Here is a 50,918-nt window from a genome sequence, read left to right as displayed (position 1 = left end):
CTTTTTGCAACTAATTGGGACTCAGCTGTGAATGAACGTAATTCACAGCTGTTGCAATAAAAGAGGTTTTTGGGACTACTTGTGTGTTTTAATGACCAGGAAGTCTAGGTCACAACACTCACCTGGAGAGATTGCATCACCCAGCAAGACTCAACCAAGCCTGGGACTCAGGATAGCCTACAGAGTTGCCCCTGCATGGCCCCATGGGAGTCTGACAACCAATCAGAATACAAGCTCAAATTCAAAAGCCCGGAGAGGGCATAAAACTGAGGCACTCTCAGCATCTCTGCCCTTTTTCTTCTTCGCCCAAGATCATCAAGGCATGTGATCCTGTCCACCATTAATAACTATCTTTCCAAACAGCCTCCATGTTTCCAGTATCTTTTCCCCCACTTGGAACTGAACCCGGATGGACATTTCTTCCAACAAATCTACCTCCCAAACCTAGCCAACATCACTTGATCATACAAGGATAAGGCTGCTTCTAATGTGTATGTGTGTGCAGATCCCATGTGAAGAGTCCTTCATGCTTATTTCCCAGGCTTATAACCATCATTTATTTTGACTTTGGGAGAATTCAGATAGGCCTCAACTTACAACCATTTGTCAGTGACCATTTGAAGTTACAGTGCCACTGGGAAAAAGTGATTTATGACCGCTTTTCACACTTATGACCATCGAAGTATCCCCCATGATCACGTGATCAAAATTTGGGCGCTTGGCAACTGGCATGTACTTATGACAGTAACTTTCAACCTTAACAACCATTTGTAACTTTCCCACCTACCTTCCAACAAGCAAAGACAATGGGGGAAGCCAGATGTTCTTAAGCACCGCATGATTCACTTAACAACCGTGCAAAAAGTTATAAATTAGGACATAACTCACTTAACAACGGCCTTAGTAATGGAAATTTTGGGCTCAATTGTGATCGTATCTTGAGGACTACCTGTATAGAACTGAAATCTGGAATATCTCTCATCAAAGACCATTGATTAACTCCATTCCATTATTTTTCTAACAATCCGAAGTTTATTGTTTATAGCACATTCAGCTAAAGACTTCAATCTCCTACTACAACCGAAACACAAATAAAAACCCTGCCAGTGGAGAGCAGATGTTTGTCATCCAGACAAAAGTAAACTGACGAGAGGATGGGACAGGATCCAATCTGAGTCAGTCACTGGGACTAAAGGTTTATTCTTCTGAGCTTTTGGGTTCCTGCTTGAGAAGTTCTTCAGGGACTTTCTCTCTCTCCAGAATATGTTATATTCATAAGTCATAATCAGTGGTGGAATTTTGGTGAAGTTAGGAGAGCATTTATTGGAGAATATTGTAATCTATTGTATTATTCAATTATGGCATCTTAATCCTAATTTTAATTAAGGTTTAAAGATTAATGGAGTGAAATCAAATTTTATTTTTGTCCTCTGCCTCCCACTGCAGTTTTAGTGTGATCATCAACACCCAGTTCCAAGACTGATTGAAACCTCATCTCAGCTTTAAAAAAGAACCTGCACACCCTTGTTGTCTAAGGAAGGGCAGAAGCACTGAGTGTATAAAATTTGTCCTGAAGATTGTGTGTGGCCCCTTGTAAATATGTGAGATAATACCACAGATCAAGCCTCCTCAAAGCTGGTAAGATGGTTTTGAAAAACAATTAAGTTACAAAAGATTGGGGAGATCATCTGGTGCTAATTGTTAATTTAATAGCGAGAAGAAGAATGTTAACGATTTCCATCTGACTGAATCCGAGCACCACAGACAAAACTGCAAAATTCACAGAGTTCACAAGGAATATACGAATGGAAAATGTGAAGAATAAAATAGAAGCAAGGAGACCTTGGATCTCAGTAACAGTAACAGCAACAGAGTTGGAAGGGACCTTGGAGGTCATCTTGTCCAACCCCCTGCTCACGCAGGAGACCTGTACTAGGGATTCGAACCGCTGAACTGCCGACCTTTCTGATCGGCAAGCTCAATGTTTTAGCCACTGAGCCACCTTGTCAGACTTAGTGCTCTCTCTGAGCTTGGTTGTTTCCTTGCAGACGTTTCATTACCCAACTAGGTAACATCATCAGTGTTAGGAGGGAGTGGGATTTGCTCTCAGGTTATATTCTAGTGGCTTTCCCGGTCAGTGTTGGTGAGAGTGGTCTTGGGGTTTTTTGATTGGGCTGTTTACTGTTAGCTTGTTTTGGCAGATCCTTGATTGGGGTATTGTTTACTTCTTGGTTGTTGGTCTGATATTAATCTGAGAGTCAATCTATGTTCATCTGGGGAGGGTGATCACTGGTGGGGAGGTGTTTTGGTGTTTTGGTTCCTCTTTTTTGGCTTGCTAATTGTCTCTTTTGCACAGTGTATATAAATATTGTTTATGTCTATGTGTCTATTGTTGGTTAATTTGTCAGAAGTCCCAAGCTTCTAAAAATTCTCTAGCATTTTTGGACTTTGCTTGGTCTAGAAGGGTCACAGTTTCCCAATTCAAACTATGGTTAAATCTGTCTATTCTGTTCCAGAATAGAAGCTTATTTTAAATTTTACAGAGAGAAAGTACAAACAGCATCAAGGACTCTAAACATATATCTATTGTGCTATTATTGTACACTGCACGAGTCAAAAAGAGGGCTGTGAAAATATTTACAGACCCCTCGCATCTTGGACATAAACTGTTTCAACTCCTACCCTCAAAACGACGCTATAGAGCACTGCAAACCAGAACAACTAGACACAAGAACGGTTTTTTCCTGAACGCCATCACTCTGCTAAACAAATAATTCCCTTAACACTGTCAAACTAGTTATTAAGTCTGCACTATTATTAATCTTCTCATCGTTCCCACCGCCCATCTCCTTCCACTTATGACTGTATGACTGTAACCTTCTTGCTTGTATCCTTATGATTTATATTGATATTGTTTCCTGATTGCTTATTTGTACCCTATGACTATCATTAAGTGTTGTACCTTATGATTCTTGATGAACATATATTTTCTTTTATGTACACTGAGAGCATACACACCAAAGACAAATTCCTTTGGCCAATAAACACACTTGGCCAATAAAAAATTCTATTCTATTCTATTCTATTCTATTCTATTCTATTCTATTCTATTCTATTCTATTCTATTCTATTCTATTCTATTCTATTCTATTCTATTCTATTCTATTCCTGATGATAGATTTGGAAATTGGAAGGATTGAAGTAACATGAACAAAATGCATTTTCGCCCAAAACTAAGAGACACCTTGGCTAAGAGAGGAGCTCTGGTGGCTCAGCAGACTAAAGCACTGTTATTAACATCCACTTACATCCAGCTGCCTGCAATTACTGCAAGTTCAAATCTCACCAGGCTCAAGGTTGACTCAGCCTTCCATCCTTTCTAAGGTAGGTAAAATGAGGACCCAGATTGTGGGGGCAATAAGCTGACTTTGTATAAAATATACAAAAGTATGAAGGCTATTGCTTAACACATTGTAAGCCGCCCTGAGTCTCCAGAGAAGGGCGGCATATAAATCAAATTTAAAAAAAAAAGAGGAAAATATAAAGTGTTTTTCTATAGACCTATCAGTCTAAGTCTTTGGAACCATAAGAACAATAGATTTCCTTGGTCAATGCAGTTCAAGGCAGATTCCTAGAAGATACACAAATGTGTCACAACATAGGAACAATGAAGCAACTTGTTTATATCTTGTGAAGAACAATGTAAGATTGTAAGCAGAGTATTTATTGGCTGCAACTCCTGGATAGCATCCAGGAATGAGGTTGAGGAAAGGGGTAAATGAAATCCAGTTTGTTATAATCCTACACAACCTCAAGACAACCCCACAGTTTAGACAGCTGATACACATTTCTTAAGTGCTCTTGTTAGAGTTTCATCAAGAATTCGCCAACAGTTGGTTCTCAAAAGATGGTGGAAAACGTTGAATCCTCAAAAGATGGTGAAAAATGGAGAGTCCTCAAAAGATGGTGAAAATCTAGTGTCTTTAAAAGATGGTGGAAAATGTAGAGTCCTCAAAAGATGGTGAAAAATGTAGAATCTTCAAAAGATGGTGAAAATCTAGTGTCTTCAAAAGATGGTAGAAAATGTAGAGTCTTCAAAAGGTGGTGAAAATCTAGTGTCTTCAAAAGATGGTGAAAATCTAGTGTCTTCAAAAGATGGTGGAAAATGTAGAGTCCTCAAAAGATGGTGGAAAATGTAGAGTCCTCAAAAGATGGTGAAAAATGGAGAGTCTTCAAAAGATGGTGAAAATCTAGTGTCTTTAAAAGATGGTGGAAAATGTAGAGTACTCAAAAGAAGGTGGAAAATGTAGAGTCTTCAAAAGATGGTAGAAAATCTAGTGTCTTCAAAAGATGGTGGAAAATGTTGAATTCTCAAAAGATGGTGAAAAATGGAGTCTTCAAAAGATGGTGAAAATCTAGTGTCTTCAAAAGATGGAAAATGTTGAATCCTCAAAAGATGGTGAAAAATGGAGAGTCTTCAAAAGATGCTAAAAATCTAGTGTCTTCAAAAGATGATGGAAAATGTAGACTCCTCAAAAGATGGTGGAAAATGGAGAATCCTCAAAAGATGGTGAAAAATGTAGAACTCGAAAGATGGTGGAAAATGAAGAGTCCTAAAAAGATGGTGAAAATAGTGGCAAAAATGTAGTAGGAAAAGGGAGGATGGCAGTCTCAGAAGCACAATATTGGTGATTATTGAGTTTTTATGTGTTTCTTGCATATCATGTTTCAAGCAATTCTTTCTCCAGTCTTTTTAAAAGTGGCTATGAAATTTGGAAAGAACCAAAGCATTCACTTGTGCAGCTTGCTTTTTCTTCAACAAACTATTTCCATACTGTTGCCAAGAGAACCTCACTGACAAGACAGTGCATTCACCCAAAATTATGTTTTGAGTTGCAGAAGCAGCTCTTACCTTTAATGCACTGGTTTTCCATCAGGGAAGACAAACTTCAGCCCCATACTTTACTTCTTTCTTTTTTTCCTTCTCCTCTCTCACTCTCCCCCCCTCCTTCCCTCCCTCTCTCTGAAAAAACAAAACAAGTAGTTCTTTTTTCTGTGACATTCTTGAGCAGACTAGTACTAGATCATCTGCAAAACTCACTCTTCCTTCTCCAGAAATGGAAGGAATTATTGTCTCATGGATTTATCTAAGGAGAAGACAATTTATCAGTACTGGATTGCAAGCTTTTATGGAGTTCCACGAGGCCAATTGTAGTTGCATCTACAAAATTGAGGAGGGGAGTATACTTGGCTACTGGAATTAAGTGACATTTTGCCTCCTGTACTAGGGTTCCATTTATGTATTATTAACCCTTAAACCCAAATGCTGTTTTCTGTCTATTTGTCTGTCTGTCTGTCTATCTCTGTCTCTGTCTCTCTCTGTCTCTCTCTCTGGATATAGCAATTTTTAATTGAAATGTGGGCTTATATGTTTGGATTTTTTATTTTTGACATTGTTTTTCTTTCGTTCCCTGACCCTCTCCCTTTTTAAAATCTTCTCCCCCATTTTCCTACTTGGCTCTTTCTTCTTTTTGAAGCACATTGCCCCCCACTCACCTCTGGCAAAGTGTACCCCTCCATCTGAAAATTTTCCCATTTCCTCATATATTTTACTCATATCTATGGAAGGGATAGGGACGCGGTGGCTCAGTGGCTAAGATGCTGAGCTTGTCGATTGAAAGGTTGGCAGTTCAGCGGTTCGAATCCCCAGTGCTACATAACAGGGTGAGTTCCCGTTACTTGTCCTGGCTTCTGCCAGCCTAGCAGTTCGAAAGCACGTAAAAAATGCAAGAAAAATAGGGACCACCTTTGGTGGGAAGGTAACAGCATTCTGTGCACCTTTGGCGTTTAGTCATGCCAGCCACATGACCACGGAGACGTCTTTGGACAGCGCTGGCTCTTCGGCTTTGAAACAGCGATGAGCATCGCCCCCTAGAGTCGGGAACGACTAGCACATATGTGAAAGAGGGGAGCGTTTACCTTTACCTTATGGAAGGAATAGTGTAATTTTGCTATGAGAAAATTTGCTAGCTCCACAGTCTTAGGGAGCTTTGCTGTAAGGGCATGGATTTCAGCTGAGATATGGGTGATGGTTGGTATGATTGATAGTTAGCTACTGGCTGAAGATCGAGTTCTCCCCAGCGGGATGATTCTCTCTAGCTTTTCTTGACAATTACTCTTCAACGTAAAATGCTGCAGTAGAGAAAAAAATATCCCAGCATCAGCAACATTTTCTCATGACTTTCGGATGAGAACAGGCCAAACAAACATTCTCTGAAGGATTAAATGATATGGAACATCAGACTGAATTCAACCGATTGACTCAAAGGAACTGAACTTTGCTAGGAAAGGATATTGGGGAAGTAGCAAAATATTTAAACCTCCTTAGGTGGAGAGAAGCATTTTTCAGAGTTAAGCATGTGTCCTTCTTCCCTCTGCTTTTTTTTTTTTTTTGCAAGACAAATGATTTTAAAATTCTATTAGCCAAACTTCTTTGGGGAGACCAAAAGGGAACCCTCATATTATTGGGACTTTTATAGGAATATTAAGAAGATCTATATTTTATTCTTTCGGCATCGGTACTGATGGCCTCCTTTTACCGGTCCACAATAGAAAGCGTCCTCCCTCATTGCATTACGGTGTGGTATGCTGGCTTGACAGCTGCTGATAGAAAGATATTACAGAGGGTGGTAAGCACGGCCCGAAACATTGTGGGCTGTCCCCTGATACCACTAGACGACATCGCTAGGGCTTGCTGCCTTAGAAGAGTGAGGAAAATCCTCAGGAACTGTTGTGACCCAGGCCCAAGTAGGTATTATCAGACGCAAACAGTTCGAAAACAAACAGACTTTATTAGAACAGCTGAGAATTAACTCATTCTCAGCGTAGTCCAAACTAATTCAAAACAAATTCTTCATGACACAGTTCTTCAGACTTATCACCAACCTTGGTCTTAATTAGGCAACCTGCCAAAGGCTTTTCTTGGCAAAAGTTCAGAAGCAGAAGACGCTGACAAGAAATAAATGCAGCAAGACAAGAAACAAATCTATCAACGTTGTTTTCTGACAAAGAGCCCAAGAGCCGTTGCTGGTCTTTTAAGCCTTATGGGAGGGGCCAATCATCTCTTGGCCTTACTCCCAAGTCGTCCCTTTTGCTTTAGCTGCTCTTGCCTCCTGGCAGCTCTTCTCATATATGCACTAGGAACAGGCTCCTCCTGTTCCTCTGCCTCTCTGCTGTCAGCCTCTGGAGGCTCCAGAGTCCGCACATCATTCCCAGACGGCCCTGGCCCCATCTCTGCCTCCGACGCAGAGCCTTCATCCAGGCCTTCCCCAGCCTCCAGGACTGGCCCCTGTTCTTCCTCAGCCTCATCGTTGTCCGACTCCACTGCCAGCTCCGCAGGCTGCTGGCGAACCACAACAGGGACGACTCACACCCTGGTCAACCCTTCTTTATTCTCCTACCATCTGAAAGGCGATATAGAAGCATAGCCAGCCACGCAAACAGGCTGAAGAACAGTTTTTATCTGTGGGTTGATAGACTCCTGAATGAAAAATAACTCTACAACGACATAGCCCAATTGACTTACGGGAACAGCATGACATGCAATAAGGTCATATGGGGCAATACAGGGGTGGGTTCTAAATTTTTTACTACTGGTTCTTTGGGCATGGCTTATCTTGTGGGCATGGCTTGATGGCCATGTGACAGTGGGCATGGCTTCATGGACATGTGACTGGGTAGGCATGGCCAACTCAATGTCAGTCATATCAAGGGGTGCCTCGCCTGGCCCCTCCCCTCCCACCATTCCTTGTCACACCCAGCCTCAACGTATCTATAGTGCTGTAAAAATGTTGTTCACCTTTTTTCAACTTTATTATCTACATACTATAGATGCACTTTCATGGACCACTAAAAGGAGGAAATGGCTCACATGCTTTGCCCAAGAGTGTGATAGGCAACAGGCTTTTAAGGGGCTGCCAGAAAGAAGTGGGGCGGGGGGGGGGGCAATGTATTTTCCAAAGCACCAGAAGGCAAAACAAGAAGCAATGGATGGAAACTGAACAAAGAGAGAAGCAACCTAAAACTAAGGAGAAACTTCTTGACAGTGTGAATCAATATAGGTGCAGAAATATTTCAGTCATAATTTCACACATAAAATAGCCATTTGTGTAATCCAACCTGCATATTGTTCAGAACAGTCATTAGTATTATGGCTGATGTTTGACAGCAAGCCTAAAAGTCAAAGATTACAAGAGTGCTTCTTTCTCTGTATGTATACAAAAAAATCACATTATTATTATTATTATTATTATTATTATTATTATTATTATTATTATTATTATTATTATTATTTGGATTTATATGCCGCCCTCTCTCCAAAGGACTCAGGGCGGCTCACATCAGCGAAACAATCCCAATAAATACACATTAAAACAGACTAAAACCGACTAAAACCAATTTAAAACAGTAGACCAGGAATAGCATATTAAGATGGACATATCAGGACTGTTTGTTGGTAGGATTCACTGGGCTAGGGATTTTCTTTTTGTCTTTTGCTGTAAATTGTATCGTGTTGTGGGGGGGGGTTCACAAAGGGAGGCTCAGCCAATCTCATTGTACACATGTTGTACTCTGACAATAAAGGTTTGAATTCGAATTTGAAGACGGGTAGATTATCAAATGCACAGCCTTTTCTCAGGAATGAAACAATTCCCTGTATGGTGACTAAATGTTGTGTGAACACAATAAAAACGAAGCAAAAGACAATGCAAATCTGGACATTCTTCTTTGTAATTGTTTTTGTTTAATTTTCTGATCATTGATCGAACTAAAATTGATTGTCCAGATCTCTTCTTTCTTATGTAGCTACAGAAAGAAAGAAAAGGAGGTTTATTTATTTATTTATTTATTTATTTATTTATTTATTTATTAAGCTTATATGCCGCCCTCTCTCCGAAAAGGACTCAGGGCGGCTCACAGCAATAAAAACAGATAAAATCAATATTAAGTGTTAAAAACCATTAAAACTCCCCTTAAAAACCCCTTCAGTCCAATCCGGCCTGGCGAAATAACCATGTCTTAAGGTCACGGCGGAAAGAGCGCAGGTCAGGGGCCACCCAGAGCTCCAGGGGAAGTTGAGTCCATAAGGTAGGTGCACCCACAGAGAAAGCCCGTTCCCTAGGAGTCACCAGACGACACTGCCTGGCCAACGGCACTCCAAGGAGGCCCTCCCTGTGGGAACGCACCGGGCGATGGGGACCTGTCGCTGGCCGCAGATGGTCCATCATGTACCCCGGGCCTAGGCCATGTAGGGCTTTATAGGTAATAACCAGCACCTTGAATCTCACCCGGAGGGCAACCGGTAGCAGGTCGCGCAGGAGGGGTTAATGGCTTCTGTTGACTAGAAGGATAGGATAGGATAGGATAGGATAGGGTAGGGTAGGGTAGGGTAGGGTAGGGTAGGGTAGGGTAGGGTAGGGTAGGGTAGGATAGAATAGGAATAGGAATAGGAATAGGAATAGGAATAGGAATAGGAATAGGAATAGGAATAGGAATAGGAATAGGAATAGGAATAGGAATAGGAATAGGAATAAAATGGAATGGAATGGAATGGAATGGAATGGAATGGAATGGAATAGAATAGAATAGAATAGAATAGAATAGAATAGAATAGAATAGAATAGAATAGAATAGAATAGAATAGAATAAGCTGGAAGGGAAAGAGAAAGAGAAAGGAATATGTACGTAAAGGGAGAGAAGTTTGGGAAAAACAACACTTAGAGTAAAACAAGGAGGCACAATACTATAAGGTAAAAATTTGTAAAGGTAAAGGTAAACATTTCCCTGTCAATCGTGTCCAGCACTAGGACACAATGCTCATCTCTGTTTCTAAGCTGAGGGAGCCAGCGTTGTCCAAAGACAAATTTTCTGTAGTCATGTGGCCAGCATGACTATATGCCGAGGTGCATGGAATGCTGTTATCTTCCCGCCAAAGTGGTACCTATTTATCTACTCGCATTTGCATGCTTTGGAATTGCTAGGTGGGCAGGAGCTGGGCAAGGACGGGAACTCACCCTGTTGCATGGTGCTTAGGTCTCGAATCTGGACTGTCAGCTCTCCTGCTGACAAACTGAGAATCTTTAATCGCTAAATCACTGTGCCTCATAGATCTTGTAACTGTATGGATACTCATTGGAAGTCTCCCATCCAAATACCAACCAAGGCTATGACTGCTTAGCTTCCTTTCTAAGATAAGGTCACCTAAGTACTATCATTACAAAGATCTATACATTCCTAGTCTATTCTATCCAAGGGAATACATTGCTGAGACTAAAAAGCTGAGCTATTAGAATCCAAAATCAGAATAGAGCTGGAAGGGATCTTGGAGGTCTTCTAGTCCAGCCCCTTGCTCAAGCAGGAGACCCTATTGTTCTGTCCCCATCTCACACATGCACACAAACAGATAGCCAGGGGTTAAATAAAACTGGCAGACAACAAATTGTTTCGATAAGAGGATTGGCAGCAACCCAGTAGCTGCTTGCCAAGAACTTTACTCATAGAGGGAGGGGTTGTTCCTCTGACAGATAAACCCAAACAAGATACACACAGTTCAAGAATTGTCAAGTCCAGTCCGTATTAAATCCAAGGCAGATAACATTGTTTCAAAGATACAATGTGACTCACCAGTAGTTAGTTTTGTCCGTCACAGAGTCTGAATGGCCACCTCACCCCCTTTTATCCCCTGTGGGGTGTGGTCCAGTGACTCAGCTTAATCTCTGGCACGCCTCCTTTTCTGCTGCGTGTGCTTGTCTCTCCGACGCTGGTGTGGATCCAGCCAAGACTTATCTCCATCACTGTCCGACTGCGAGGAGACACCTGGCTCCTGGCCAATCTCTTCTCCTTCGGGAGACACCTGAGGCATTGCCAGAGAGGAGGGTCCTGGAGAGGGAGGCCTGGCCAACTCCTCTCCTTCATGTTCGGAGCTTTCTCCCTCCGATAAATCGGCCTCAGGGGTCGGAGTCACAACACCTATACCATTTTGGACAAGTGACTGTCTAGTCGAGGGGTCCTCAAACTTGGAAGCTTTAAGACTTGCGGACTTCAACTATTCTGGGAGTTGAAGTCTGCAAGTCTTAAATCTGCCAAGTTTGAAGACCTCTGGTCTAATCTCTCCTTTAAAAAAAAACCCAGTGATGAAGCGCCTACAACTTCTGAAAGCAAGGCATTCCACTCCACTATCTCTTCACTATCACAAACAAACAATGCTATGTGAATAGCTACACTACCCCGTTTTAAATGTCACCAGACAGCCATCAAACTCTAGAATTAAAATTTTATAGCAAGTTTCTCCTAGCTCCGTAAGCATGTTTATCTAGAAAGAAAATGTTTATCCCAGCCCATTGAGGACATACTGTCCTTAAGTATAATAAAAAATAAAAATACACTTAAAATAAGTGGTATTTTCTGAAAAAGAATGTGATCCTAACTTTAAAATGCTCCCTCTACTCCAAGAAAAATAAACAGAAAAAATCTTGTCTGTCTCATTACTACATTCTCAGTGAATCTATGTCAATCCTTCTATTTGAAAGATAAATGGTTAATTATTTGGGGTGGAGGGACCTCCGTAATCTTCCTGTCATTTTAGCCAAACAACTTGGCTAAAAGACATGCAGTGTTTTATTAGAAGGCCTTAGTTTTCATGAGCTCTTGGTTGTTGTTTTTTTGTGGGGGTTTTTTTTTGCACCCACGTAGACTAAAATTGCTTTCTTCTTACAATGTTTGAGTATTACATTGATTACATTGGCAGGTTCAATTTATTGTCCTTTTAAAAATCGTTTCTCCACAGAGTTGATGATGAATAAAAAGAGATGTTTTTTTGTCCTTAACTGATTTGCTTTCTGGGTATGAAAAGGTTTACTCATTTGCCTCATTACTTAAAACAGTAGATCTCCCAATCTTGGCAATTTTGAGATATGAAATACTTTTCTTTCTTTCTTTCTTTCTTTCTTTCTTTCTTTCTTTCTTTCTTTCTTTCTTTCTTTCTTTCTTTCTTTCTCTCTCTCTCTCTCTCTCCCTCTCTCTCTCTCTCCCTCTCTTCTTTCCTTCTTTCCTTCCTTCTCTCTCTCTCTCTTTCTTTCTCTCTCTTTCTTTTTTCTTCCTTCCTTCCTTCCTTCCTTCCTTCCTTCCTTCCTTCCTTCCTTCTTTCTCTCTCTCTCTTTCTGTCTTTCTCTTTCTTTCTCCTCTCTCCTGCCCTCTCTTTCTTCTTTCTTGTAATATCCTCCTATTATTATTTTTACAAATAACTCAAATTAATGAACATTTCCAACATATCTTCCTCTTCCTATTTTCCCCACAACAATAACAACAGAGAGAGAGAGAGAGAGGGAGAGAGGGAGGGAGGGAGGGAGGAAGGGAGAGAGAGAGAGAGAGAGAGAGAGAGAGAGAGAGAGAGAGAGAGAGAGAGAGAGAGAGAGAGAGAGAGAGTCACTAGGCCAAAGTCACCTACTCTGCTTACGTGGCAAGAGTGGGACTATAACTCACAGTCTCCTGATGATTGGTCCAAAGTCACCCTGCCAGTTTTCATACCTAGGATGGGACTAGAACTCACAAATCTCCTGATGATTGGACCAAAGTCACCCAGCTGGCTTTCATACCTAAAATGGGACTAGAACTCACAGATACCTGGTTTCTTGAAGCACATCAGCTTCAAGTTTTGGCTGTGGCTTTCTTTTCTCAAGGGAGAATGACTTCTATCTGGATTGTGTCATTGGAGATGTCATAAGTACAAAGAGACACTTTCCACCTGCACAAACTCAACAAGTATTGTAGGGATCAAAGTACTTGCTTAGAATTGCAGGATTTGTCATGCAAGGAAGATAGGTTCAAGATTCAGGGAGATCTCGACAGACTTGAACAATGGGCCCGATCTAACAAAATAACATTCAGTCTGGATGAAAGCAAGATTTTACACTTACACACCAATCAAATGTACAGGTACAGAGGAGGTGAAACCTGGCTCGATAGCCGTAACGGTGAGAGGGATCTTGGAGTCCTAGTGGACAATCACTTAAATATGAACCAGCGCTGTGAGGCAGCAGTCAAAAAAGCCAATCCAATCCTAAACTGCTTTAACAGAGGGTAGAATCAAGATCACGTGAAGTATTTTGTGATTAAGCATTGTGATTAACACCAGCTGTCTGCAATTACTGTAAGTTCGAATCTCACCAGGCTCAAGGTTGACTCAGCCTTCCATCCTTTCTAAGGTAGGTTAAATGAGGACCCAGTTTGTGGGGGCAATAAGCTGACTTTGTATAAATATACAAAAGTATGAAGGCTATTGCTTAACGCATTGTAAGCCACCCTGAGTCTCCGGAGAAGGGCGGCATATAAATCAATTTTTTTTAAAAAATGTAAAGCCTTAGTAAGACCGTACTTAGAATATCACATCCAGTTTTGGTCACCATATTATAAAAAAGATGTAGAGACTCTGGAAAGAGCACAGAAAAGAACAACAAAGATGATTCGTGGGCTGGAGGCCAAGACATATCAAGAACGGTTACAGGAATTGGGTTGGTCTAGTCTAGTGGGGAAAAAAGGACTAGGGGAGACATGATCACAATGTTCCAATATTTGAAGGGCTGCCACAAACAAGAGGGAGTCAACCTATTCTCCAACGCACCAGAAGGAAAGACAAGAAACAATGGATCAAAACTAATCAAGGAGAGAAGCTACCCAGAACTAAGGAGAAATTTCCTAACAGTGAGAACAATTAATCAGCTTGCCTTCAGAAGTTGTGAATGCTCCATCACTGGAGGTTTTCAAAAATAGAAAGGGGCAACCATTTGACCAGGATGGTATAAGGTCTCCTGCCATGAGCAAAGGGTTGGACTAGAAGATCTCTAAGGTCCGTTCTAACCCTATGATTCTATGTTCTAAGTCAGTGTTTCTCAACCTTGGAAGCTTGAAGATGGGTGGACTTCAACTCCCAGAATCCCCCAGCCAGCAGCACTGGCTGGGGGATTCCGGGAGTTGAAGTCCACCCATCTTCAAGCTTCCAAGGTTGAGAAACACTGTTCTAAGTGAAAGATATCCATAAGATATGATAAAACATTTCAAGAAGGGGGTTGATGATGCAATCAAAACTCCATTGTTGTTTTTTTAATGTATTTTGATGTGTACATACAAGTTTTATTGGAAGTCTTTGAAAAGAAACATTGCAGAAAAAGGCGGTGGCAAACCACATGTATCATGCCAAAAACATTGCTTGAAGACACAGGGAAGCTGGACTCGCCTTTAAACCAATTTTAAGTCAGATATTTAGACATTCTGGCGAGAGAAGGACCGGGATCTGTTCCTCTGGGGGCCCACCTTGGAAAAGACGATCCCTTTAGTTTTGCACTCACCCCTTCCTGAGAAAATTCTTTCATTTCCCTCCCATCCCAGCCCACCTAGTTTTCAGGAGCAAAGTCATAAATAAATATAATTATAGGCGAACCCTAAGCAGCAGGAGTGGGGTGTTAAAATTACAGCGTCTTCTGCTGATGATATGTGGTGAATTTTCCTTTAAGAAATTCCTGGCAGAAGGCAACACAGTGAGAAAGCTGGAGGTGGGGATGAGTCACCCAAATGAAAGGGAGAGAGAGAGAGGGAGGGAAAAAAAGGAGGCAGGAAAAGTTATTCCCGAAGAAAATATGCAGCCGTCCAACCTGACGTCAGATCTGTCTTTAATAAAGCTTCCCCAGAGTCAAGGAGAATCGACTCCCATCTCCTGTCAACTCAGCGGCTGGTAGCGGACTCCGCGAAGGGAGTTGGATGTTGTCTTCGTCAAAGAGCTGGGTTCAATCCATGTCTTTCACCCTGGCTTCCAGTGATGAGGTGGCTTCTGCCTTGGCTTCTAGTAACCAGCAGCATTTTGCAGGTAAGTACCCCACCCTGGTTTGACTTGGCAACTCAGGAGAAAGCTCATTATGAAAGATTGAAGAGGGGAGGGTTAAAAAGAAAAAAGGAACTCTCTCCAGGCACTTAGCTTCTAACTGCAAGACTGAGGGAAGTTACAAAGAAGGGAAAGACATTACCGCTTTATAATGCCTTGGTAAGACACAGAGTGGAATATTGCGTCCAGTTTTGGTTACTACCACAGTATAAAAAAAGATGTGGGGACTCTGGAAAGAGCGCAGAGAAGAGCGACAAAGATGATGACAGGGCTGGAGGCTAAAATGTATGAAGAACGGTTGCAGGAATTGGGTATGTCTTGTCTAGTGAAAGGAAGGACTAGGAGGAGATAATAGCAGTGTTCCAATATTTGAGGGGCTTCCACAAAGAAGAAGGGATAGGATAGAATAGAATAGAATAGAATAGAATAGAATAGAATAGAACAGAACAGAACAGAACAGAACAGAACAGAACAGAATAGAATAGAATTCTTTATTGGCCACACAAGGAATTTGTCTTGGTGCATACGCTCTCAGTGTACATAAAAGAAAAGATATATTTGTCAAGAATCATAAGGTACAACACTTAATGATAGTCATAGGGTACAAATAAGCAATCAGGAAACAATATCAATATAAATCATAAGGATACAACCAGGTTAAATTAATCCCTTCGTCCAACAGTGTCTGCAATGTCTTCAGCTGCCATCTGCCCGCATCTGTAAAAAGAACCTCTTTATATAAAAACCCCCCGAGTGACATTATATTTGTATTCCACAAGGTATGACCAAGGTACAACACTTAATGATAGTCATGGGGTACAAATAACAATCAGGAAACAATATCAATATAAATCGTAAGATACAAGCAACAAAATTACAGTCATACAGTTGTAAGTGGGAGGAGATGGGTGATAGGAATGATGAGAAGATTAATAGTAATAATGCAAACTTAGTGAATAGTTTGGCAGTGTTGAGAGAATTATTTGTTTAGCAGAGTGATGGCGTTTGGGGAAAAAATATTCTTGTGTCTAGTTGTCCTGGTGTGCAGTGCTCTATAGCGTTGTTTTGAGGGTAGGAGTTGAAACAGTTTATGTCCAGGATGCGAGGGGTCTGTAAATATTTTCACAGCCCTCTTTTTGACTCATGCAGTATACAGGTCCTCAATGGAAGGCAGGTTGGTAGTAATTATTTTTTCAACCTATTCTCCAAAGCACTTGAAGGTAGGAGGCAAAACAGGATGGAAACTAATCAAGAAGAGAACTAATCTAGAACTAAGGAGAATTTTTCTGACAATGAGAATGAGAACAAAGAACCAGTGGAATGACTTGCCTTCAAGAAGTTGTGGGTGCTTCATCACGGAAGGATTTTTAAGAAGAGATCGGACAACCATTTGTCTGAAACGATACAGGGTCTCCCGCTTGAGGGGGAAGTTGGACTAGAAGACCTCCAAGGTCCCTTCCAACTCTGTTATTCTGACTACTGAGAAGGTGATCAGATGAAGGCTAGAGAAGTGAGGGAGACCTTGAAGTACAATGTCCATATGGAAGTGATCCGATTCTTTCACCCAGTTGGACAACTGTAGATTTGAGTAAGGGGCTGGATGGGTTGGGGGGAAAGAACCTGGAGAACAGAATGAGTCTAGACACAAGGAACCACTCCATCTTGATTACCCTAGGTAGAGCTTCTGGTCTTGAAAATAAATGTGGGACTACTTGGCTGGGGAGGGGGGGGGGACCAAGGAAGAGAAGGACAAGAGGAGATATTTACAGAGAGATAGATCATCATCTCAAAGAAGAGGGAAGTAATGGTATTCTATTATTGTGCGAGCTGCACTGGCTTCCGGTGGTCTTCTGGGTGCGCTTTAAGGTGTTGGTTCTCACCTTTAAAGTGCTCCATGGCTTAGGGTCTCTATGAGACCGCCTGCTGCTACCGATAACCTCCCACTGGCCAATATGGTCTCACAGAGAGGGCCTCCTCAGGGTGCCGTCGGTCAAGCAATGTCGGCTGGCGGCCCCCAGGGGGAGAGCCTTCTCTGTGGGGGCACCCACCCTGTGGAATGAGCTACCTCCTGGAATACAACTGATCCCAGACCTCCGCACTTTCCGTAAGGCCCTGAAGATTTATTTATTCCAGCAAGTTGGCCTAACCTATATGGTTTTTTAATGGGAATTTTTAAATTTTATAGACTTGGGGTTTTAAATTGGGAGGCTGATTGATTTAATTTATTTTAGCTATCTTAACTTTTGTATTGTATGTATTTTAATTTTGGCTGTCCACCGTCCTGAGTCCCTTTTGGGAGAAGGGCGGTATACAAATTCAATTAATAATAATAATAATAATAATAATAATAATAATAATAATAATCCTCCGACGATACCTTAACAGTTCCTAGGTCCTTGGTTAGGACTCGAGCTGCTGAGCTATTAACCAGCCTCAAAGGCTGTGAATCTCACTAAAGATTAACCAATAAATAATAATAATAATTGGAATAATAATAATGGAAATTATGCCAGAAGTTTGGATTTGAGTACAGCAAAAACCACTGGGAACATCAGGTTGAGAAAATTTTAGAGAATGAGAAACTCAAGATCTTGTGGGACTTTAGGATTCAGATTGACAGGCACTTGGTCCACAACACACCTGACATAACAATAGTTGAAAAGAAAAAAGTATGGTTCATTGACATTGCAATACCTGGTGATGCACGGATTGAAGATAAGCAGCAAGAAAAAATCACAAAGTACCGGGATTTGCAAATTGAAGTTGAGCGACTGTGGAAAAGAAATTGTGTGTTGTCTCGATTGTAATTGGAGCCCTTGGAGCAACACCCAAAGGGCTACCCTGCTATTTAGAAATTCTAAATTTGCCAGACTTGAACATTTTGACTCTACAAAAAATCACCTTACTTGGAACAGCTTACATCCTCCGACGATACCTTAACAGTTCCTAGGTCCTTGGCTAGGACTCGAGCTGCTGAGCTATTAACCAGCCTGAAAGGCTGTGAATCTCACTAAAGATTAAATAATAATAGTAGTAGTAGTAGTAGTAGTAATAATAATAATAATAATAATAATAATAATAATAATAATAATAATAATAATAATAATAATAATAATCAGTAACTTAGAAGATGCCACAGGCGGCAGTAATTCTCAGGATGAGGCACCCAGGAAAATGCAAGCTTGGGAGAATGAGATTGCTGCAAAGCTTGCAGGACTGAGGCAAAGGATTTACCAGACAGTGCCCCAAAGGAGGACTGCATTTCCCATAAAATGCATGGACTTCCTGATTTCCTATAGGCTAATCCCAGCAGAGTTCCAGAACGCAACATAGAAAGTGACCCAATGAAAAGGGCTGGTTGAAAAGCTTGCATAAAGGAGATAAATGTTAAGAAAAATTAAGCAGAGGTTTCAGTGCTGAGGCTTTTAAATCAGAGGTTGTTTTGTTCAGAAGCTGAGTAGGTAAAGAAGATGAGATTTAGTAACTGCAGTATCCTGAATCTTTGGATATCATAATCATAAGTTTATTTGTCAAGCATATATAAGATAACAGGTAAAAGTATAAACATAATTTGAATACATGAAAAGAGTAAGAGTAAAAAGGAATATTAGGACAGGGACGGTAGGCACGCTGGTGCACTTATGCACGCCCCTTACAGACCTCTTAGGAATGGGGTGAGGTCAACAGTAGACAGTCTAAGGTTAAAGTTTTGGGGGTTTGGGGAAGAAACCACAGAGTCAGGTACTGCATTCCAGGCATTGACCACTCTGTTACTGAAGTCATATTTTCTGCAATCAAGTTTGGAGCAGTTTACCTTGAGTTTTCTAGATGGCTATCAACCATTCATACAGATCAGCCTACGTGGAAGGTTCAAATTATAAAATCAGGAAGGAAGGAAGGAAGGAAGGAAGGAAGGAAGGAAGGAAGGAAGGAAGGAAGGAAGGAAGGAAGGAAGGAAGGAAGGAAGGAAAGAAGATAGAATCAGTCTGAATTAATTCACTGCAGAATTAATTCATGATTCTGATCTACTTGTCGGACCAGACAAGATGTACCAATCATGAGTGCCAGCTCTATCTTTATGATAAAGTTACAGTAACAGCATCTTGCAAGTCTGAAAGCATTTCTTCCTATCCTCACCTTCACTTTCCAGAAAATTAAAGGTGAAGGTTTCCCTGTCCAGTTGTGTCCAGCTCTAGGGATGGTACTCATCTCCATTTCTTGGCCAAGGGAGCTAGCATTGTCTGGAGACATCTTCCATGGTCATGTGGCCAGCATGGCTATATGCCAAAGGTTCACGGAACGCTGTTCCCACCAAAGTGGTACCAATTCATCTACTCTTGTTTACATGTTTTCAAACTGTTAGGTGGGGAGGAGCTGGGACAAGGACTAGGAATTCACTCCGTTGCATGGTGCTTGGTCTCAAACCCCGGGCTGTCAGCTTTCCAGCTGATAAGCTCCGTGTCTTTAGTGGCTGAGTCTTTGCACCCCTTCCAGAAAATTAGGTAAAGGTAAAGGTTCCCCTTGCACATATGTGCCAGTCATTCCTGCCTCTAGGGGGTGGTGCTCATCTCCGTTTCAAAGCCGAAGAGCCAGTGCTGTCCGAAGACATCTCCGTGGTCATGTGGCCGGCATGACTAAATGCCAACGGTGCACAGAACACTGTTACCTTCCCACTAAAGGTGGTCCCTGTTTTTCTACTTGCATTTTTTACTTGCTTTCAAACTGCTAGGTTGGCAGAAGCTGGGACAAGTAATGGGAGCTCACCCTGTTACGCGGCACTAGGGATTCGAACCGCAGAAAAATTAGGGAGGGTCAATTCTGAGATGCTCCCCTCACCCCTTTTCCTTCTGTGGTCTGAGATACCTTTTCACTGAAGGTTGTCTATTCTGCAACTCTTCCTCCTGTCTCACGAGGTTATTTCCACATGCTCTTACGACCATGGTGGCCCAGTGCAGTTTGGTATATTGATGCTTTTCCACTTTTTACATTGGAGAGAGAGAGAGAGAGAGAGAGAGAGAGAGAGAGAGAGAGAGAGAGAGAGAGAGAGAGAGAGAGAGAGAGAGAGAGAGAGAGAGAGAGAGAGAGAGAATGACCTACTCAAAGTTATCCACCCTGCTTCTATGTTTTTGCAAGGGCTGGGATCTGTTTTTCTGGCTTATAGCCTCAACCATTGGCCTGTTCTCCTCATCCTTGCACTCACACAGAGTAAAATCACCAGGTTGATGGCATAAGAAAAACATATATTAGAGAGATAAAATGCCTGAATTCTCTTCGCCTCTTGTCTGCATGGCTATAATTGTTTTGCTTTGAATTCCTTAGCAAACCAATGATTTGTATGGTTAAAATGGGCCTCCACAGGGCTTTCTCTATGTTTGCACTCTCTGATTATAACTTGGTCTGTGATTTTTATGACCACTTTGGACTTTCTGCAAAATGCTTCTAGAAAAGTGGCACAATTGACTTGCACCTCCTGTTAGGAAGGTCAATTCCTCTTTCACTCAAGGGTGAAGGTGGACCTTCCATGATCAACACTAACACTGTTCTGGAGAAATGCACAATTGTGCTCTTGTTCAGCAAATGCATGTGACACTGTGATTCTCCTGGTCTTTTTGGTTTGATTGTCTTCGTGGTACACCTGCTTTAGCTTGTGGTACAAATCCAGTCCATTTGATTAATGAGGGTTCAAAGATTCCTGCAAGTCTTGAGAATGAGTTACTCAGTACCCTGGATAAGCTCGTTGCATGAACAGAATTATAAAGCTGGAAAGAGCCCTTGAGATTATGTCTAATCCTCTGCTCACTGCAGAAATCTTGATTAGAGCATCTCTGAGAGATAGATGGATGGATGGATGGATGGATGGATGGATGGATAGGTAGGTAGGTAGGTAGGTAGGTAGATAGATAGATAGATAGATAGATAGATAGATAGATAGATAGATAGATAGATAGATAGATAGATAGATGATAGATGATAGAAGATAGAGATAGATGGATATGATAGATGATAGATAGATAGAGATAGATAGATAGATAGATAGATAGATAGATAGATATAGAGATAGATAGATATGATAGATGATAGATGATAGATAGAAGATAGAGATAGAGAGATAGATAGATAGATAGATAGATAGATAGATAGATAGATAGATAGATAGATAGATAGAGACAGACAGACAGACAGACAGACAGACAGACAGACAGACAGACAGCTGGGAACACGTCTACCTCTTTCCTTATACATTATCTCTACTACTGAACTGTTCTTCCTTTCAGGAAACTTTTCCTAATTTTTAACTAAAACATACTTTCCAGTCACTTGGCTCTATATTCCATATTCTGCACTATGGAATGTTACTCCAATTTTCTCCATTCAAAATACTTGAAAAGTGCTCTCGTATCCCTGCCCCCAGCTCAAGTTGCCTTTGGGTGAATTCATCCAGCTGGATATCCCAAAGGTGGTTTTTCAAAAAGGCAACCAGACTTTCTGATTTTTCCTTGAAGCTGTTTCACTTCTCATCCAAGAAGCTTCTTCAGTTCTGACTAAATGGTGGAGGATGGAAGGATTTAAGTATTCCTTGCAGTCGTCTGGTCATTAGCACTCTCTCTGAGAGTCATTGAGGACAGTTGGAGGTTTATCTGTACCCACAGGATCACCTGAATAGTGCAAATGGATATGGAACCTTGTTGGAACTGTTGAAAGGACTGTGTTGTAAACAGGAGACAGGTAATGTCGTATCCCTTCCCCTCTGTTGAGAGAGGGTTGTTCAATCTTAATGTAGATGGCCAGAACCGTGACCTGGATGACCTAGAATAGGAGTGGGCAACTATGGCCCTTTTATGACTTGTGGACTTCAACTCCCAGAATTCCTGAGCCAGCCATGTTAGCTCAGGAATTCTGGGAATTGAAATCCACAAGTCATAAAAGGGCCATAATTGCCCACCTCTGACCTGGAAGCTCCGCAGACATCCAGCTGGAGAGACATTCTTCTCTCACAGACTTTCCTACTTCCCCTGAACTGATGGAGAAGTAATCTTACATAGATGATAACATGCGATCCCAATCCTACTCTTGTGGTTGTGTGGAGTGGATGGTGTCCATCTCCTAGAGACTCCCTATAAAGTCTGAAGATCTGTAGTTCACAGGCTCCTATCTGTATAGATGTAGGCACAAAGGTATGTAAACTCTGTTGGTTGTACAGACCAAACAATGTAGGCTGGTGACCCCCAGGGGGAGGGCCTTCTCTGTGGGGGCACCTACCCTCTGGAATCAGTTGCCCCCAGAGATAAGGAGAATCCAAGACCTCAGTGCCTTCCGCCGTGCCCTTAAAACCCACTTTTTCCAGCAAGCTGGGCTGGCTTAAGAAGAAATTTTTAAATTTTTTAAAATGTTTTAATTGGTTTGTGATTTTTAAATTTTTGGGCCAAATTTATATATATTTTAATTGTTCTTAATATTTGTAGTTCATGTTCTTAATTCTGGCTGTGCACCGTCCTGAGTCCTTAGGGAGAAGGGCGGTATATAAATTGAAAAATAAAATAAAAATAAATAAATAAACTACACTGAGCAACGTTTCTAAGATGGCTTAATGTCTCCAACCATTACATGGAAGATCTTTTGAGCCAGTTCGTTTTAGTGGTTAAGGCACCAGGCTGGAAGCTAGGAGATGGTGAGTTCTAGTCCCGTTTGAAGCATACCAGCTGGTTGTATGATTTTGGGCCAATCACCAGGAGATGATGAGTTCTAGTACCCCCTTAAGCATGCAATCTGGCTGGTTGACTTTGGGCCAATCACCAGGAGATGCTGACTTCTAGTCCCGCCTTAGGCATGAGAGCTTAGACAAATGGAGTTATACTTCTTCATATACATAATCAGTGGTGGGATTCAGCCAGTTAGCACCACTTCGGGAGAACCGGTTGTTAACTTTCTGAGCAGTTTGGTGAACTGGTTGTTGGAAGAAATCATTAGGGCAGAGAACAGGTTGTTAAATTATATGAATCCCACCACTGTATATAATGTTGCCCTGCCTACTTTGCAATAATCAACCCCACCCCCCAAAATTATTAGGAGTAGCCCCTATCTGGAAAAACAAATAAACAACCCCTCTCCCAAACCTTTATATCTGCCCTGTTCTTTTTATATGGGCTTTGGTTGTAAAAAAAAAATCAGTTTAGGGATACATTTGATTATAGATCGAACCTGTAAATTCCATTGACTCATTCACTCAATCCTCAACACGATTCAGATTGTTGAATGTCCATTTCCAGATCAAATCGATGATTCAGATTGACTCAGCTCTATTCAGCAATATGAACTGGCATTTGAAGCTAAACATTTTGGAGATTTTTTTTTTTGCTTTGAAACAAGAGAAATTGTCTTTCCAGAATGGCACGATGCTGTGAATCCAATCAAGGCTCATTTATATCAATTTCATTTTTTTGCAAGCCATTTCGCCAAATGAAATCACATCTAATTTGAACAAAAGAGTAGTCCATGTTCTGGGCTAGAGAAAGCAACTTGAACGTCTATATAGTGCTAAAACTCTCAGTTCTGTAACTTTAACTGGGTGACATGATAGAATAGAATAACAGAGTTGGAAGGGACCTTGGAGGTCTTCTAGTCCAACCTCCTACTCAGGCAGGAAACCCTACACCACTTCAGGCAAATGGTTATCCAATCTCTTCTTAAAAACTCCCAGTGTTGGAGCATTCACAACTTCTGGAGGCAAGTTGTTCCACTGATTAATTGTTCTAACTGTCAGGAAATTTCTCCTTAGTTCTAGGTTGCTTCTCTCCTTGATTAGTTTCCACCAATTGCTTCTTGTCCTACCCTCAGGTGCTTTGGAGAATAGCTTGACTCTCTCTTCTTTGTGGCAACCCCTGAGATACTGGAACACTGCTATCATGTCTCCCCTACTCCTTCTTTTCATTAAACTAGACATACCCAGTTCCTGCAATTGTTCTTCATATGCTTTAGTCTCCAGTCCCTTAATCATCTTTGTTGCTCTTCTCTGCACTCTTTCTAGAGTCTCCACATCTTTTTTACATCGTGGCGACTAAAACTGGATGCAATATTCCAAGTGTGGCCTTACCAAGGCATTATAAACTGGTATTAACCCTTCACGTGATCTTGATTCTATCCCTCTGTTGATGCAGCCTAGAACTGTGTTGGCTTTTTTGGCTTACAACATATTTTTTTTAAAAAAGAACCCCCTCTCTCTCACACACACGCACACAAGTTAAATGACTAGAACAGCCACAAAACAGGGAAAAAAAGAGCATTAAAAGCAATATGTTCTAAGAAGCTAGGATGAGAAACAAGTTCAGAATTCCAGCCAGGCTAAAATATGGGACGTGATTTCATACCCGAGATTTATGATTTGTTACAATTTACGGTTTAGTCAACCCAGCGAGCAGGCTGATTCTTGCAAAAATAAAAACAAAATTCCCAGATGAAGTGGCTCCCAGCCTGCAGGACCCCGGTGATTTAAGCAAACCAAACAATTCCAACCGAAAATATGCATAGGGTGGGAACCCAATAAAATTAAGTTGAAACATAAATGAACCAAGGCCCCAGATCTTTCACCTAAAGATTTTAAGGGTTAAGTGCAGTTTTGAGCACCCACACCCAATTGTGCACAAGCCTAAACAGGTAGTTCTTACAACCTGAACGGACTCACAACCGTTCATTTAATAGCAATAGCACTTAGATTTATATACCGCTTCACAGTGCTTTACCGCCCTCTCTAAGCGGTTTACAGAGTCAGCCTGTTGCCCCCGACAATCTGGGTCCTCATTTTACGGACTTCCGAAGGATGGAAGGCTGAGTCAACCTTAAACCGGTCAGGATTGAACTCCTGGCAGTGAGCAGAGTCAGCCTGCAATACTGCATTCTGACCACTGCTCCACCAGGCCTCTTAAGGACAGTTCAAAGTTATAAATGCTTCAGAAAATGTCACTTGCAACCCGTGTTTGCACCTACAACTGTCACAAACTGTGGCATCAACCTCCTGCTTATACGTTCACAATTCAGGTCCTTTGAAACCAACTCACACTTATGACCAGTTGCAGTGGGTCATCCTGCAATCACACGATTGTGATTTGTGAGGGGTTTTTTGCCATTTTCCAGCACTTAGTCTTATATACCTTATATACTTATATACTTAGACATATATTAGCCTGACTAGGTGGCTCAGTGGCTAAGAAACTGAGCTTGTCAATCAGAAAAGTTGGCAGTTCGGCGGTTCGAATCCCTAGTACAGGTCTCCTGTGTGAGCAGGGGGTTGGACTAGATGACCTCCAAGGTCCCTTCCTACTCTGTTACTGTTGTTGTTTCCTGACCACTTCATAGTGCTTTACAACCCTCTCTAAGCAGTTTACAGAGTTCATCCAAAAGAGTCAGCATATTGCCTCCAACAATCTGGATCCTCATTTTATCGACCTTGGAAGGATGGAAAGCTGAGTCAACCTTGAGCCCGTCAGGATCGAACTGCTATCCGTGGGCAGAGTTGAGCCTGCAATACTGCATTCTAACCACTGCGCCGCCACGATTCTTGGCGGTGCAGGGGTGGCCAAAAGTAACCATTGAGAAAGCTGGATTCATTTAATAACGATGTGATTCGCTTAATGACTGCGATGACTTTAGGACCATTGTAAAAATGGTGGTAAAATTGGGTCTGAGCACAGGATGATTCCACTTATGACGGCAACAATTTATAATGGAAATTCCATTCCCAATTGTGATAAGGAAGTTGAGGATTGCCGGTATGTTGTAATTGTTTTGTTGTTGATGATGGAGATGGCAAAGAGGAAGGAGGAAATGGCATGGCTGAGTCAAAACAAAAACTTGCATTAAAAAGTCCCTCTCTCTAGTATAAAAAAAGATGTGGAGGCTCTAGAAAGAGTGCAGAGAAGAGCAACAAAGATGATTAGGGGGCTGGAGGCTAAAACATATGAAGAACAGTTGCTGGAATTGGGTATGTCTAGTTTAATGAAAAGAAGGACTAGGGAAGACATGATAGCAGTGTTCCGATATCTCAGGGGCTGCCACAAAGAAGAGGGAGTCAAACTATTCTCCAAAGCACCTGAGGGCAGGACAAGAAGCAATGGCTGGAAACTATTCAAGGAGAGAAGCAATCTAGAACTAAGGAGAAATAGAACAATTAATCAGTGGAACTACTTGCCTCCAGAAGTTGTGGATGCTCCAACACCGGAAGTTTTTAAGAAGAGAGTGGACAATCATTTGTCTGAAATGGTCTAATGTTTCCTGCCTGAGTAGGGGATTGGACTAGAAGACTTCTAAGATCCATTCCAACTCTGTTATTCTGTTATTTTGTTATTCAGTTAAACATTCAGACTTTTTTTCTCCCCTCCCAAAACAGTTCTCTGAGATTTGTTGGGTGGAACATGTGAGCTTGTAAATGTAAAACCCTGTTATTAAGCTGCAGCTGTCTCTTCTGCCAGAATTGAGAAGACTTCCATTTAAAAAAATAAAAAAACCTGGTAAAAAAGAATACAAACTAAAAAAGGGAAAAAGAAAAGTGCAGAAAGTTCAGGAGGAAAAAAAGAGAAAAGTAGAAGGGAAGAGAAAAAGGCAACAAGTCAATACTGAGGAAAGGGTTTCTATCTTTCATCAATGCAATGATGAGCTAATATACACAATTTTTACTCTCTTGTAAAGTTACACGCCTAGCTTTTATCTATATGGAATCCATGAATTATCATCTTTTAGAATAGAATGGAATGGAATGGAATGGAATGGAATAGAATAGAATAGAATAGAATAGAATAGAATAGAATAGAATAGAATAGAATAGAATAGAATAGAATAGAATAGAATAGAATAGAATTCTCTATTGGCCAAGTGTGATTGGACACACAAGGAATTTGTCTTTGGTGCATATGCTCTCAGTGTACATAAAAAGACAAGATACATTCGTCAAGAATCATAAGGTACAACACTTAATGAAAGTCATAGGGAACAAATAAGCAATCAGGAAACAATATCAATATAAATCGTAAGGCTCCAAGTTACAGCAATTTTTAGTCTGTTTACAAAAATAAAAGTCCACTTATTTCTGTTACTATCAGAAATAATAACAATAAACAAAGTTTATTTTATAATAATAAACACTAATATTCAGAATCAGAACAGAATGCAATCAATCAGAATAGAGAATAGAGAATAGAGTTGGAACCCTCTGCTCAGACAGGAAACCTTATACCATTTCAGACAAATGGTTATCCAATCTCTTAATTATAACTTAATTATATAAATAGCATATAATGTATAAATTATATAAATAGTCTATAAAGTTCTATGACACCATACAGGCATTTATGGAGTTAAAATATTCAAGTTGGTTGGATCATTGTGGCAAAAATCGGATGTTCTGTTTGTAAAACTTGACATTGTTTGGATTGCCACAATGATGCAATCAACCAGAATAGAGCAGGAAGGGACCTTGGAGGTCTTCTAGTCCAACCCCCTGCTTAAGCAAGAGACCCTATACCTGTGATGGCGAACCTGTGGCATACGGAACCATGTTGCCTGGCATGCCGGCTCAGCTCTCAGCCTCTCTAGGAGACTCTGGAGGCTGGGGACAGCAAAAAAGTCACTTCCTGCCTAACCGAAAGTTGGAAAACGGGCTCTTTCGGGCCTCTGGAGGACCTCCGAGGGGGTGGGGAAGACTGTTTTTGCCCTCCCCAGATGCATAGAGAGGATCTGGAGCCAGGTGAGAAAGAAAAACGGGCCTACTGGGCCATCACATGCCAGGAGCGGGGATCACGTGCGCATGCGTGGGGCAGGGCACATAAAATTATGGGTGTGGGCACACACTCACGCGAACCTCTCCCGCCCCTCGCTTCCTGGCACGCGATGGCAAAAAGGTTAGCCATCACTGCCCTATACCATTACAGATTGGTAGCAGTCCAGTCTTTTCTTAAAAACCTCCAATAATGGAGCATCCACAAGTTCTGAAGGCAAGCTGTTCCACCAGTTAATTGTCCCCACTGTGACCCTGAGGAATTCTTCCATCCTCCACCATTCCATCAGAACTGAAGAAACTTCTTGGATGAGAAGTGAAACATCTTTGAGGAAAAAAACTAGTCCAGTTGTCTTTTGAAAAAGCGCATTTATTTATTTATTTATTTATTTATTTATTTATTATTTATTTATTTATTTATTTATTTATTTATTTATATACCGCCCTTCTCCCGAAGGACTCAGGGCAGTGTACGGACACAAATAAGAAACATAAAATACAAACATTAAAAACAATTAGAAGAATATATATCTACTTGGTCCCATAATTTAAAAAGTGACAAACCAATTAAAAAACATTTTAAAAATTTTTTTAAGCCAGCTCGGCTTGCTAGAAAAAGAAAGTTTTAAGGGCACGGTGGAAGGCACCGAGGTCTTGGATTCTCCTTATCTCTGGGGGCAGCTGATTCCAGAGGGTAGGTGCCCCCACAGAGAAGGCTCTCCCCCTGGGGGTCACCAGCCTACATTGCTTGGCTGATGGCACCCCGAGAAGGCCCTCTCTGTGGGAGTGCACAGGGCGATGGGAGGTCATTGGTAGCAGCAGGCGGTCTCGAAGATAAGTAGGTCCTGTGCCATGGAGCGCTTTAAAGGTGGTAACCAAAACCTTGAAGCGCACCTGGAAGACCACCGGGAGCCAGTGCAGCTCACACAGGAGAGGTGTTATGTGGGAGCGCCATGCAGCTCCCGTAACTACCCGCGCAGCCGCATTCTAGACCAGTTGGAGCCTCTGGGTGCTCTTCAAGGGGAGCCCCATGTAGAGAGCATTACAGTAGTCCAGGCGAGAGGTGATGAGGGTGTGAGTGACTGTGCACAAGGAATCCTGATCAAGAAAGGGCCATAACTGGCGGATCAGGCGAACCTGACAAAAGGTTCCCAAAATCTTTGGGACAGGCACTTCTAAAGTATTGTGGGGCACACACAGGCCTTAACCAAGTCTAGTTTCACATCCTCAACCCTGACAGGATTTCAAACAGCGATCTTCACCAGACAGAGACTTCAAAGAAAAACAAAAACACACCCTCAGATCTTAAGACTCAGACTGTGGTGGGATGAGTAATCAGGAATGAGAACAATGCAAATGAAGACATTGTGATTAAATGCATGTCTCTGTAGGGACAGAGAATTAGGCTGGGTGTGGGAGATGTTTGAACTCACTATACCAATGAGGCAGGGAGTCAGACCACAGTCAACGTCTGATGTTCCATTTCGTGCCATTCCTTGTGAGCCTGAGAAGACCATCATGACCAATTCTGAGATTCTCTGGACAAGTCCCATGGCAAGGTTTTTCAGAAGTGGTTTGTCCTTGCCTGCTTCCTAGGGATGGAAAAGAGTGACTGGTCTGAGATCACCCCACTGGCTTTGTGTCTAAAGCAGGATTAGAACTCACTGTCTCCTAGTGATTGTCTCAAAGTCATCCAGTTGTCTTTCATGCCTAAAGCAGGATTAGAACTCACCATCTCCTGTTGATTGGCCTAAAGACACCCAGCCAGCTTTTATGCCTAAGGGGAGACTAAAACTCACAGTCTCCTTGTGATTGGCTCCAAGTCACCCATCTGTCTTTCATGACTAAGGCATGAAAGTTAGAAATTACTAACTTTAGTAATTAAACTGACTCTTAAAAAAAGAAAGTTTCCACACACACACCCAAAAAAATATATCAGAATAACAAAGTTGGAAGGGACTTTGGAGGTCTTCTAGTCCAACCCCGAGCTCAAGGCAGGAGATCCTATACCATGTCAAACAAATAGTTGTTTAATTTCTTCTTGAGATTATCTAGCGTTTGCCAAGGAGCACCAGAGGAGCACTTTTACTTTAGTGTAAAGTAAAGTTAATAGAATTTTGCAAGTCTGATCAGACAAAACTCCCTCTTTTTTCTTTTGAGAAGTTCAGGAGTGAGAACAATCAACCCATGGAACAGAAATTGCCTTCAGACGTTGTGGGAGCTTCATCACTGGAGGCTTTCAAGAAGAGACTGGACAGCCATCTGTCAGAAATAGTGTAGGGTCTCCTGCTTGGGTGTGGGGTTGGACTAGATGACCTACAAGGTCCCTTCCAACTCTGTTAATCTGTTTAAAAAAATAATAAGTTTCCCTTCTGAGTCTCTTGCTCTGCCATGGAATATGCTGCCTCTTAGCTGACAGTTCCAGGGGTGAAATTCAGCAGGTTCTGACAGGTTCTGGAGAACCGGTAGCGGAAATTTTGAGCAGTTTGGAGAACTGGCAAATACAACCTCTGGCTGGCCCCAGACTGGGGAGGGAATGGAGATTTTGCAGTATCCTTCCCCTGCCATGCCCACCAAGCCACGCCCACCAAGCCATGCCCACCAAGCCACGCCCACAGAACTGGTAGTAAAAAAAAAAATTGAATTCCACCACTGGACACTTCCCTAGGGAGCATTTTTCCCCTGGTCCTCCAAGGTTATTCTCACCTACCTCTTACACCCCAGTCTGTAAAAGGAAGCAAAAATCCAAGCCAACGCCAGCTGTATCCATTTCCGGAGTTCAAAATGTTTTTGTTGCATGCAGAAATAAAAATGTGTTTATCTCTGTAGCAGTTCATTGATTTCATAAATGCAACACACTGTAGTTTTTTTTTTTTATACAGAGCATAAAGGTAAAAAAACGATATATGCAGTGTTATCTTCATTTTAGATGTCGAAAGGTTTTTGTGGCTCCCGGTGTTTTCTTTTCTGTGGGAAATGGATCCAAATGGCTCTTTTGAGTGTTTAAGGTTGCTGACTCCTGTTTTAGAGAGCCGTTGAGGCCACCTGGAGGTTTAACTGTGTCCTCAGGGTCACCTGAGTGGTTCAAACTGATGTGGAGCCTTCTTGGAACTGTTGAAAGGACTGTGTTGTAGACTGGAGATAGATGATGTCGTATGCCTCCCCCTCTGCTGAGGCCTGTTCAGTTTTGACATAGATTGGCCTCTTTGATCCCTCTTTCAAACCAGCGGTCCTCTTTGTCCAAAATGTGGATGTGGCTGTCTTCAAAAGAGTGGCCTGTGTCTTTTAGATGCAGACGGATTGCTGAATCTTGTCCTGATGGGTTCATTTTCCTCTTGTTGTGCCATGCGTTTATGAAGTTATGAAGTTTATGGAAAGAATGCAAATGACCAGCTGTCTGCAAGGAGTATAAACCCTTCCATATCCCACCATCCAGTCAGAGCTGAAGAAGCTTCTTGGATGAGAATTGAAAGGTCTTCAAAGAAAATCCAAGAGTCCAGTTGCCTCTTGAAAAAAAACTCCTTTGGGATATGAAGGCTTAGGGTGTTAGGTGGTTTTGAACTGTTCCAGGACAGTAATACTGATGTAGTCAGCATGTTCATCCTAGCAAGTATTTCGGGGATAACAGAAGTTACATTAAGCAGGATGGTGTTGCCAAATGGAAATGGATACAGCTGGCGTTGGCTTGGATTTTTGCTTCCTTTTACAGACTGGGGTGTAAGAGATAGGTGAGAATAACCTTGGAGGACCAGGGGAAAAATGCTCCCTAGGGAAGTATCCAGTGGTGGAATTCAATTTGTTTTACTACCAGTTCTGTGGGCGTGGCTTGGTGGGCATGGCTTGGTGGGCGTGGCTTGGTGGGCATGGCAGGGGAAGGATACTGAAAAATCTCCATTCCCTCCCCACCCTTCAAAGTAAAACCAGCAAGTCCAATTGCCTCTTGAAAAAGCACCTTTGGGACAACCATGACCTGGATGACTGAGAATCTCCATAGACTAAGCCTTCACAATTTTATATTTTTCTACGCTGTAATGTTTACAATAGAGCTATTGCATTATAACTGTGGGGACTGGAGATAGTGTACAGCGAAAATGTACTTTTGAGATCTTTGCACACTCTGATTTCAAGATAAAAGGTCAAGGGCACATACTTAAATCATAGCCTCTTGGATCTCACAAGTCAAGTTGGTTTGATTCTTGTTTCAATGCTGCCCCCTGATGTTTTGATGTTAGATTACAAATAAGTGGAGAGGAGTAACTGGATTTTAATTGTGAAATTCAACTGTTGATAAACCCTTAGTCGATCTTCTCACACATCCTTCTTTGATGAAATGTATTCTAACAGAATAACAGAGTTGGAAGGAACCTTAGAGGTCTTCTAGTCCAACCCCTACTCAAGCAGGAGATCTAAACCATTTCAGACAAATGGTTGTCCAATCACGTCTTAAAAACCTCCAGTATTGGAGAATCCTCAACTTCCGGAGGAAAGCTGGTCCACTGATTAATTGTTCTAACTGTCAGGATTTTAATTCTAATTCATTTTGGCACAATCCACTATTCAGGAAGTTGGCTGAGAAGTCTAAATGAGCTAAAAAAGATGTTGAGACTCTAGAAAGAGTTCAGAGAAGAGCAACAAAGATGATTAGGGGACTGGAGGCTAAAAAATATGAAGAACGGTTGCAGGAACTGGGTATGTCTAGTTTAATGAAAAGAAGGACTAGGGGAGACATGATAGCAGCCTTCCAATATCTCAGGGGCTGCCACAAAGAAGAGGGAGTCAAGCTATTCTCCAAAGCACCTGAGGGTAGGACAAGAAGCAATGGGTGGAAACGAATCAAGGAGATAAGCAACTTAGAACTAAGGAGAAATTTCCTCACAGTTAGAACAATTAATCAGTGGAACAACTTGCCTGCAGAAGTTGTGAATGCTCCAACACTGGAAATTTTTAAGAAGATGTTGGGTAACCATTTGTCTGAAGTGGTGTAGGGTTTCCTGCCTAAGCAGGGGGTTGGACTAGAAGACCTCCAAGGTCCCTTCCAACTCTGTTATTCTATTCCATTCTATTCTAAGTTCCTCAGAGACGGTTAGCATCCTTATCTGAGTCTAAGTAGCAAAATGAAAATACACATGTACAAATGTTGAGGACAATAAATGAAGCTCTATATACATTCTCAATGAAGATATTGACACAGATTATAATATGATTAGCTTATTTATTGACATCAGAAGTTTGATTAGATTTGATTATGTCAAACATGACATTAATCTAACCTCGAGTTGTTTTTGACTTCTAGTGATCACAAAGATAGATTTTCTTAGGATAACATAATAACAGAGTTGGAAGGGACCTTGGAGGTCTTCTAGTCCAACCCCCTGCTTAGGCAGGAAATCCTATACCACTTCAGACAAATGGTTGTCCAATTTCTTCTTAAAAACCTCCAGTGTTGGAGCATCTATAACTTCTGGAGGCAAGTTGTTCCACGGATTAATTGTTCTAATTGTCAGGAAATTTCTCCTTAGCTCTAGGTTGATTCTCTCTTTAATTATGACCTGTCCCTAATCTGGTGTCCCAAAAATGCACTCATGACCACTTTAACCGAGAAATCAGGAGCCTGTAACTTCCAGATGTTGATAATTGAACACCAGATCTACAAAGATGGTGCAAATCATGTGCGACAATTTGTGGAAGTGAACATTGGACTTTGAAGAAACAAGATAGGAAAAGTATTGATGCTTTTGAACTTTGACGTTGGAGAAGACTCCCGAGAATACCGTGGATAGCCAAGAAGAAAATATGTGGATCATCCAACAGACATCACCAAAATTCTCATTTCAGGAACAAATGGCAATGAAACTTATGTCAATGGAAACACTCTTTCCATTGTTTTTCAACCTTGGCAGCTTTAAGAAGTGTGGGTATCAACTCCCAGAATACCCCAGCCAGCACTTTGGCTAGGGAATTCTGGGATTTGGAGTCCACGCATCTCAGTGTCACTAAGCTGAGAAACACTGTTCCAGGGGTGAAATGCTCCCAGTTCGGACCGGATTGCATCGGTAGCGATGGCGGTGGGTGGTTCGGAGAACTGGTAGCAAAAATCCCTGCGCCCCCCCCCCACCCATGCCCAGCTGAGCCACGCTATCATCAGAGGCTGTTTTTTTTTTACTTTTAAAAGCATTTTTTTTACAACCTCTTCGACTGAAAAAATGCTTTTAAAAGTAAAAAAAAAAAAGCCTCTGATGATCGCACAGCTCAGCTGGGATCATCAGAGGCTTTTAAAAGCATTTTTTCTACAACCTCTTCGGCCGAAGACGTTGTAGAAAAAATGCTTTTAAAAGTCTCTGACGATCCCAGCCGTGTGATCATCAGAGGCTTTTTTTTTTGTAAGTCTGTCTGCCTCTGCCTTTGCCTCTCTCTCTCTCTCTCTCTTCCTTTCTCTCTCTCCTCTCTCTCTCTGTCTCTCTTCTCTCTCTGTCTATCTTTCTCTCTCTTTCTCCCCCTCTCCCTCTCTCTCCTTTCTCTCGCTCCTCTCTCTCTGTCTCTGTCTCTCTCTCCTCTCTCTGTGTGTCTGTCTGTCTGTCTCTCTTCTTTCTTCCTTTCTCTCTCTCTCTCTCTTTCTCCCCCCCTCTCCTTTCTCTCTCCTCTCTCTCTGTCTCTGTCTGTCTGTCTCTCTTCTCTCTCTTCCTTTCTCTCTCTCCTCTCTCTCCGTCTCTGTCTGTCTGTCTGTCTGTCTGTCTGTCTCTCTTCTTTCTTCCTTTCTCTCTCTCTCTTTCTCTCCCTCTCTCTCCTTTCTCTCTCTCCTCTCTCTGTCTCTGTCTGACTGTCCCCCCTCTGCTTTCTCTCCTGTCTGTCTGTCTGAATGTCTGTCTGCCTGTATCTCTCTCCCCCCCCCTTTTGCCTTCTTTGCTTCCATTTTGCTAGTTAACTTTTTAAAAGGTTTCCTGATGTTTAATCAATAAAAAGCAAGCTACATTTGTTCTAGGATCATCGGAAGGATGCGGTTGGGTGCTCTGATCTGGGCAAGGGACTATGGTGGGTGCCAACTAAACTGGAAATTATGCAGAACAATCTTCCATCGATATTATGACTTTGATTAGGAAATTATGCAGAGTAATTTTCCATTCCTACAACGACTTTGATTCCCCGTATTCAAAAAGAGGACTGCAGCTAAAATGAAAACAGCACTCAACTTTTAGCCCACTAGGTGGCAGCTTAGGAAGGTGAAAAGCATGTACAATATTTCCTTTTAGCTTTCTTTTTAAAATTTTAGTTCATACTTAACTGCAAGGAAGGAAGGAAGGGAGGGAGGAAGGAGGAAAGGAGGAAAGGGGGAAAGGGGAAAAGGAGGAAATAAAAAGAGAAGGAGAAGGAGAAGGAGAAGGAGAAGGAGAAGGAGAAGGAGAAGGAGGAGAAGGAGAAGAGAAGGAAGGAGAAGGGGAAGGGGGAGAAGGGGAAGGAAGGAAGGGCGAAAGGAGGAAAGGAGAAAAGAAGGAGAAGGAGAAAAGGAAGGAAGGAAGGAAGGAAGGGGAAAGGAGAAGAAAAAGGAAAAGGAGAAGAGGAAGGAAAGAAGGAGAAGAGGAAGGAAGGGGAAAGAAGGGCGAAAGGAGGGTGGAAGGGTTAAGAGTAGGTAATGACAGCAAGATTGCACCAATTTTTTATACTCCTTTTGTACATGTGTTATTTTTATTTTATTAGATTTTTATTCCACCTTTATTACTTTGTAAGTAATTCAAGGTGGTGAACATATAATACTTCTTCCCTCTCCTACCTGAGGTATATGTGAGTGAATATACCCTGTGAGGTATATTGGGTTTAGTGAGAGTAATGGGCTCAAAACCACCCATCTGGCTTTCGTGCCTAAGAGGGGGACTGGGACTAGAACTCACAACCTCCTGGTTTCTAGCCTGGAGCCTTAACCACTAGACCAGACTGACTCTTATGATGTTTCACAGACATGTGAAGTCAGGATAGAGTTGGTATTGTGATGGCATGACACTGCGTTCATGATTTTGAGAGAAACATTGGATCCCAGAAATAGCTACGGCTCACCAACACTCTGTCAAAGATGGCGATCATGACAGTGTATCCAAAACTGCCATTTTGACTTCTCTCTCTCCATCTCTCTCTCCCTCCCTCCTTCCCTCTCCCTCCCTCCCTCCCTCTCTCTCTCTCTCTCTCTCTCTCTCTCTCTCCCTCTCTCTCTCTCTCACATACACACACAAACTGTTCCACATACAGTAGTGGCCAAAAGTGTGGAAAACTTTTGGAAAAAGTGTATTTTTGAGGTTTGATGGCTAATAACACCACTTTTTTGAGGGGGAATTTCAAGATAATCCTATTCCACTGCTGGAATGGCCTGGGAATTGCCCAGACCTTAACCCAATTGAAAATCTAGGGAGCCGACTAAAGAAACTTGTTAGTCAGAAGCGACCCAGCAATAAAACCCAGTTAATAGCAATCATTCAATCTTGGTTTCACATTATAACAGCTGCAGAACTAAAAGACTTGGTTCACTCCACGGGAAGACATTGTAAGGTCGTAATTCATGCTAAAGGTGACCCAACTAAGTATTAACTGACATGGTGATAATTTTTGTATATCTCATTTTTTCTATGGTGATCATTTTTGTATATCGTATTTTCTACGTGTTTCACTTTTCTTCTTTATACTGTAACTGCTGTTCTAATAGCAAATCCTTCATAAAAGTTATTGCATTACATTCTTGATTAAATTATCTTTCCATTGATATATAATTTTATGGTACTACTGCAAAAAAAAAAAAGTGGTGTTGCAGAAAAACAACAGCGATGAATTTCGAGATCAGAAATAGCTTTTTTATTTTGGCCAAAAGGTTCAGACATGCATTCTATTTACATCCTGAACAAAAGTCCTTCTTTTATAAGGTGACCAGATTTTAACATTGGTAAAGAGGGACATTGTGGGCGTGGCTTATTTTGTGGGCGTGGCTAGCTGGTCATGTGACTGGGTGGGTGTGGCTAGCTGGTCATGTGACCAGGTGGCCATGGCTATGTGTATAGGGTAAGGTGAACAGATTTTAACATTGGTAAGAAGGACACCATTGTGGGCGTGGCTTATTGTGTGGGCGTGGCTTGGAGGCCATATGACTGGGTGGGCGTGGCTAGCTGGTCATGTGACCCGGTGGCCATGGCTATGTGTATAGGGACTACTCAGAGGGCTGAAAAGTCATTTCTGACAAGTCCTCACACTTTTGACTGGTCCTCACACTTATGACCATCCTCACATTTATGCCCGTGCAGCATTCTTAACAACCATGTCACTCATTTCACAACTGCTTCTCTTCACCATGGTGACAAGATAGGGCAAAAACGTAAAATGTGAGGAGAGTCGTAATTTCGAGGACTGGTCAAAAGTGCGAGGACCAGTCAAAAATAACTTTTTCAGCCCTCTGAGTAATCCATATGCATAAAAGGATACAGTAATAGAGAGGGATGAAGGAAGGGAAGGGAAATTAGAGAGTAGGAGTGAGGGTAAGAGAGGGAGGAAGAGAGGAGGAGAAGGAGAAAGGAAGAGGAAATAGGGAGGAGAAGAAGAGGGTGGGGGGAAGAGAAAGTAAGAAGGAAAGAAAAGAGAGGTGGTAGGTTTGAGGAGAAAGATTGCTGTACAATAAAAAAGATGAAAGGGAAGAAAGCCAACCCCAAACAAATATAAAGATATTAAGATAAAGAATGAATTGTTAAACTTTAAAGAATAAAAGAGAACAAATATGAATAAATAGCAATAATTAGAAACACACATACAAACATACAATGTATTTTCTTTGAACAGAATATTTGGCTGGTTCACAAATTTAAACAGTGTTTAGTCATTTCAATTAAATTTACAATTTCTATATTTCCTTTTTGCCATATTTATTCCTCATCTATTTTTTTAAAAAAACAATATTACCCTTCATCCTCATCTCTAATCTTAATCAAATTCAATTTTTCCCTTCTATTCTATATTATACCCCTTCCCATTGTCATCTATTTTTATATCCATCCTCACATTGGTTAATTATGTAATTATGTAATACAGTTGTTTAATACAAATTCAACATTTTAATATAAATCAATTAGTTATATAACTATCTTTTTTGTATATTAATCAATATGAACATGAATATTCCAATTATTTCCATGCAATCCAATTTCTTACAAATCAATTAATTATATTTACCAATAATAATAAACCAAATAATTTCCCCCATATATTCCTCCAAACCACAACTTAACCATTTCTGCTTTCAACACAGTATACAATTAATAGTATCTCAATTATTACAATTCCCTAGTTAAAAAGAGCTTTTTTTTCTTTTGTGTTTTAAAATCTTGAATCTAAAATCTTGAATTTAAAATCTCTTTTGCCCTAAATAATTTCCCATTCTTTGCACCTACCTTTTTTGGTGAGGAAAAGGAAAATAAATCTGCTGCCTAATTTTCCAACGTTGCAAGGAAACAGCAAAGCCAACAGCCTGTTTTACTTTCAGTTTCGTTTTGAGCTTGGTTTGCACAAAGAGAAAAAAAAAACTGCTGAGCAATTTAGCAAGAGCAGAGCCCTGCGCAAATCAGCTGAGAGGGGGAAGCCGAGCTAATCAACGTAGGGCGGCCCTTTGAAGCCCCGCGGCAAGAGTTTAAACAGGTTTTTTCCCTCTAGCCATCAGCGGGGACTCAGGAGGCAGCCGGGACTCAGGAGGCAGAATGAAAAATCGGGACTTTTTTAAAACGCCGCGGGATGCGGGACAAATTGCTCAAAAGCGGGACTGTCCCGCCAAAAGCGGGACGTCTGGTCACCTTATTCTTTTAAGACACGTATCTTTATAGAACAAAAAACAGGAAGTATCTTAGATCTGCCTCTTTAGCTAGCCCCCGTCCCCTATTGCTTTAGGCAGGAAGCTCCATGTGGGTTTGTTCTGCATTTTAACATAGTACCTCTGCGGTTTGACTTCTTGAACTCTCCAACTGTAGAAAGTGTGTTAATTCTGCGGTTTAACTTTTTGAACTCTGCAACTTTCTCAAGTCACAGGGGTCCTTCAGAGATCCTCTAGGCCCGTGATGGCGAACCTATGGCACGCGTGCCACAGGTGGCACACGGAGCCATATCGGTGGGCACGCAAGCTCAGCTTCAGTGGGCATGCATGTGCTTGCCAGCTGATTTTCAGGTCTTCTGGGCCCACCGGAAGTTGGGAAACAGTCTGTTTCTGGCCTCTGGAGGGCCCTGGGGTAGGGAAGGCTGTTTTCACCCTCCCCAGGCTCCTAGAAAGTCTCTGGAGCCTGGGGAGGGCGAAAAATGGGCCAACCGGGCCCATTGTGCCATCATGTGCCAAAAGTGGGGGGAGCACGGGGGGTCACATACGGGGGCCAAGGCACATAGAATTATGGGTGTGGGCATGCACGCACACGACCCCCCCTGCACTCCTCCCACTTTTGGCACGTGATGGCAAAAAGGTTAGCCATCACTGCTCTAGGCTGACCCCGTATTATTTCACTCTTATAACCAAATTTCACTTTACGTTCTGCCTTAGTGTTATTAACTAGTTTTAGAAAATACACTTTCCCCAAAAGGTTTCCACAATTTTGGCCATTACTGTATGTCTCTGCTCTGGAAAGAAGAAATGTTAAGACTACAGAGTCTGTTTGGGGCAAATTGCTGTCTTTCTTTGTAATCCAGCGCTTCAGCATATTATCTAATGTTTTATCCTCAAATTACCCAAATCCTCTTGAAGGAAAGGTCAGCCATCTTGCTTTTATTCAAGCCAAAAGAAAAGGTAATGATTAGCCCAAAATAGAGGACTGATCAAAAGAAATGGAATTGAATTGGTGATTTTTTTTTTTTTTTTTTTTTTGCTTGACCTTAGCTTCACTTTGGGCCTTCATGATAAAATCCAAGAACTATGGCAAATTGGTTTTAAATGCCACGAACAAAAGGAATTGACCTGCGCAGGCAATGGGAACTTTGGCCTCCTAAAAGAGAAGAAGAAAACTTCTTTTCTATGCCATTTGAAAGCAAACCAATTAACTTCCGTTCCTGCTTGAAATGGAAACCGGTAGAGTAATTACGGCATTGTTAGCCAGGATATTTTGAGGAAGAAAAAGCAAGTTTTCCACCCCTTTCAAAAAAGGAGAAAATGAGAAAGGGACAGACTCTAGGTCTCTTCTGTAGGGCCTTCAAGAAAGAACATTTTAACTCAAAGCAGCAAAAGTTCTTGTATATTAAGGCTGGGCTGAAATTTCATGAATGTTTCAATGGACGTATTATTGCAAATCACCTTTTGGATCATTGTGGCGAAAATCGGATGTTCTGTTTGTAAAACCTGACATTGTTTGGATTGCCACAATCATGCAATCAACCAGAATAGAGCTGGGAGGGACCTTGGAGGTCATCTAGTCCAGAAGCAGAAGACCCTATATCATTTCAGACAAGTGGCTGTCCAGTCTCTCCTTAAAAACCTCCAGTGATGAAGCACCCACAACTTCTGAAGGCAACTTCTGTTCCACTGATTGATTGTTCTCACTGTTAGGAAGTTTCTCCTCAGTTCCAGGTTGCTTCTCTCCTTGATTGGTTTCCATCCGTTGTTTCTTGTCTTGCCTTCTGATGCTTTGGAAAATAAGTTGACTCTCTCTTCTTTGTGGCAGCCCCTCAAATACAGTAATTCTGTCATTGTGCCTCCCCCCAGTCCTTCTTTTCTCTAGACTAGGCAAACCCCATTCCTGCAACTGTTCTTTATTTGTTTTTGTCTCCAGGCCTTTCATCATCTTAGTTTTTTGGTCTTTTTGGTTTAATTTATATGCCGCCCTTCTCCGGAGACTCAGGGCGGCTTACAATGCGTTAAGCAATAGCCTTCATACTTTTGTATATTTTATACAAAGTCAGCTTATTGCCCCCACAATCTGGGTCCTCATTTCACCTACCTTAGAAAGGATGGAAGGCCGAGTCAACCTTGAGCCTGGTGAGATTCGAACTTACAGTAATTGCAGACAGCTGGTGTTAATCACAATGCTCTCAGTCTGCTGAGCCACCAGGCCCTTTACCAAGTTGCTCTTCTTTGCACTTTTTCCAAAGTCTCAACATCATTTTTGTAATGTGGTGACCAAAACTGGATGCAGGATTCCAAGCGAGGCCTCACTGAGGCTTTATAATGCAGTTGCATTGTTATGTTTGTCATTTTCTTTGGATGAGAAATTGTTTCTTTATTTGTTAACTTGCAGCACGAAGAATTCCTGTTCAATTTTTTTTTTTTTTGCTTTAATTTATATGCCGCCCTTCTCCAGAGACTCAGGGCGGCTTACAATGCGTTAAGCAATAGCCTTCATACTTTTGTATATTTATACAAAGTCAGCTTATTGCCCCCACAATCTGGGTCCTCATTTCACCTACCTTTGAAAGGATGGAAGGCTGAGTCAACCTTGAGCCTGGTGAGATTTGAACTTGCAGTAATTGCAAGCAGCAGATGTTAATCTGTTAATAACAGTGCTTTAGTCCACTGTACTACAGTCTCGAATGAATTCAGTGAAGAATTATTCTCCTCCGGTTCAAGCTTTTGGGTTGCAATTAGATGATGGAAAACCTGCCCCCTTTTTAGATGTTTTGCTTGTCAAAAAAAGATCTACTAGAACCATGATGGCAAACCTATGGCATGCGTAGCGCCCTCTCTGTGGGCACACGAGCCGTTGCCCCAGTTCAGCTCCGCCGCGCATGTGCTCACACCTCCCGCCAGCCAGCTGTTCATCGGGTCTCTGCTGTGCATGCGCGGGGGGGGCAGGGTGCATGTGGGGCGCACACACATGCACAGGGTGTGGCATGCGTGGGGGGCATGCACGCATGCACGCATGCGTGGGGGGCATGCTGGGTGTGTGCATTTGGGGGGTTTGGGCATTGGTTAGCCATCACTGTAATAGAAGAAACTTTGTAGCTTAGGGCTGACCTGTATATGAAAATATATATGAAATAACTATCCTTGGTTGTTTCATTGCCCAACTAATATTGGGAAGGAAGGAAGGAAGGAAGGAAGGAAGGAAGGAAGGAAGGAAGGAAGGAAGGAAGGAAGGAAGGAAGGAAGGAAGGAAGGAAGGAAGGAAGGAAGGAAGGAAGGAAGTGTAATTATCCAACTAGAGTAACATCTTCAGCACTGAAGGTCTTTAACTAACCTATATTGCAATTTAGGTACTGGATCCTTCATGGATTTATGCTATCTTTTTTTTACACCCAGAAGATATGGTAGGACATAATCTGGAAGTGTAGGACAGAGGGACATTTTTCCAGTGGTGAAATCCATTTTTTTTTACTACCGGTTCTGTGGGCATGGCTTGGTGGACATGGCAGGGGAAGGATACTGCAAAATCCCCATTCCCACCCCACTCTGGGACCAGCTAGAGGTGGTATTTGCCGGTTCTCCGAACTACTCAAAATTTCCGCTACGGTTCTCCAGAACCTGTCAGAACCTGCTGGATTTCACCCCTACATTTTTCCCAGAGGACAAAGAGGCAGCAGTTCACAGAATAGATCTAATAGTTATATAGATAAATGCTTTAATCTGGCAAGATTCTGTTTGAAGGTGAACAACTCCTCAGAAATAACCTCATGTGTCATTCTTGGCTTTTGGGGCCTGACAGTTCAGTGTTTTTCAATTATTCTCAACCTGGCAACTTTAAGATGTGTGTCTTTGTCTCTTCGTTGCATAGGTCTTTCCCCAGAATGCCATCACCACTGTTACTACCACATCACCACCTGTCATCTCTTCAGTGACCGAAGTCTACACACGGACACAGTACTGTAAATGGCCATGCGAATGTCCGACAACGACACCTCTGTGTCCCTCAGGGGTCAGTTTGCTCACAGATGGATGTGAATGTTGTAAGATGTGTGCCAAGCAAATTGGGGAGAAGTGCACCGAGTTGGACATTTGTGATACTCACAGGGGGCTGTACTGCGACTACAGCAGAGACGCACCTAGGTACGAAATAGGAGTGTGTGCACGTAAGTGAAGTAAATATCTTTTTTCTTTTTGTTTTGAAAAGGCAAAGTGTTGGCTCACATACTAATCCAGTTCTGCTACTCCTTCTTTTGAGGAATGACTATGTGCAATAGCTCACCTATCTCCTCCTTTTCTGCTCTGGCTTTGTTCTTCCAAACTCCTAAGCTACAGTACATCAGCAAAGGGAGTAGTATCAAGATCACACGAAGTATTAGCACCGATGTATACTACACTGGTGCAATTCGGTGTCCAGTTTATTTAAATTTAATAATTAATTTAATAATCAATAGTTAATCTAGTCCACTCCTCTGCTCAAGCAGGAGAGCCATCTGTCAGCAAGGGCAGAGGTGGGTTTCAGCAGGTTCTGACCAATTCTGGAGAACCGGTAGCGGAAATTTTGAGTAGTTCGGAGAACCGGTAAATACCACCTCCGACTAGGCCAGCCCCCATCTATTCGCTGCCTCCCGAGTCCCAGCTGATCGGGAGGAAATGGGGATTTTGCAGTAACCTTCCCCTGGAGTGGGGAGGGAATGGAGATTTTACAGTATCCTTCCCCTGCCACGCCCACCAAGCCACGCCCACAGAACCATTAGTAAAAAATTTTGAAACCCACCATTGAGCAAGGGCATAGGGTCTCCTGCTTGAGCAGTGGGGGTGGACTAGATGACCTACAAGGTCCCTTCCAACTCTGTTATTTTATTCTATTCAGTTCTGCTCACCATGATACAAAAAAATATATGCTGAGACTCTAGAACAGGGCTGTCAAACTCGCGGCACACAGGACAGATGCGTCATGCGCTGGCCACGCCCACACCCAGTTTAGCAAAGGGGATTTTGTTGTTATCTATTTATCTTGTTATTCGCAATTTATGTATTGGCTTTCCTATAATTGCCATCTTTTTTTAAAAAAAAACACCTCATATTTTTAAGCCTATAGGTAGCTTTATTTTTGTTATTTATTTGATTTTTATCTTGCCTTTATAAGTATTATAAATTATAAATTATAAACTTATAAGTAACCGAAAGTGGTGAACATACCTCAAACTCCTTCCACTTTAAAGAGAACCAGTCATATTAGGGCTGTACAGAGGATGTAAAGGATTGGGAAGCTCACTTTGTAAGCTGACTAGGGTGGCCTATAAATTTACTAAATAAATAATATTATAGTCCTTCCATGGATAAAGCATCTCACTGCCATTCATTAAAACGGCCACATCTTAATTCAGCCTTTTTCAGGAGCCTGCGCAAAGATGCAGCTGCTTTAATAAACTAAACCATGAAAGCAGGGCTGTTTTAATGCAACTTTTTAAACCAGCTGAAGCTTTTCCCAGATTCACATGCAAGTGTTGTGCCCCATGCTATGTGCCAGGCCCAAATTGCATCTGAATTATATTTACTTTGATAATACATTATGCTTCATCATGGTGATCATGAATGAGAGTGGTGCGGTGGCCTGAAGGTGGAGCCCTTGCCTCACAATCATCAGAGGCTTTTTTTTTTTACTTTTAAAAGCATTTTTTCTACAACCTCTTCGGCTTCTAAAAGCATTTTTTTCTGCAACCTCTTTGGCCGAAAAAGTTGTAGGAAAAAAAAATGCCTTTAAAAGCTTCTGGCGATCCCAGCTGAGTTGCCTGATCGTCAGAGGCTTCTAAAAGCATTTTTTTCTGCAACCTCTTAAGGTTGTAGAAAAAATGCTTTTAAAAGTAAAAAAAAAAAAAAAAGTTGGCCACGCCCACCCAGTCACATTACTCCCCCCACCCAAGCCATGCCCACAGAACTGGTAGTAACAAATTTTACATTTCACCACTGCTCGCAAAGGATTAAGGGGTGATTAAACGACAAAGAAGAAGAAGAAGATGGTTCTTATGGAGGAAATATATTGTTATTTATTTTTATTTTATTTATTTTATTTCAAATTTATATACCACACCTTCTCCCAAGGGACTCAGGGCGGTGTACAGCCAGATAAAAACATACAATACAAACATTAAGAACAATGAAAAGAATATATATTAATTTGGCCCCAGTTTAAAATGACAAACCAATTAAAATTTAAAAATATGTTAAGCAAGCCCGGCTTGATGAAAAAAGAAAGTTTTAAGGGCATGGCGGAAGGCACGGAGGTCTTGGATTCTCCTTATCTCAGGGGGCAGCTAGTTCCATAGGGTAGGTGCCCCCACAGAGAAGGCCCTCCCCCCCATGTTATGGAATAATGAGACCAAACAACATTCCTGGGTCAGCCAGAGACAGTTTTTATTGCGCAAGGTTCAGAGCTAGATTTGTACCTGAAACTTTGAACAAGGAAAGAACTCTGATACAATTGGTTTTATACATTTCTAAGACAAAGGATTCGGTGAGCTCATACTGTTTTCCATATATGGTTAACATGAGATCATGCATTTTCCATATATGGTTAACATATACTTGTTATATGATAATTGACACACTTCCTAATTACTAAACCATTAGTAAACCATTATTTAAGTGCTGTAGTTGCTAATGGAAGATTTATTGCTGTGCTTGGTTAAATTTATTGGATTAAGTAACTCTTTGTAACATATATGTCCTTGTCTTTGACAGTGATGCCTCTCAAATGTTTTCCATATGGCTGTCCTTCCGTGACAGCTAGGCCTATATTACCACTTAATGGAGTATAGCTGCTTTTAATGTAATCTCCAAGCAAGCACTTTTCTCTCTTATAATAATGTGAATAGAGAGGGTCCTTTAGAGCTCATGTATCTGACTCTGTATGATTCCTATTTTATTCACATTAATATTAATAGCTAAAGCATGAAGCATTATTAGACAGTGTCTTTCCAAGGAAGCCAATGTATTCTTCTCACCAACCTTTTGCCGATGCTCCTTGTTGTCCTTGTAGAAATGGGCGGCGTGGGCTGCCTTCTCAATGGGATCAGGTACCGCAATGGGGAAAGCTTCCAGCCGAATTGCAAATATAACTGCACCTGCATTAACGGGGCCGTGGGTTGTATCCCTCTGTGTACTGACTCCAAGCCACCCCTCGTTTGGTGCCCAAACCCGAAGCAGATTAAGGTCAAGGGCGAATGCTGTGAAGAATGGGCCTGTGACTATTCAAAGAAAACCAGGAAGACATCTCCACGCCATATCTCTTCAGCAGGTAAGGTGGGGTAAGGGAAGCCAAGCAACAAGGACAGGAAACTGGCTTGAATGTTTGGATTAAACTCCATGAAACTGTGTTTCTCGACCATGGCAACGTGAAGAGCAGGGGTGGGCTGTTGGGGGTTTGCCGGGGTTTGGGAGAACCTCTAGCTAAGATTCTGTGCAGTTCAGAGAATCCCCAAATCCCACTCCTGGCTGGCCCCGCCCACCCTGCCCCTCCCCACCCACCCCGCCCCTCCCCGCCCCTCCCCGGAGTCCCCACATAGCCCGTTTTGCATGCAGGTAAGTGCAGGGTGCGCACAGAAGCTCCAGGAAAGTGAAAAATGGGCCTACCGGAAGTTCAGGAAGGCCGGAAACGGGCCCATTTCTGGCTTCCAGAGGGCCTCCGGAACCTGGGGAGGCCGTTTTCGCCCTCCTGGAGGCTCAAGGAAAGCAAAAACACTGCCCTCCCCGCCATGGTGCAGGAGGCCGACGAGGCCACGCCCACCATGGCCACGCCCACCCAGCAACCAGGCAGAGAACCCCTTGCTAATTTTTTTGAAGCCCACCCCTGGTGAAGGGGGTGGACTTCAATTCCCAGAATTCCCAATTCTGGGAGTTGAAGTCCACCCCTCTTCATGTTGAGAACTACTGTCACAAAATATTGAATTTTAGGCTAGATAAAAAGTGGGAATGGGTGGGTTGTAATTCATCACGTTGTGAGAAGTCAGCCGTTGTGGTAGCACCTTTGGTGAACCAGATGACCTTGGTAAGCTTTCTTTGTTTAGACAAAGCCTGAATTTAACAACCGTATGTTGTTAATCAGGGCGCGAGTAACAAAACCATGTGACTGGGTGGGCATGGCCAACTTTTTTTTTTTTTTACTTTTAAAAGCATTTTTTCTACAACCTTAAGAGGTTGCAGAAAAAAAATGCTTTTAGAAGCCTCTGACGATCAGGCAAGTCAGCTGGGATCGCCAGAGAGGCTTTTAAAGGCATTTTTCCCCCTACAACCTCTTCAGCTGAAGAGGTTGTAGAAAAAATGCTTTTAAAAGTAAAAAAAAAAAGCCTCTGATGAGGTGGGCGGGGTAAGTGAGCGGCGACTGGGCCGGGGACCGGTTCGGGGGCGTGGCCAGCCAATGTTATTACCGGTTCTCCGAACTACTACAAATTTTTACTACTGGTTCTTGCGAACCGGTGCGAACCGGGAGCAACCCACCACTGCCCTAGTCGCTCTTTCACAGCTGCAGGAAGAACTCTATGGCAAATCCCTTCTGAGAAAGGTTGCCAAGATGGCTGCATGGGCCTGTCCAAGCAGACCACCAGTCTGAAGTGTCTTGAAGGCTTATAGAAAAAAAAGGTGTTCCCATGTGTCATGACGTGTCAAGTCTCTTCATAAGACCCAAAGGTGCTTTTTTTAAAAAGGCAACTGGACTTCCTTTGCTTTTCCTTGCTTGAAGATGTCTCGCTTCTCATCCAAGAAGTTTTTCCAGTTCTTCGATGAGAAGCAGAACGTTCTTCAAGCAAACAAACGAAGAAAATCCAGTTGCCTTTTGAAAAAAACACCTTGGGGACAACCATGCCCTGGATCAGTGGTGGGTTGCTCCCGGTCCTGTCCGGTTCTATAGAACCGGTAGTAAAACCGGCGGGAGGTTCCACCCATCCGGAACAACGTCATCATTGGTGATTGTGCGTGCATGATCTCGCTGCGAATCGGTAGTAAAGATAAGTGGAACCCACCCTTGCCCTGGATGACTGAGGATCTCCATAGACATTCTCTTCATAAGGCTGGTAACAAAACTTCAACTAACTTCATCCATGCCTTTGCTTGTCAGTCTATGGAGGAGAAATTGAAACGTGGCAGAAGAACTGTATCCTGCAAACGTCTTCCTGGAGCCCTTGTTCCAAGAGTTGTGGAATGGGCATTTCCACAAGGATCTCAAACGATAATGCCCAGTGCCGGTTTATGAAAGAGAGCCGTCTCTGTGATCTACGTCCATGCGAGGTGGACCTCACCAGGCACATTAAGGTATCTACTATGTAAGACTAGGTCAGTTGGAGGAATTGCATGCAACTTTTGGAGAGGGGAGGTCAGGGCTCCAGTGGGAGTTTGATCAGGGTTGGACCCCGCCCCCCATGGGAAAAGTGGAGGAATAACAGAATAACAGAATCTGAAGGGAACTTGGAGATCTTCTAGTCCAACACCTTGCTCACGCAGGAAACCCTATACCAGATCTGGCCTGCGGGGTGCTTAGATCTGGCCCACGGTGCCTCTGCCAGTGAAAATGGGCTCCTGAGCTCTGTTTTCGGCTGCGACAGCCTCCTGCAACCTTCTGCCAGTGGTAACAGAGCTCGGGAGGGCCGTGCACAGCAGAGGGTTGCAGGAGGCTGTCGCAGCCAAAAACGGAGCTCAGGAGTCCATTTTCACCGGCAGAATGCTCAGGCCATCACAGGAGCCGCCGCATGAGTGGCATTCAGTTGGCCACGCCCCCCAAGGTCAAACACAACCCTGATGACACCCCTGCCCTATACCTAGACTTATATTACTGCCCCATAGAGATTAAACAGCGGGGATCCAGTCATTTCTGGTCTGCCAGAAACCAGGCCACGCAAAGAAAGTCCCATCTGGGATGCAGGCAGCACTCAAAACCACTCGCCGCTCCGGTCCACGGAAAAACCTCTCCCCATACAACCGGTCCTTGGTGCCCAAAAGGTTTGGGGCCGCTGCTTTAGAGCTCTCTGAGTGGTTTAAGAGAGTCAACATATTGCCCCCCAACCATCTGGGTCCTCATTTTATGGACCTCAGAAGGATGGAAGGCTGAGTCAACCTCAAATGGTTATTCAATTTCTCCTTATCAATTTCTTCCCATCACCCATCTCCTCCCACTTATGACTGCAACTTTGTTGCTTGTATCCTTACAATTTATATTGATATTGTTTCCTGATTGCTTATTTGTACCCTATGACTATCATTAAGTGTTGTACCTTATGATTCTTGATGAACGTATCTTTTCTTTTATGTACACTGAGAGCATATGCACCAAAGACAAATTCCTTGGGTGTCCAATCACACTTGGCCAATAAAAAATTCTATTCTATTCTATTCTTAAAAACCTCCAGTGTTGGAGCTTCTGGAGACAAGTTGTTCCATTGATTAATTGTTCTCACTGTCAGAAAATTTCTCCTTGGTTCTAGGTTGCTTCTCTCCTTGGCTAGTTTCCATCCATTGTTCCTTGTCTTGAATTCTAGTGCTTTGGAGAATAGCTTGACTCCCTCTTCTTTGTGGGAATCCCTGGGATATTGGAAGACTGCTATCATGTCTCCCCTAGTCCTTCTTTTCATCAGACTAGACATACCCAGTTCCTGCAACCGTTCTTCATGTTTTAGCCTCCAGTCCCCTAATCATCTTTGTTGCTCTTCTCTGCACTCTTTCCAGAGTCTCCACATCTTTTTTACATCGTGGCGATCAAATCTGTCCTTCTTTTCATTAAACTAGACATACATCCAATTCCTGCAACATAAATTTTGGGCTGAATTGTGGCCGTAACTCAAAGCCTGTCTTTATGTTGTCTTTTCCTTTTAGAAAAAGCTTGAAAGGATGTCCATTTTGATCAACTTGATTGAATTTGCACCATCCATGATTAATTCTCTTCCTTCCTTTCTTACAGCCTGGAAAGAAATGCTTAGCGATGTACAGAAGAGAGGAGCCCATGAACTATACGCTCTCTGGATGCGCAACTAAGGTCCGCTACAGGCCCAAGTACTGCGGCCTTTGTCTGGATGACCGTTGCTGTAGCCCATACAAATCGAAGACCATCGAAGTCAACTTTCAATGTCCGGATGGGACCGACTTTTCCAGGAAAATCATGTGGATTAATGCCTGTTTCTGCAACCTGAGTTGCCATAACCCCAATGACATCTTTGCTGACTTAGCTCATTATCATGATTACTCCGAAATTGCTAATTAACTTGACAGGAGTTGACGGAAGGGAGAGAGGGAGGGAGAGGAGAACAACAAGAGGGAAAAACAAGGGGGTGTGACCTACAATGTATTACTACTCTGATTTTACAGAGGGTTAAAAATTAATAATAAAAGGTCGGCTTTTTGCTGTTGTAGCAACTGTTTCACCTGGGGCAGGTAAGGATGCTCCCAGCAGGCTTGTTGTAAGATATACATACCATGTTTTCCCCAAGATAAGATCAGGTCTTATATTAATTTTTGCTCCAAAAGATGCATTATGGCTTATTTTCCGGGTATGTCTTATTTTGGGGGAAAATACAGTACTAAACCATCTGCTGATGATCTTAACTGGAGCTTATTTTGGGGGGTCAAGCTTATATTACGAGCATCCTGAAAAATCATGCAAGGCCTTATTTTCCAATTGGGTCTTATTTTCAGGGAAACAGGGTGTGTGTGTGTGTGTGTGTGTGTGTGTGTATGTGTATAGATAGATAGATAGATAGATAGATAGATAGATAGATAGATAGATGATAGATAGATATAGATATTACTTCCTGGGCAGGTGGGTGGAGCTTTGCTCCGCCATCGCTACCAATCGCCGAACCAACGGCCAAGATCGCTACCAGACCGGGTGATCCAGCTCGATCCTGAAGCAAATCACCCAAAGCTAGGACATTACTTCCCTGAACAGCAGGGGTGCTAAACTCAAGGCCCAGTGGCCAGATCCAGCCCACGGGGTGCTTAGATCTGGCTCATGGGGCCACCCTAGAAACAGCAAAGGACTGGCCTGCGGTGCCTCCACCAGCGAAAACGGGCTCCTGAGCTCCATTTTCGGCTGCAACAGCCTCCTGCAACCTTCTGCCAGTGAAAACGGAGACTCCGTTTTCTTTGGCGGAGGGTTTCAGGAGATTGTTGCAGCCGAAAACGGAGCTCGGGAGCCCATTTTTGCTGGCAGAGCACTCAGGCCACCACAGGAGCCCCCGACATGAGTGACATCGAGCTGGCCATGCCCCCCCCCGGGCCATGCCCCCTCCAAGATCAAACACAACCCTGATGCAGCCCTCAATGAAATCGAGTTTGACCCCTTGCTGAACAGCTAAGAAACGGTCTTTTTCCACTTGAAGAAGGCAAGGCTGGCTTGGGAATTCTGGAGACCG

General features: G+C 42.4%; 1 protein-coding gene across 1 annotated transcript; it reads left to right on the top strand.

The window, feature by feature from the left end:
- The first annotated feature begins 14,612 nt into the window (after nucleotides 1-14,612).
- Nucleotides 14,613-50,207, top strand: CCN4 (cellular communication network factor 4). Its single transcript, XM_070942009.1, is given in 6 exon segments — nucleotides 14,613-14,646; nucleotides 14,649-14,917; nucleotides 42,392-42,686; nucleotides 45,563-45,820; nucleotides 47,636-47,829; nucleotides 49,469-50,207. Coding segments are annotated over 6 exon segments (1,350 nt in total). The 3' UTR covers nucleotides 49,769-50,207.
- The last annotated feature ends 711 nt before the right edge of the window (nucleotides 50,208-50,918 follow it).

This window comes from Pituophis catenifer, unplaced genomic scaffold, assembly GCF_029215685.1.
Source record: "Pituophis catenifer annectens isolate HBS135680 unplaced genomic scaffold, rPitCat1.0.hap2 SCAF_3, whole genome shotgun sequence".
Lineage (NCBI taxonomy): Eukaryota > Metazoa > Chordata > Lepidosauria > Squamata > Colubridae > Pituophis > Pituophis catenifer.
This window is presented reverse-complemented; position numbering and strand designations above follow the sequence as displayed.